A 72,089-nucleotide genomic window follows, 5' to 3' on the forward strand; every position below is an offset into this window, starting at 1 on the left:
CCACCCAAACACATAACCTAGCCACACCTACCCAGCCGGTCATTAGGGCAGACAACTGGTTGTTAAAAAACACCGGGAGCCACAAAACCCTTTGATCCCCTCTCCCTTTCTCTCCCGCTCCCCCTCTCCCCTTTCTCTCTCTATCTCTCTGTATATCTCTGTCTCTCTCCCCACCTCTCCCTCTCTCCCCTCTTTGTTCCTATCTCTGTGGGTATCTTTCTCCTTCCTTCTTTCCCTCTCCATCTCCCCCCTCTATGTGTCTCTCTGTCTCTCCTCCGTCTCCCCTCTCTCTGTGTGTCTATGTCTCTCTCCACATTTTCTCTGTCTCTCTTTCTGTATGTCTCTCTCCCCGCCCCCATTCTGATATGAGGCATCGAGCAGGTCACGAGGCACTCTCGCAGTGCCTTGTGCAGCATAGTGAACTTTAGTGTGCTTCACATTGGGGGAATCCACGAATTAATATTTTGCTTTGTTTGCTATTGTTATCATTTTGAGACTGTGCAGTGCCAAAGATTGGGCAACAATAAAGTACAGTAGTTTACTTACAAATAACGCTATACTGTAATAATAATTTTTGGGTATGCTGTTGATTTTTATTGTTTTTTAAAAAACTGGAGGAAGAGTGCTGATGAACAATCAAAATAAATTATGACTAGCAAGCTTTTGATATTTTTTAACCAAATAAAAAACCAGGAAAAAGAAACTGTTGTTTCATTTTGCTTTGGAGGGACTATCATTATTATAAGGACTATCAAAAAGAAGCCATAAAGGAAAGTATCCATCTATTCTGTTTTATATCACACTGCCCTACTGCCCAAGCCTCAGGAAAGAAATAGATAAAACAATTTGTCCTTAAAAATAAGATTGTTTTATTGTTTTAATACACTCTGAATATATGAAGGGGAGAAAGCTATTGTTGGGGTAGTCCAGATTGCCTTACACTCACAAAACACTTTAAATGTTTTAAAGAAGATATTGTACTACATTCCTTTCTTGGAGAGCAATTATTTATCACCAGATGGAGAATGAAGATGCTGAATGAAGAACTAGGACCCCTCCTTTGTGTAGACCATCTGGCAAACAACCTAAATAAATCCCATGTCTGGGATGAACTAATGCACTGTTTTTTATGGACAGCTTGTTGTCCATATAGAGGGCATTTTTCACAATAAACAACTATTAAGGGACATTGTTCCCCAGATGTTACAAGTTTAAAAGCAGGCAAAAATAGGTCAATTTGTAGAAGGTTTCTTAGTGAATTGCTTTAACTTGAAGCAGAGCTGACAATTGTTGATATTGACTTAAGACACACCATGCAAAGGTTTTCTATCAAGAGATTATTGGGAAGCTTGATTGTTTCAACATTTATCAAGAAGATGTCCGGTGTTGCCTTCAGGTTCCATTGTCATGAACGTCTGTTAAGCGTTCAATTCAAATGCCAATGTTTTGGGAAGTCAAAAAAAATTACAGGTTCAATTGTAAGAGTGTTGGTTGATTAGAGTAGTTTTCAAATACTGTACTGTTCCCTAAAAGCATGATTTTAATTCAAGGTTAATTTGAATACTTTTGCAGCTTTTATTCATTCATTCATCCATCCATCCATTCATTCATCTTCTATGCCACCCAATCCCGAGGGACTCAGGACAGCTTACAATAATAATATAAATAGAAATACAATAGACGCAAGCAATAAAAAGATGTTGAATGTAATCTAAACTATGTAAAACCCCGTATTAAAAAATCCAATTAATATAATCCCATACATATATACCATTCCTACAGTGTGGTCCTGTCAGTTCATGGCCCCCCAGGCCTGCCAGCAAAGCCAGGTCTTTGTGGCCTTATGGAAGGCCAGTAGGGTGGGAGCAGTACGGACATTGGGGGGTAATTGGTTCCATAGAGCCAGGGTGGCCATAGAGAAGGCCCTCCCCCATGGTCCCACCAACATGCACTGCTATGTTGACGGAACTGGTGGAGGCCAACTCTGTGTGTTCTTATTGGTCTCTGGGAGGTATGTGTCAAAAGGCGGTCCTGGGAGGGAAGAGAGAAGGAAGGAAAGAAGGAACAAAAGAGATTCAAACTTGATTTTTGCTAAGGTGACCAGGTTTTAACATTGCTAAAGAGGGACACCATTGATGGGGAGGGGGGAACAGGGGGAGGGGGACATCTTGATAAAAAATTTACCAAAAAAAATGTACCATATTTTTCAGTGTATAAGGTGCTCCTAGATTTTAGAGGAGGAAAACAAGAAAAAAAAGTATCTGAACCAAATGGTGTAGTATTAAATAGAATAGAATGGAATAGAATAGAATTTGTTTTGGTGCATATGCTCTCAGTGTACATAAAATATATATTTGTCAAGAATCATGAGGTACAACACTTAACGATTGTCATAGGGGTCAAATAAGCAATGAAGAAACAATCAATATTAATAAAAATCTTAGGATTAGTGATGGGCGAACCCAACTAAGTTTGGGTTTGGCACATTTGGCCGAACTGTGCTGTTAAGTTTGGGTGAGTTTGCCGAACCCGAACCCAACCCAAACCCTGAACTCTTCTGGAAATGAAGCCACGCTTTATTAAAATTAAATTGACAGAGAGCTCTAGTGGCTTTTTCTTACATAGAAAAAGGAAAGGCAGAGAAAGAAGGTGTCCCTGGGGTTGACCCCAAATTACATTTAGAGAGAGCACTAGAGACTTTAGATTACACAGAGAAAGGAAAGGCAGAGAAAGAAAGTGGTCCTGTGGTTGACCCCAAATTAAATTTGCAAGAGGGTGAAAAGGGGACACGGAGTAGCAGGAGGAGGCAACAGCAGCCATCAGCTTTTCCACAGAAATCCCGTGTGCAGCAGGCATCAGCTTTTTCACAGAAATCTCGTGTGCAGCAGGCACCAGCTTTTCCACAGAAATCCCGTGTGCCACAGGCATCAGCTTTTTCACAGAAATCCCGTGTGTTGCAGGCATTAGCTTTTTCACAGAAATCCTATGTGAAGGATGGGCATGCGCTCTGTGTCACTATCAGTCTCTGGCCACTGTGACTAGTAGTAACAGCTTTAGGCTTTAGATTACACAGAAAAAGGAAAGGCAGAGAAAGAAGATGTCCCTGTGGTTGACCCCAAATTAAATTTAGAGAGAGCACTAGTGGCTTTAGATTACACAGAAAAAGCAAAGGCAGAGAAAGGTCTCCCTGTGGTTGACCCCAAATTATATTTGAACAGGGGGACGCGGAGTAGCAGGAGGATGCACCAGCTTTTCTCAAGCAATCCTGTATGCAGCAGGAAGATGCTGGCCTTCGGTCTCCATGGGATCTAGCACCTTGTCATCACCATCAGAATCTTCTTCCACCCACTCTTCCCTGCTATCCTCCCTCTCAGCCTAAAAATTGCAGTAAGCTGCAGGAGCGGGGATCTGGGTCTCATCATCCTTCCCCGATGATGCCCTGGACACCTCCTTGTTCTCCAGAAGAAGCTCTGGGCTATCTGGAAGCCCAAGGTCTGCAACTGGGGATGGGGCAGGTGGACAGCCCATGACATTCCAGTTACAAGTGTCATCGAACAGCATTAAAGACTCCCCTGCTTCTGGGTGAGATGGCCTTGCTGCTTTGGAGGGGGGTAATGACGAGGGCACTGAACACGCAGATGTGGTGGAATGTGTAGAAGACAATACCAAGGGAAAGGTAGCGCTGCATGCCATATTATTTCCAACTTCTTGCATCAAACCCAGGTGCCTGCTTGTGCCAGAGGAAGGGGCATGAGGCACAGATGTTACACGCCCTCTCCCTGCCCCTGCAGCACCAGCTCCATCACCACCACCAGCAGCAGCAAGGCCACGTCCCTTTTTCACGGCTTTCTTCATGATTAAAGCCCTGCAGTGACACTGGCCCAAGGAACAGAAGAAGGTGCGGCATTCAGGTGGACCTAGAATTAGAAAAATAAATGTCCTGTAAAAATTAAATGCCCAGACAGCAGTAGAGCCTTTGCATTAGGCAGAAAAACATTAAAATCACAGATACAGGAGGTGGCCCCATGTTTGACCCAAAATTACAGAGAGCACTAGAGGCTTTAGATTAGATAGAAGAAGGAGATGTAAAGATAGGAATTGGCCCTTGTTTTACTCAAAAATAAATTGACAGAGAGCTCTGGTGGCTTTTTTTTTACATAGAAAAAGGAAATGCAGAGAAAGAAAGTGGCCCTGATGTGGTGGGCCCAAAAGTACAATTGCCAGAGGTCAGTAGCGAGACAAAATTGATCATCCACCCCTATTATTTGTTTGTTTGTTTGTTTGTTTGTTTGATTGATTGATTTTTATGCCACACTTCTCCTTAGAGTCAGGGCGGCTTACAACATGTTAGCCATAGCACTTTTTAATTACTGGAATGGCTCGATTGATCACTTATAAGTATCCTTCTACAGTAACTTTTCCAAAGCAATCTGAACGGATAAGTCTATCATTGACCCAGAGATCAGACTCAGTAGCAGCAATGCAAGACTGACCTGCCCCTTTTAATTACTTGAAAGGACTTCTACTCCCAGAATAGCTGCCCTGTGGTTGACCCCAAATTAAATTGAGAGAGAGCACTAGAGGCTTTAGATTAGATAGAAAAAGGAAATGCAGAGAAAGAAAGTGTCCCTGTGGTTGACTCCAAATTAAATTTAGAGAGAGCACTAGAGGCTTTAGATTAGATAGAAAAATGAAATGCAGAGAAAGAAATTGGCCCAGGGAGGACCCAAAAGACATATGCCAGAGAGCTCTATGTGGCTTTAATTTAGATTGCTGTGAGCCGCCCTGAGTCCTTGGAGTGGGGTGACATACAAGTCCAAATAAATAAATAGAGAGAGAGAGGAAATGCAGAGAAAGAAAGTGGCCCTGTGGTTGACTCCAAATTAAATTTAGAGAGAGCACTAGAGGCTTTAGATTAGATAGAAAAATGAAATTCAGAGAAAGAAATTGGCCCGGGGTGGACCCAAAAGACATACCCAGAGAACTCTATGTGGCTTTAATTTAGATTGCTGTGAGCTGTCCTGAGTCCTCAGAGTGGGGTGACATACAAGTCAAAATAGATGATAGATAGATAGATAGATAGATAGATAGATAGATAGATAGACAGACAGACAGACAGACAGACAGACAGACAGACAGACAGACAGACAGACAGACAGACAGACACAGACAGACAGAGAGGAAATGCAGAGAAAGAAAATGGCCCTGTGGTTGACCAAAAATGACATACTTCTGCACGTACCCGAACTATACAAGTTAGGTTCCCCTTTCAGTGGAAATGTTGAAGACAGGAACTGCAGTCTTGGTCAGGATCAGGAACTTAAATGTCTTTGTTCCTGGGTGTCAGACGTGGCACCCAGGAGAATGCAGGCACTGGAAAACACTGGTACTGAGGTAGACAGGAACTGCAGTCTTGGTCAGGATCAGGAACCTTAATGACTTTGTTCCTGGGTGTCAGATGTGGCACCCAGGAAAATGCAGGCACTGGAAAACACTGGTACTAAGGTAGACAGGAACTGCAGTCTTGGTAAGGATCAGGAACCTTAAATTTCTTTATTCCTGGGTGTTAGGCTTGGCACCCAGGAGAAGGAACTGGAAAACATTTGAACAGTTGAAGACAGGAACTTCAGTCTTGCTCAGGAAAATTTTTTTTCATGGGTCCTGGCTGGCTTTGCCCACAAAAGCAAATTATTAATTACAGCAGCTCCACCCAACCACAGGTGGCATCACTTATCTCCTGTAATAATCCTTCAGTTGTTCTCTCCTATGCATCACTCTATGCATGCGTGGGTCCGTCATCAATTCTTGTTTAGAATCCAGGGATGATAAGGATGATTGATCTCCTCCTGGGCTGTCTGCCAAACTCCCCTCTTCCCTGTCACTCACGCTTCCTTGGTCAGAGGAGACTTCGTCGGCAGATTCTATCGGGAGCAAAACAGACCTGTTGCATGTGGATGTTTCCCCCACCTCCACCTCCACATTCCTTGGGGCAGGAGCTGGACCAGAGCTAACCACAACACCATCCCCCCCAGAAGGCCCCTCCCCTGGCTCCAGCACAAGGGACGGGGCTTCTGTGGAAATTGTTCATGAAAGGCCTGGACAAGGACAGGAGCATCAACCAGGGCAGCCTCCACCCACAATCGTCAGGCTCAATCTCCACCCATTGCACAAGATATTGAAAACAATCGTCCACCCAACGAGAGTCACGGATGGCATGGATCATGACCCCGGGCAGATGATCCCAAACACAGGGGGCAGGCAACAAAGGGACAATGGGACGAAGTGGGCACTTGGGAGAAACAGGTACCAAAAGGGAACAGTGGAAAATGGGGTGAACATGCATGTTGTCATGCAAAGTAAACCACTGGATTGATGACCTTCTCAATCGGGAAAGGGCCCATGAAGTGTGGATCCAGTTTACGTCGAGGTAATTCTGAAGCGATGTGTTTGGTGGATAACCACACCTGGTCACCAACAGCCGCCGGGACCGGTCTGCCGCCCGTTTGTAATCCTCTTTGGCCTTAATCAAATACCGCTTCACCATCTCATGAACTGCTTGCAGTTCCAATAAGAAGTCCTCTGCTGCGGGGACCGGGGAATCTAATAGGGTTAACAGGAAAAACCAGGGATGGAAGCCATAGTTTGCATAAAATGGCATGAGTCTTATGGAGGTATGGCGGGAGTTATTAAACCGGGAGGAAACGTGACCAATCAGCCTGCCGGTCTGACACAAAGCACCACAGGTATTGTTCCAAAATTCCAATTGGTTTTTCTGTCCCCCCATCAGTCTGTGGGTGCTGGGTCGAAGCAATACAAACGTGGACCTGTAAAGCAGGCATAAGCTTTTATTAATTATAAAAAAATTAAAAGGGAGGGATAAAATGGCAGGAGCGAGCACCCAGTGGACTGTATTAAAAAAGGCCATCTTAGAAGCCACTGGACTGTATGTAAGGCAAATAACTAAAGGTAAAAGGAAGAAGAAACCACTATGGTTTAGCAATGATGTAAGGGCTATAGTCAATGAAAAAAAGGCTGCCTATAGGAGGTATAAAGAGTCTGGAAGTATAACTGATAGAGAGGTGTATAAAATGAGACAGAAGGAGGCGAAACAGATAATATATGCTGCTAAAGCCTCAAAAGAGGAAGAAATTGCCAAATCTGTAAAGAAGGGGGATAAAACCTTCTTCAGATATATTAGTGATAGGAAGAAGAAAAACTGCAGCATCCTGAAGCTTAGTACTGGGAATAATACATGCATTGATGGGAATAAGGAGATCGCTGACCATTTCAATAGCTATTTCTGTTCAGTTTTCTCAAAAGACACATTACAATATAATATTATAGATGGATATAGCATTGCTTCCAGCTGTACAGATTCAGCTCCAGTCATCTTAGAAGCCGATGTCTTAGAAAAACTTGAATGATTAAAGATAAATAAGGCAATGGGTCCAGATGGCATCCACCCCAGAGTTCTTAAAGAACTCAGATTTGTCATTGCTATCCCCCTGACTGATTTGTTTAACCAATCCCTGTTAACAGGAGAAGTTCCTGAGGATTGGAGAATGGCCAGTGTTGTGCCTATCCACAAGAAGGGCAGTGGAGAAGAAGCTGGTTAACTACAGGCCAGTTAGCTTGACATCAGTTATAGTTAAAATGATGGAGACTCTACTCAAAAAGAGGATAAATCAGCACCTAAAAAACAACAACTTATTGGACCCAAATCAGCATAGCTTTACTGAAGGCAAATCATGTCAGACTAATCTCATTGATTTCTTTGACTATGTCACAAAGGTGTTGGATCAAGGTGGTGCGGTGGATATTGCCTATCTGGACTTCAGCAAAGCCTTTGATACGGTTCCACATAAAGAGCTGATAGATGAATTAGTGAAGATTAGACTTAATCCCTGTATAGTTCAGTGAATTTGCAGCTGGCTGAAGCGTAGACATCAGAGAGTTATTGTTAATGGCGAGTATTCTGAGCAGAGATCGATCTTTGCAAACCTTTTCCCTTCCCCCAGGGAGTGCAGGAGTTGTTGTACCACCGGAATGGGGTAAGGGTGATGTTGGAGGGCCTTATTTAGTGTGGATTTATAGTCAGCGCAAACTCTTAAGGAGCCATCTGGTTTTAGAGGCGTGACTATGGGTGTTTCCCATGGTCCCTGCTCCACAGGAACTAAAATGCCTTGGCTTATGAGCTTATCCAGCTGCAGGTCAAGTTTGGGGAGGAGCAGAAGGGGTACCCTGCGAGGTTTGAGCCGGACAAGTGGGACCTTGGGGTCAATAGAAAACGAGATAGGGGGCCCTTTATACGATCCCAAGGTGGGGCTAAACACTTCAGGGAACTCCTGTAAAAAGTTAGGCATGCTATCACAGTTAACAGTACAAATACGAGAAATTTCAATTCCCAAAGGTTCCATCCAAGCCAACCCCAGGAGAGAGTGCTTAGCCCCTGTAACAACAATCATAGGCAGGGTACATTTAACATTCTTAAACACGATAGGTACATTCACTTTGCCCAGAACAGAGATGATTCCCCCTTGAAAATCTCTAATTACCAATGAGGTTTGCAATAGCTCAGATTTAGATAGGCTAGGCATGTACAATTTAAGCTTTTCCCATGGCATAATGGTGTATTTAGACCCCGTGTCAAGCTCCATAGAACATGGCTTGTTGTTTAGTAGTAATGAAATTACAATCTTGCCCCCATTTTTTGTTGCCGTGTTATTCACGGAAAATTTAGTGTTACCTCTTGAGTAGTCGCGGTTAGCGGCTGAGTAGTTCTTTCGGCCCGAAAAATGGAAAGGTCGGTTTTCTCGCGGTTGAGGTGTTTGATTCTGGGGTCGTTGATGGCGCGGAGCGGAGAAGGTTTCCTCCGGTGCAGCTGCTCTGCAGGCTTCGGCGATGTGGCCGCGTCGGTTGCAGAGGCGGCATATGGCGTCCCGGAAGGGGCATCGTTGGCGCTGATGGTTTCCTCGGCAGCCGGCGCAGGGGACGGCGGGGTGAGGAAATCTGTGTTGTCTCGGCTGGTCTTGCAGCAGGAAACAGCTGTCCTCGTTGCGAGCTGGTGGGCTGAGGTCGTCTGGTTCCTCGGCGCAGGAAAACGTGGAGTCTATCTTTCCGATGACTTCTTGTCTTTCGTGTTCCTTCAGCTCTTTCGCAGCGGCGGCGGCGACCTCTGCGGTTTGTGCTAGCTTAATCACTGTTTGTAGGGTTGGTTCGTCTTCGGTGAGGAGTTTGTTCCTGACCGAGGCGTTTCTCATGCCGAAAACTAAGGCATCGGTGAGACGAGCTTCCGGGTTGTCAAACTTGCATTTCGTAAGTACCGTTCGAAGTCGCGTTGCAAATTGGTTGATTGATTCCGCTTCGCGCTGAGCCATTCTGGAGAACTGGTGCCGGAAAACCATGGCTGGTTTTGTTGGCTTGAAATGGCTCGCGAGCTTGGCTTGCAGGACGTCCCAAGCGACGGATCTTGCTGGCAGGGGGTCGGTGAGAGTCTGGGCGAGGGCGCGGATTTCTGGACCGCAGTAGTTTAGGAAGATGGCCCGTCTCCGATCGGCTTCGGCGTCCCGTATTCCTGCTGCCTCGAGGAAGATCTCGAAGTTGGCTAAGTAGTCGTCCCAGGAAGTCTTCTCGGGATCGAAGAACTCAGGAGCCCGGCCGATTTGGAGGTTGTTCATGTTGCACGCGTGGTTTCTTTCGTCCGTCGTCGCCAGTGAAGTGGACCCAGAGACAGGGTTAGGTGAGAACGGTACCTTTATTCAGCTCAGAATAGGTAAGTGACTTTCAGCTAGTACCATCTGCTCTACCTAGGAGAAACCGCTCCTTTTATACATTTGCGGTTCCCGCCAAAGCAAGAGCAGCCGCGTCTGAGCCAATCAGGAGCGACTTCCTGATTCTAGCTCAGACAGCGCTTTAACAAGGAACAAACTACCGTATATACTCGAGTATAAGCCGAGTTTTTCAGCCCCAAAAATGGGCTGAGAAACCCGACCTCGGCTTATACTCGGGTCACCACAAGAGGGCGCCGGGTGACCACAAGAGGGCGCACCGCGGGAGCCCGGCAGCTGCCCTACCCTTCCCACAGCCGCGTCACTTGGAGCCCCCTTTTACTTCCTGCTTGGAGCTCCTGTCGGCGCCTTGCAGCTACCTTCCCTTCTCCGGTCCAGCAAAGTTGCCAGCCAACTGCTCCGACGGCGTGCGAGAGAGGAACAGACGATGGGAAGTCAGGGGGGAGGGGATTCCTGCTTCATGAGTCCCCCCCCCCACCTTCGCATCGTCTGTTCCTCTCTCGCACGCCGTCGGAGCAGTTGGCTGGCAACTTTGCTGGACCGGAGAAGGGAAAGTAGCTGCAAGGCGCCTACAGGAGCTCCAAGCAGGAAGTAAAAGGGGGCTCCGAGTGACGCGGCTGTGGGAAGGGTAGGGCAGCTGCCTTCCCTTCTCCGGTCCAGCAAAGTTGCCAGCCAACTGCTCCGACGGCGTGCGAGAGAGGAACAGACGATGCGAAGGTGGGGGGGGACTCATGAAGCAGGAATCCCCTCCCCTCTGACTTCCCATCGTCTGTTCCTCTCTCGCACGCCGTCGGAGCAGTTGGCTGGCAACTTTGCTGGACCGGAGAAGGGAAGGCAGCTGCCCTACCCTTCCCACAGCCGCGTCACTCGGAGCCCCCTTTTACTTCCTGCTTGGAGCTCCTGTCGGCGCCTTGCAGCTACCTTCCCTTCTCCGGTCCAACAAAGTTGCCAGCCAACTGCTCCGACGGCGTGCGAGAGAGGAACAGACGATGCGAAGTCAGGGGGGAGGGGATTCCTGCTTCATGAGTCCCCCTCCCACCTTCGCATCGTCTGTTCCTCTCTCGCACGCCGTCGGAGCAGTTAGCTGGCAACTTTGCTGGACCTGAGAAGGGAAGGTAGCTGCAAGGCGCCGACAGGAGCTCCAAGAGAGAAGTAAAACGGGGCTCCGAGTGACGCAGCAAAGTTGCCAGCCAATTGCTCCGACGGCGTGTGAGAGAGGAACAGACGATGCGAAGTCAGGGGGGAGGGGATTCCTGCTTCATGAGTCCCCCCCCGACCTTCGCATCGTCTGTTCCTCTCTCGCACGCCGTCGGAGCAGTTGGCTGGCAACTTTGCCCTACCCTTCCCACAGCCGCGCCACTCGGAGTCCCCTTTTACTTCCTTCTTGGAGCTCCTGTCGGCATCTTGCAGCTGCCTTCCCTTCCCCGGGTCCAGCAAAGTTGCCAGCTTGTACAATTACTGCACTAATTCCCTGATTAGATTTTGAGGTAAGTTCTCTCTCTGCTTTTTTTCAAAGTCTCCTTTCTATAGAACTTTGATAAAGTTCCCCCTCCCTCCCCCTCTCTCTCAAGAGACACAGAGAGCGAGACAGAGAGAGAGAGAGAGAGAGAGAGAAGGAAGAAGGGTAGAAGAAAAGGAAAAAGGAATTGAGTACTTTTTAAGGGCTTTGTTGGATTCATTCTGTAGATTTGTTATGGTACAAGCAATATACAATCGTACTAATTTTAGCCTGTCAGTAGATTGTAAAAATAAGATACATTATGCTGCTTTCTTCTACCCCATAGAGATTCATGAATACTTAAGATGTTTAGCATTTCTGTACTCACTTAGCATTAAGTTTTAGTGTTAAAATAATATTAATATTTACCTCTTGGATTTAAATCTATTGTTATTTCTGTGTGGATTTACCTCAGAATAAGTCTCAGTTTTTTGGGAACTTGCTGATAGATATGCTTAAAACTGCAGTCCATCTGTGCAGTTGCCTGTAAGTAAGTCCTATTGAAATCTGTAAGGCTTAACTCAGAATAAAGAGTTGATTTAATATGCAACCCTGTACATAAATTTACTCAGTAATTAACTTGGCTGCATGGCTTGGGGTAGTTTGGTAGAATGTTATGCAATTTTTATGTCTCTGAAAATCTTTTATTCTTAGATGGGAAAAAGAATTTTGTGAAATTATTGTGCAATTTGAATTTGAAAAAATATTGTTTTGTTCTTCTCTCTACTTTATCATTGGATTATAGAGAGAAAAATTAAGTCTCTAAAATACTGTTTTGAGGGATTTTGACTCATAGGTTTTAGATTGGTTGCTGATTGAACTACTTTTTTTACTTTTTAATTTATTTAATTTTATTTAATTTATTGTAAATATCAGATTGCTTTTATTTACCCACTTTGAAATAAATATTGTTTACCCTCTTTAAAATAAATATTCTAAAACATTTAATCTACTGATGTCTCATTTAATGTAATTTTATTGGTTTCCATTTTTATAAGTTACCAGTAACCACTGCATTTTCTAACCTCGGCTTATACTCGGGTCAATAAGTTTTCCCAGTTTTTGTGCCAAAAAATGGTGCCTCGGCTTATACTCGGGTCGGCTTATACTCGAGTATATACGGTATTTACAGAGATACAAGGTAGCCATTACAGGATACAACAGACACTAATTCAGGTTCCGACATAGAGTACAAATGACCAGCCAGCAACTTGGCATCGGGTAACAGTTCTATGGCACAATCATAAGGGCGATGCGGTGGCATGCGTTCTGCCTCTTTTTCATTAAAGACATCCGCAAACTCAGTGAGACCCTCTGGTAACACTGCTGCGGGGATAACGTGAAGATGGTGGTCTACACATTGTAAACTGGAAAACGTGACGATGTTCTGCAATCACACATCCCCTCTGCAGTTAGCCACTTCAGCTGCAGGTAATTATATAAGGTATCTGCAAGTACCCATGTAGAACAAAGAGGCAGCTACCAGCCGCAGCTCTACTGGTATGTCAGAATCGTGTGGGAGTCAACTAGTTGCTGGAATGGAGGTCAGGTCAAAGCACGAAGAATTTGTATGGAGGTTCCACGGTCTGCTCACAAACTGCCAGAAGTGCTTATTGTCATTGTTGGTCCTGCAAATCTCTAAGCCGCAATGACAATGATGAGACAGAAATGAGAAGAACTTTCCTTTTCTCTGAATTATCGAATTATTGTCGCTGCTGCAGGGTGCCTTACCTCACTTGACCTTTAAAATAAATGTTCTTCTTTATATCATCTTTGGCAGCTTTCAGGTCAATGCCATTGCTGGAGAGCAGAGGGCTGAATTGATATCACACCTCCCTTCCGTGGCTCTTCTGTTATCACTAGCTCAGGATTTGTGTTTCAGGCAAGGTTTTTTTTTATTCTGCTTCTGTGGCTTCACTAGAAGCATTTTTGCTCCTTTCCAACAGCAGTGACTTTTCCAAAAATAAATAAATAAATAAATCCATGGATGCCAGATCGGCTCCCGGTTAATAAGATGTGCTCGGTAACACTCCATATTGTGCCTTGTTTATGAATCAAAGTTAGATTTGTTGATCCACAAAGGTAGATGTGTACTTATGAGAATGAGTTGATAGAATCTCCTTTTTGAAAATGTAGAAAACTCTTTTTTTCATTTTCATTTTTTAAAATTTTTATTTATTTTGTCAAGTGATGTACAAAGATATAACAATGTTTATATACATGCTATTGGTACTAATAATAGAGACAGGACAGTAGGCACGCTGATGTACTTATGCACGACCCTTACTGACCTCTTAGGAATCTGGTGAGGTCAACAGTGGATAGTCTAAGCGTAAAGTTTTGGGGGTTAGGTGATGAAACTACAGAGTTAGGTAGTGAGTTCCATGCATTAACTACTCAGTTGCTAAAGTTGTATTTCCTACAGACGACTTTGGAGTGGTTTACTTTAAGTTTGTATCTGTTGTGTGCTCGTGTGTTGTTGTGGTTGAAGCTGAAGTAGTCATTGACAGGAAGGACGTTGTGGCAGATGATTTTATCGGCTATGCTTAGGTTGTGTTTAGGGCGATGTAGTTCTAAGCTTTCTAAACCTAGGATTGTAAGTCTAGCTTTGTACGGTATTCTGTTGCGAGTGGAGGAATGGAGGGCTCTTCTCGTAAAGTAACTCTGGACACTTTCTAATGTATTTATATCAGAAATGCGGTGATTCCATTCAGGCTCTTAAATTCCTAACTTGTCACAACACATGTAACCGTGTACAGAGAAATGTTCCGATTTGAAATCCAGTCCCGGTAGCAGGAATATATATTTATTTTTATTTTTTTAAATTCTCAGCAAGATGTAGAATGAGCCAGGAAAGAAAATGTGATTTATGAAAGGAAACTAAAATAGCGTTTTATATTGCCTTCATCTTTTCTAAAAAAGACAAAAACCTGCAATGGAATTGTTTTATCTGCACTTTGAAGAGAGCAGAAGGAATTCATTTCGTATTGCTGGGATCAATACTTAGTGCTAGCAAAGTGAATGATTAATTCCATTTGTGTAAAACAAAAACTGTTTGGCTGTTTTTGCAATCCTATGGGGTAAATAACACATATTTGATAGCTATTTACTCTAGTCGACTTTTATTACAGAAGCTGAAGGAGACCAGGAATATGAAGAGGGGAAGAAAGACCAGTCCATAAATTCTGCTGGAAGGTCAGTTGCAAGCTCGTCCTTTGACTTAGAGGTTCCAATGGTAGCAAATATATTGGCTTCTTGGTGTTCTCTGAGCTCACTTGTTTTTTCTGCAGAGATTTCATTGCTAGGTTAGGTAACATTGTCAGAGCCCAGGAGACTAGAATTGCCTGGTTATGGTGGGTAATCAAATATCTGCAGAGAACTAACCAAACTCAGGGAGTAGCAAGAACCCAAGTATTATGAAGTACTTCATGTTTGTTATGTAAGATCTAAGGACTGACCTAAAGATTCCTCTTCCTTGCTTCTTTGCTTCCTTGAAAGAAGGGGGAAAGAGAACATTAGATCAGTTATCAACAGAATGATTACAGTCCTTGCAGCCATATCCCCAACAAGTCAAAAAGACATCAAAGCGATCACTCTGATCATCCATGGCATCATCCCACAAATGGCAAGATTGTATAATGAGGCAATAACGTCTGCTGCAGACACGTAAGACATCACACCCCCTGCATGGACCGGCACATGCCTCTCCCTGCATTTGTCTCACCTTGGAAACATACAGCACATGATTCTTTGGTCCACAACTGTGTAAGACAGCATCTAAGGCAGGGGTGTCAAACTCAAGGCCTGTAGGTTGGATCCACCCCGTGGGATGCTTAGATCTTGTTAGAATATTGATGACTGGGAGAGCCTTCCTTCCTTCCTTCCTTCCTTCCTTCCTTCCTTCCTTCCTTCCCTTTCCTTTCCTTTCCTTTCTTTTCCTTTCCCTTCTCAATCCCATCCCAGCCCATCCTTGCCCTGCTTGTCTCCCTCCCTCCTGTTCCTTTCCTTTCCCTTCCTTTCCCTTCTCTTCTCTATCCCATCCCATCCTTGTCCTGCTCTTCTCCCTCCCTCCTTTCTTTTTTTCATCACCCTCCCATTTCAAAGGCAGCTGCCTTTGAGACATGGTAGACTATAATTCCCATCACTGTGAATGATCATAGACGTCAAAGATGTTAATCCAATACGCAAAGGGGCCACTGAGTTAAGGAACGATGCATTCTGCTATCCCTTGTCCCCTTCCTTGTTTTTTTCTTGGATTCCTTTCTACTGTGCCTAAATCAGCTTTGATGATTTTTATTACATACCCAGATTTTCTTGTTGTGCTGGCCTCCTGCTATTTATAGCCCCTCTCTGCGGACTCAAAGAATCGCATTAAACAGCCCATATGGAGCAATGAGATTATTTCAAAGCAAAGGGGATTCTGGGCTTTATCCTACAGCTTTGCAGCGGCATTTTTTTTTGTACCATAAACTTCAGCCTATGATGGGGAAAGAAGTTTAGATTTTCCCTGAAAGATGGAGCTGCATTAAAATGCAATTCCTTCATGCTGAGCTGGAAACTGAAATCCAGCCAACTTGACTGAGCAGCCTAGTTTTTAATTTTCTGTGTTTGCTGACAACAAAGTCGCCACAATGCTTATTTTTTCTCTCGCTCTCCCATTGCTGCACTGAAATGAACCAGTTATTAGAATGCAAATGCTACCTTTGGAGGCAGGGGTGATGTTCTGTGAGGGTAGCAGAGGTGATTACAAGCAGGATATCAGATTCTGCAACATGATTTGTCAGGATATGTAGATTTAATAGCTGTAAGCTGATGAGAGGATGTAAGCGAAGGCAACCGGAAGCTGATGCAATGGGAAGGAGGCAGCAGGGTTACTGCCATTTTTAAAAGCTGGGTAAGAAGCTGTCTATATAAGGGAAGTCATTAGAGCAGTGATGGCGAACCTTTCTTTACTCAGGTGCCAAAAGAGTGTGGGTGCACACTATCACACATGCACAAGTGCCCACACCCATAATTCAATGCCTGGGGGGAGTGAAAAAAGCTTCCCCCACTCCGTGGAGGTGCTCTGTAGGTCAGAAACATCCTGTTTCCCAACTCCTGGTGGGCCCAGTAGGTTCGTGTTTCGCCCTCCCCAGGCTCCAAAGGCTTTTCTGGAGTTGGGGAGGGTAAAAATGCCCTTTCCATCCCCCCGGAGGCTCTCTGGAAGCCAAAAATGCCCTCCCAAACTCTCTGTGTGAGCCAAAAATCAGCTGGCCAGCACACACATGCACATTGAAGCTGAGCTAGGGCAACAGCTTGCATGCCAGGAGATATGGCTCCGCGTGCCACCTTTGGCACCCATGCCATAGGTTCAGCATCACTGCATTAGAGGGTTTGTCCCTTCTCCTCATGTTCTCTCTCCTCATGGATTCTCATTACTCTTCTCCGTGCATCAATAGCTGTATGATAAGGTATTAAACCACATATACGTTCATAAATATCCAGGTCATAGTTGTCCGAAAGATGCTTTTTCAAGAGGCAATTGGAGTTTTTGGGGTTTCTTTTTAAATACGTTTGGCTTCTTATCCAATAAGTTTCTCAGGCTTTGACTGGATGGTGGAGAATGGAAGGATTTACACTCCTTGCAGACAGCTGGTCATTTGCATCCATTTAGCAGGTCTTTAAGGCCACCTGGAGGTTTACCTGTGTCATAAGCAGGGGTGGGCTACTGCCCAGACAGGAGGAACACAGTGGGGTAGCAAAAATGGAGCTCCACCCCAGAGCACCCAATTTGCACTGAAAGATATTGAAAGAAAATGTAGAGCAGCCTGCATAAGCTACACCCACAGTGTGGTAATAAAAGTTTTGGTAGCCCATCATTGGTCATAAAGGTCACCAGAGTGGTGCAAATGGGTGTGGAGCCTTCTTGCAACTGTTGAAAGGACTGTATTGTAGTCTGGAGATAGATAATATTCTATCTCCCTACCCCATTTTCCTACCCCTACGTTGAGAGTGGGCTGTTCAGTCTTTGACATATATGATCCCTCTTTCAATCAGCAATCATCTCTGTTCCTCTTTCTTGAGTATCAAGGGAAAGAAAGTCCAGAAATAATTCTTCTTGAGAGCATCCCACATGGTAGCAGTCCAGTAAACTCCCTCCAATTTAAAAGAATCTCCTATTCCAAACAAAATAGGAAACAAAAATACATACGTGCAGCGGTGGGCTACGAGCCAGAATGCTAAATTGTGCTCACTGCCGCAGCTTGTAACTCCTTGTGGGACCAGCCCGATTTTGCTGCTGCAACTGTGGAGGTAGCAAAATCACGCACGGAGCCGCAGATAAAACCTCGCTGAAACACGGGCACAATTTTGCTATCTCCACAAGTGTAGCAGCAAAATCGAGCTGGTCCCGCAAGAACATACGAGCTGCCGCAGTGAGCGTAATTTAACGTTCCGGTCCGTATCCCACCGCTGCATACGTGGTTGGAAAAGATGATACAGGAAGATATTGACTTGAAACCAGAAATATTCCTGTTAGGTATTTTACCAGAAACTTATAGCAAAGAAAATGTATATTTGTCCATGTAATAACTGCAGCTAGAATTGTATTTGCACAACATTGGAAAAGTGAAGAGATCCCTACAGAGGAGAATGTGATTAGGAAAATATTAGAATGTGCAGAAATGAAGTTAACACTGACAGTTAAAGACAAGAAGGGGCATGTGCACCTGAGTGCCTTCTGTCCCCTGTCTCAATGTTTCTCTTTTACTAGCATCATGTATATAAATATTATATCTTTGACAAATGTTTTAGCTGAAATTTTAAAATTAAGGGAGACTAGGATGGTACCATTTCGGCCTTGTTCTGGCCTTTTTATTATATCTTTGTATCCCTCCAATATGTACTTGACAAAACAAATAAATAAAAAATAAATAAATAAACAAACAAACAAACTGAATATTATATTATATGGGAGTTATTTTATCTATATCAAAGGTAGAAATAAAAATAGATGAGTAAAATATAGAAAATGTATTAATATTTACCTAATAGAGCTATAAATTAAGAAGAAGATTGTCTTAGTATTAGATATTTAATGTGTTGGTATTAAGCTAAGAATAGATTAAATAATGAATATGGCTGTAAACATTAACTGTTATTGTTTATTGTTAGAGTTGAAAGGGACCATGCAGGTCATCAAATCCAACCCCCTGCCTGAGCAGGAATCCTATAGCACCCCAGCCAAGTAGCAGTCCAATCTCCTCTTGAAAGTGTCCAGTGTTGGGGAGTTCACAACCTCCGCAGGCAGGTTGTTTCACTGGCTGATCGCCCTAACTGTCAGGAAGTTCTTCCTTATTTCTAGATTGAATCTCTCCTTGGTCAGCTTTCAGCCATTGTTCCTCAACCGGCCCCCTTCTCTCTGTGACAACCCCTCATATACCTGTATACTGCTATCATGTCCCATCTGGCCCTCCTTTTCTCTAGGCTATCCATGCCCAGTTTCCCCAATCTCTCTTCGTAATTCTTGGTTTCAAGTCCCCTAATCATTTTGGTTGCTCTTTTCTGCACCTTCTCCAGAGTTTCAATGTCTTTTTTGAAGTGTGGTGACCAGAACTGGATGTAGTACTCCAGATGTGGTCTGACCAGGGTGTAGTAGAGTGGTATTAATACTTCCCTGGTCTTGGAGTATATTCCCCTGTTGATGCAGCTTAGGATGGTGTTGGCTTTTTTGGCCACTGCTGCACATTGCTGGCTCATGTTTAGTTCATTATCCACCAAGACTCCAATATCTCTTTTGCAGTCACTACTGCTAAGTGGGGTTTCTCCCAGGCGGTATGTGTGTCTAGTTTTTTTTTTACCTAGGTGAAGGACTTTGCTCTTGTCGACGTTGAACATCATTTTGTTAGTGTGGGCCCATAGTGTTAATCTGTCTAGATCTTTCTGTATTTTGAGCCTCTCCTGTAGGGTGTTGCTATCCCCGCCAGCTTGGTGTCGTCTGCAAATTTGATTAGTTTCCCTTCTACTCCCTTGTCGAGGTCATTGATGAAAATATTGAAGAGTACAGGGCCCAGGACAGAACCCTGTGGTACCCCACTGCCTACCTTCTTCCATGTGGATTTGGAGCCGTTGAGGACAACTCGTTCCGTGCAGTTGGTCAGCCAACTGTTTATCCATCTGCGTGTGTTGTAATCTACCCCATTTTTTTCTAATTTGTGGATTAGGAGGTTGTGGTCAATTTTATCAAAAGCTTTGCTGAAGTCTAAGTATATGAGGTCTACTGCGTTGTGTTGGTCCACTGATTTGGTTCTGGTGTTGAAAATTGATATGAGGTTGGTTGGCATGATTTGTTTCTAACAAACCCATGCTGGCTGTTGGAGATAATGTTGTTTGTTTCAAGGTAGTGGCAAAGTTGTTTTTTAATTATTTTCTCCAGTATTTTTCCAGGCATAGAAGTAAGACTGATTGGCCTATAGTTGCCTGGGTCGGTCTTTTTACCTTTTTTTGTGGATGGGGACTACGTCAGCTCGTTTCCAGTCTTCCGGAAGGTCTCCAGTGGTCCAGGATTTTTGATAGATGAGGAGAAGTGGTTCCACAATGGTGTCTGCCAGTTCTTTTAGGACTCTGGGGTGAAGTCCATCTGGCCCTGGTGATTTGTACTCATTGAGCTCCCACAAGTAGTCCCTTATTGTGTTTTTGTCTATGTTGAGTTCGGTTCCGGGGCTATTTGTTGCCGTTGACTTGCAGGTTGTTTGGTAGGTGGTTCCATTTTGTGTGAAGACTAATGCAAAGTAGGCATTGAGCAGCTGTGCTTTGTCTCTGTTGTCTGTGATTTCATTACCGTCTTCATTTTTTAGTGTAATGACTGTTTCCTTCATTCTCTTCTTGTTGTTTATGTGCTGGAAGAAACTTTTTTTGTTGACTTTGACTTTCATTGCAAGGTATTGTTCGTGTTGGGCCTTTGCTGTTTTTCTTTTTTGTTTGCAAGTTTTGACTATTTGCTGATATTCCTCTTTGGTTATGAGTCCTTCTTTCCATTTTTTGTATTTGGCTTTTTTTTCTTTTATGTTGTCTGCAAATTCTTTGTTTAGCCATGCTGGTTTCATTTTAGTTTTCCTGTTTTTCTTTTTCATGGGGATTGTATTGTTTTGGGCATCTATGATAGTGTTTCTTAGGGTCTCCCAGGCTACCTGTGTGGTTTTACCCTTTAGAAGTTCCTTCCAGGTTTTTTTTTCCAGGTTCGCTCTGAGCTTGTTAAAGTCCGCTTTTCTGAAGTCTGGGACTCTAGTGGTGTTGAGTATAGCAGTTAGTGATTGCACGATTTTGAATTTTAGGATGACATGGTCACTCTCACCCAGCGTCCCTTCTTCTTCTATTCCCTCTATCATTTCTTCCCTGTTTGTTAGCATTAGGTCTAGTATTGCAGTCCCTCTGGTTCCTGTTTCAACTTTTTGGGTTAGAAAATTGTCAGCGAGACTGGAGAGAAATCTAGCAGACTTTCCACTTGTTTGTTTTCCAGTTGCATATTTCTGTTAGTTGGCTTGTTAAGAGGTTGTCCATTGTGTCTGTTTGGTTGGGTATACTCCAATTGTGGTGTTGCACTTCTTTTCTTTTATGTTGACCCATATGATTTCTAGGGGGTTGTCTTCTTTGGTTGGGTATAGCTCTGTGGCAGTGTAGTGGTCTTTTACATATAGTGCAACTCCACCTCCTTTCTTATTTCACTTGTTTTTCTTGAAGAGGTTGTAACCCTTTATCTGCATGTTCCAGTTGTGTGTTTCATCCCACCAGGTTTCTGTAATTCCAATTAGATCGTATTGTGCATTAGTAATTCCAGTTTGTCCTGTTTGTTCCCTAGGCTTTGTGCATTAGTGTACAGGCACTTTAAGTGTTTGTGTCTAAATCTGGGTAGACATTTTTCATCCTCTGCTTTGTTTGTAGGCTTGACTTGTTCCCTTTCCTTATTTTGTTCGTTGTTCAGTCTCTTAGTTTGGTCACCTGCCGCTCTCAGAACTAGTTTAAAGCCCTCCTGATAAGTTGGGCTAGTCGATTACCTAGGAGGTTCTTCCCAGCTCTAGTGAGGTGTAGCCCATCTCTTGCTAGAAGCCCTTCTTGGAGATATTGTAGGTCGTGATCAAGGAAGCCAAAGTTTCTTTGGCGATACCATCCCCTTAGCCAGTGGTTTATTTGCGGGATTTTGTGTTTTCTGGTAGGGCGTCGTCCTCTTGTGGGTAGAATGGAAGAAAAAACAACCTGTGCACCTATTTTTTTGACTGTGTTGCCCAAATGGTCGTAATCTTTCATTATTTGATTCATGTCTTTCCCTGTGTCGTTGGTTCCCACATGGATCACCAGTAGGGGGTAGTAGTCAATGGGCTTTAATATTTTGGTAAGGTTTTGCGTTATGTCAGAGATTTTAGCTCCAGGGAGGCAGCACGCTTCTCTGGATTGATTGTTAGGTCTGCAGATGGCAGGTTCAGTTCCTCTGAGGATTGAGTCTCCAATTACCAGTATCATCTGCGGTTGGGAGGCTCCTTGGGGAAGGTGGCCGCAGAGGAGGCAGGGAGAACTTTGCGCCACTTCAGAGCCCAGCGTAGCACTTCGTTGGGAAAACCTTCAAGGAGATAGTGGCAGCAGGAAAGAAACGGGCTCCGAAGCGGCGCAAAGTTATCCTGCCTCTCCACCTCCTCCCCCTGCGGCCGCCTTCCCAAAGGAGCCTTCTGGCTGCCCAGGGGGCGGGGTTAGCTTTGTGCTGGGGGAGCGGGGGCTGCTGCAGCTTATCCTCCTCTTCCTCCTCCTGCGGCCGCCTTCCCCAAAGATCTTCCCGTCTGCAGAGGCTGGCTGAGCCGGAAGATCGCAGCGTGCGTTGCCTGCGCCGGCGAGGGAAGCCAAGCCGGGAGCGATCTTCCGGCTCAGCCAGCCTCAGCAGATCAAGCCCGGCCCGGCAGCTGCCTTCCGTCACTGAGCCTCGCCGGCCGGGAAGATCACAGTGCGCGTTGCCTGCGGCAGCGAGGGAAGCCAAGCCAGGAGCGGCGGCGACGCTGCTCCGGTTGCCTGGTCCTCTCCTGCCTCCCATGCTGATGTTCCCCGCTGCGTCGGGCGCCGCCAGCCCCGAATCGGACGCACCCTCCCCGCAGCGCCCAGCCGCTGCCCGCCCCGTCCTAGCCAGAGCCTGAGCCGGGTCCGCTCGGTCGCGCCTCCTCGCCCGCCGCCCGCCCAGGATGCAGACCTGCTGCCTCTCCCTGCGCCCGCCGCCGGCCCGATCCTGCACCTCCTGTTTCCCCCCCCAGCCAAAAATACAAAGGCGGTCTGCCGCCACCCGCGGAGCAATGGGAAGCTGAACTCCCGCTGCTCCACGCTGCTCCGCCCTGCCTGTCATGCGGCGGCAGACCCTCTTTGTGTTTTTCGCTGAGGGGGGGAGCAGGAGGACCTTCCTGACTCCCTCCCCCAGCACCGGACCTCCTGCCCTCCCTCCCAGCCAAAAACCCAAAGCGGCCTTCCGAACGTTTTCCGTCTTACCAACCTGCCGCCGCCGCCGCCCGGCTGTCACCTTTTAAAACAGCCGGGTGGCTTCCCAGCAGCCTCCCGAAGCCGAACGCCAAACCCGAACTTCCGGGTTCGGCTTCGGGAGGCTGCTGGGAAGCCCCCCAGCTGTTTTAAAAGGTGACAGCCGGGCTGCGGGGCTTCCCAGTAGCCTCCGGAATGCCGAACCCGGAAGTTCGGGTTTGGCGTTCGTAAGACGAAAAAAGTTCGTAAGAAGAAGCAAAATTTTTCTCAACCCCGGGTTCGTATCTCGGGTTGTTCGTAAGACGAGGGGTTCGTATCTTGAGGTACCACTGTACTCTCCTTTTCTTTTTGGTTGGGTTAGGATGATGGGGTTTAGCTTTCGTTGTGGAGGCATCTGGTGGTGTTGTGTTGTGCTTGGTTCTTGGTGGTTCCTTATCGGAAGTTTGCTTGTTTTCTTGTGCCAAGAGTACTGAATATTTGTTGCTTGTAGGCAGTGGGGTTGGGAGGGGGTGGGTTGGAGTTGGTGGAGGTTTGGGGTTTGGTTTGTTTTTTCTTCTTTGGGTGATGTGTGTCCAGTCATTTGCTACCTTGGGGGTGTTGCATCAGCTTTGCTGTTGAGTGAAATATGGATTGTTTGTATTAAAATATTTTTTTAAAAAAATTAAAAAGAATAGTCTTGTTGAAAAAAGTTAAGTTTTTACTTGTCCAGCAAGTCTTCAGAATGAAATGTATAGTTCAACTGGAAACAACTGAATCAGTATTTTACAGTTTGCTTGAATTTAGAGTTCACATTACATGCTTTGTTTCGCTGAATATATTTTGTTTTGTAGGTTTTAATCACTATTATGAGCTGCCTCGGATCCATCTGGGCAGCTTAGAATAATAATTGTTCTGATGTGCAATGCTCTAAAGTGTTGTTTTGAGGGTAGGAGTTGAAACAGTTTGTGCCCATGATGTGAGGGGTCTGTACATATTTTCACAGCCCTCTTTTGGATTTGTGCAGTATAAATAGGGGTGGGCTACTGCCCGGACGGGGAGGGGGGGACGACACAATGGGGTAGCGAAAATGGAGCTCCACCCCAGAGCACCCAATTTGCACTGAAAGATGTTGAAAGAAAATGCAGGGCATCCTGTGTAAGCCACGCCCAGTGTGGTAGTAAAAGGTTTTGGAAGCCCTTCACTGAGTATATAGGTCCTCAGTGGAAGGCAGGTTGGCAACAACTGTTTTTTCTGCAGTTTTGATTATTCTTTGAGGTCTGTGTCTGAACTGAACCAGACAGTTATAAAGGTGCAGATGACAGACTCAATAATTCCTCTGTAGAACTTTATCAGCAGCTCCTTGGGCAGTTTGAGCTTTCTGATTTGGTGCAGAAAGAGCATTCTTTCTCTGGAATGATTCCTATCTTTTGAAGACTTCTAGCATAGCTAGAAGGGTCCAGTTTTCAAAAGATAAGAGGATAATTAAAGAAAATAGTAAAGAAGAGATACATGATCCAAAGTGAGTACCAACCTAGAACTAAGGAGAAATTTCCTGACAGTTAGAACAATTAACCAGCGGAATGGCTTGCCTTTCAGAAGAGGTTTTATAAAAGAAGAAATTGGACAACCATTTGTCTGAAGTGGTGTAGGGTTCCTCCTTGAGGTAGAAGACCTCCAAAGTCCCTCCCAACTCTATTATTCTGTTATCTATATCAGTGGTGGGATTCAATTTTTTAAACTACCGGTTCTGTGGGCATGGTGTGTTGGGCATGGCGTGGCTTTGTAGACCTGGCTTTGTGGGCATGGCAGGGGAAGGATATTGTAAAATCTCCATTCTCTCCCCACTGCAGAGGAAGGTTACCCCAAAATCTCCATTTCCTCCTGATTAACTGGACTCTGGAGGCAGAGAATAGATGGGGGGGGGACCAGTCTGAGGTAGTATTTACCGTTTCTCTGAACTACTCAAAACCTCTGCTACAGGTTTTCCAGAACTGATCAGAACGTGCTGAATCCCACCTCAGAGCTATATCAACATCTAATTGGTTGTTACCTTGGTTGTCCATTGGTTCCTTTTCTTAGGCAGGAAGGAACATTAGAAGCCTAATTTCTATAGACTTTGTTGTTTCGGTTGAACTACAGTAGTGCCCTTTAATTTCTTCTCTTGTTCTGCCCTGTAACCTTTGACTTGTCAATATACAGTTAGTAGCTGGACAAGTGCAGCCTCCTTTGAAAGTTTCCTCTGAATGGGATAGCAGAAGCATCCTTCATCAAATAATTCCTTGCAGGCTAGAGATAAGAGGAAATCCAAGGCATTGTTGTAAAGAGGAAGGCATTGTGGGAAAGCATGAAATATATGACAGATATAAATTCTTAATTACCATTCTGACTTGCTCAGAAGCTGTTGACCATCTACTACAAGCTACCATTTCCTGGAATACAATAAATACAGTACACAGTTTCAAGCCGTGTTCTTCCTTGACCCTGGGAAGTCTCTGGGGAACCATGATTTCTGGTTTCTGGTTTCCAGCTCACTCTGGATAATTGTCCTCATGGTCTGAATCTTGACAGATGTAGCCTATCGTAGACTGTTAGTTTTGTCCTTTCTGTACCTAAAGCTATATTAGGAATCTTATGTCCTTGAAATATCTTGGGAGTACAATTCCCTAAATCCCTAACAGTTAGCTAGCCTGGCTTGGGTTTAGTCCAAAACATCTGGAATGTGCCTTTTTGCTCATCTATACAACACTTAAGCCACATTCTGTCTTCTGACGATACAAGATTTATTGTCTTGGGATAGGCTTCTGTTGTGGATGAAATATTAAAGGACAAAAAATGATAACTTGCAAAGTATAAACATTTCACTATCTTTCAAGCCACGATGAGTATCTAAAACAGAGGTATATCCAGAGAGGTATGAAACATCCTTTCCTCTTGCATGATGTCTTTTCCATCAAGGACAATAAATTATTTCCTAGATGATATACCATGGCCAATAATAGCTGCACATTTAATAGTTCCAGTGATATGGAAATGCTTTGTCAGCAAAGGCCTTTTCCAAAATTCTGGATAAAAATTGAGAGGTCATATTTGAAAAGGGTTTTTTTTTTAAAAGTCCAAAAAAAGAGCTAGTTTGGGGTAGTGATTATGGCACCAGACTGGTAACATAACATAACATAACATAACATAACATAACATAAAAAATAAATAAATAAAAATAAAATAAATAAAATAAAATAAAATAAATAAAATAAATAAAATAAATAAAATAAATAAAATAAATAAAATAAATAAAATAAATAAAATAAATAAAATAAATAAAATAAATAAAATAAATAAAATAAATAAAATAAATAAAATAAAATAATAAAATAAAATAAAATAAAATAAAATTGGGTCCAAGTTTAGGACACATGCTTTGCTTCCAGCAATCCAGTCAAGAGCCATAACATAACATAATAATAAAAAATAAATAAATAAATAAATAAAATGAAATGAAATGAAATAAAAATAATAAATAAAAAAAATAAAAAAATAAAATAAAATAAAAATAAAATAAATAAATAAATAAATAAATAAAATATAAAATAAAATAAAATAATAAAATAAATAAAATAAAATAAATAAAATAAATAAAATAAATAAAATAAATAAAATAAATAAAATAAATAAAATAAATAAAATAAATAAAATAAATAAAATAAATAAAATAAATTAAATAAAATAATAAAATAAAATAAAATAAAATAAAATTGGGTCCAAGTTTAGGACACATGCTTTGCTTCCAGCAATCCAGTCAAGAGCCATTTATCTCTTCTTCATCCATCTATTCATCATCCATCACCTAATTGTAAGTGTCCTTCCCACTGTGAGCTCTCCAGCACTGAATAATGGTTGGGTTGAGGCAGTATCGGGAGTCAGACCAGCTGCATTCTAACCCCTGCACCACCACATCTGTAAAGGTTGCTAAAGTTGAAAAATACTGCTATATTGTCTATGTTGGCACTAGTTTAGTGAAGGTTTAAAGCAGAGGTCAACAACAACTTCCAATCTTTTTTTTCAGAATAGAATATAATTCTTTATTGGCCAAGTGTGATTGGACACACAAGGAATTTGTCTTTGGTGCATATGCTCTCAGTCTACATAAGATAAATTCGTCAAGAATCATGAGGTGCAACATTTAATGACTGTCATAGGGTACAAATAAGCAACCAAGAAACAATTAATATAAATTATAAGGATACAAGCAACAAGTTACAAATTCTTCACCAGACACTACAGCAGCATGTCAAACAATGATCTTAACCAGACACTATAGCAGCATGTCAAGCAACGAACTCTGGAGGATAATCATTTTGGGAGTCAAGGATCCCAGCTGACTCCAAAAAAAATTCTTGCAAGCCGTGGAAAAATTCAGAGTATGAGACTGTCATTTGCAAACTTCACCATCAAAAATAGAAATGACTGTTTCCATTTCACAGGTAAACAAGGCCAGCTGCTATGGCCTAGACGTGGAGCTCGTGCCCCACAATTAGGAGATTGTCAGTTCAATCCTATGTAGAGGCAGATGTAGGGTTTCCTGCTTGGGCAGGGGGTTGGTCTAGATCAGTGTTTCCCAACCTTTTTTGAGCCACGGCACATTATTCACATTTACAAAATCCAGGGGAACATTGAGCGGGGTGGGGGGTGGGGCTAAAAAAAGTTTGGTCAAAAATCTCTCTCTTCCTCCCTTTCGCTCTATTTCTCTCTCCCTCCCTCTTTCTCTCTCTTCCTTCCTTCCTTCCTCTTTCTTTCCCTTTCTTTCTCCATCCCTCTTTCTTTCTCTCTTCCTTCCTTCCTCTCTTTTTTACTCTGTTTCTCTCTCCCTCCTTCCCTCTCTCTATTTATTTCCCTCTCCCTCCTTCCGCCCCTCTCTTCCTCTCTCTCTCTCTCTGTCTCTTGCTTTCTTTCTCTCTCTCTCTTTCTCCGTCTCTCTTGCTATCTCTCTTTCTCTCTCTCTCTCTCTCCCTTGCTATTTCTCTCTTTCTCTCTTTCTTTCTCTCTCTCCCTCTCTTTCTCTGTTTCTCTTGCTCTCTCTCTCTTTCTCTCTTGTACACCATGCCAGCAACAGCGGCATTGGGCAGTAGCCAGGGGTGGCGGCAGAGCAGTCAACTGTGAGCGGGAGCCCTGACGGCAGTGGATGGACATGTTGGCTGGACACCGTACATGCTGGCACTGCGCTGGGCATGGGCTTGGGGCTGGCACCTCCAGCCCAGCCCAGCCAGCGGGCAAGTGCCAGCCCCGCAGTGCCAGCATGTACGACGTCCAGCAACTCATCCAGCCGCCACCGTCAGTGCCTACGCCCTGGAGCTCCCACTTGCAGCTGTCGTCCCTCGGCTACTGCCTGGTGCTGTGCTGCCGGTGCCCTCCCGCTCCCACTGCCGGTGCCCTCCCGCCAGGCCCCAAAGGTTACTTGTCACCACCCCTGCCAGGGAAGCTCCAGCTGGGTGGGGCATTGCTGGTGGCTCCATCCTGGAGCTCCCACTTGCAGCCGCTGCCCCCAGCTACTGCCCAGTGCCATTGCTGCCGGCGCCCTCCCGCTGCCAGTGCCCTCCAGCTGGGCCCCAAAGGTCACTTGCCGCCACCCTCGCCAGTGCCTCTTCCGTGGAGCTCCCGCTCGCAGCCACCACTCCTGGCTACTGCCAGGTGCCACTGCTGCCAGCGCCCTCCCGCTGGGCCCCAAAGCTCACCTGCCGTGAAGACGGAAGGCGCGAAAAAGGAGGCATGAAGAATGAAACTCAGCTTCCGGTCTCGGAAGCTGAGCTTCACGGCACACCTGACCAACACTGGTTGAAAGACACTGGTCTAGATGACCTGCAAGATCCCTTCTAAGTTCCATCTCTGTTAATTTGCTAATCAGGTGAGATTGTTACCAGATGCCCCAATGAACACACCCGGATTTGCTAGAGCTTTTTCAATTATAAATTAGCTGGGGAAAGTTTTTGAGGGGAGGAAAAAAATTGAAGGGAGAAAAACACATTTGCAAACAAACAAAATGGAAGTGCAAACATCTGAATAACTAACAACCTTGCACTAAGAGGAAAGTTTCCTCCCAAAAGAACAAATGTGAAGCTTTCTGACTATGAGCTACGTCTTATGCAATAGGCGGCCTTTTGCCACCCACTGAGCTGTGCACAATGAGGCAGCAATTTTACATCCCATTATGAGATTTTTTTTACTCCTGCATGTTTCCAAGCAAGCCAACAAAATTAAAGAATCAGCTATGTCACACCTGAAGGCCAAGAACATTCTTGGGGAATTCAGTGACCTGATTTTACTCCACCCCCACCTTTCAATTTCTTGAGAAATCCTAGAACTTTGTGTCTTACACTGTTCTATAGGTGTGAAAAAAAAATCATTTGTGTGGGGGGAAAAACCCGTTCCAGGAATAAATGTCTTTCGCCCTACATTATCTACGGTGGCCAGAAATACAAATAATTAATTTTGTTTCCCAGCCATTGGCCTCTTTTCTGTTAGTACTTTCTTCACCCCGCTCTCATTTGAAAGACATGCTTCCTGGCTGTTTTCCTGTTTCAGATCAGGGGTGAAATGCTCCTGGTTCACTCGTGCCTGTCAGTTGAGGGAGAGCCAGTCACCCACCCACCTGGACTATTTGGGGTTTTATTTATTTATTTATTTATTTATTTATTTATTTATTTATTTATTTATTTATTTATTTATTTATTTATTTATTTATTGGATTTGTATGCCGCCCCTCTCCAGAGACTCGGGGCGGCTAACAGCGACAATAAAACAGTGTACAATAGTAATTTGGTATTGATGATTAAAAATCAATTAATATAAAAACCAAACATACATACATACATACCATGCATAGAATTGTAAAGGCCTAGGGGGAAAGAGGATCTCAATTCCCCCATGCCTGGCGGCAGAGGTGGGTTTTAAGTTGTTTACGAAAGGCAAGGAGGGTGGGGGCAGTTCTAATCTCTGGGGGGAGTTGGTTCCAGAGGGCTGGGGCCACCACAGAGAAGGCTCTTCCCCTGGGTCCCGCCAGGCGACATTGCTTAGTTGACGGGACCCGGAGAAGATCCACTCTGTGGGACCTAACTGGTCGCTGGGATTCGTGCAGCAGAAGGCGGTCCCTGAGGTAATCTGGTCCGGTGCATGCACAAAGAGAAAAAGAACTAGTGAATAAAGAATTAGGGTACCTGGCTGTATTTCCTGCCTGGTCCAGCTGGTAAGGCTAGCAGGTAGCTAGACATAGGGCCTTCTCAGTGACAACCCGTTGATAATGAAACTCATTTTATTTATTTATTTATTTATTTATTGGATTTGTATGCCGCCCCTCTCTGGAGACTCGGGGCAGATGTTTCCTAGGAAACATAATCTGTTCTGCTAATGTCATTGTTCATTTGTTGGCAAACCACAGGATTTTAAACGAACTGTTTAAATGAACTTTAGTAAGACCACACCTAGAATACAGCATCCAATTTTGTCACCACACTATAAAAACAGATGTTGAGACTCTTAGAAAAATTGCAGAGAAAAGCAAACAAGATGATTTATTTATTTATTTATTATTTATTATTTGGATTTGTATGCCGCCCCTCTCCGAAGACTCGGGGCGGCTCACAACAAGTGAAACAAATCATAAGTAATCCAATTAATTAAAATATTTAAAGATTTTAAAAACCCCATATACTAACAGACACACACACAAGCATACCATGTATAAATTAAACGTGCCCAGGGGGAGATGTTTCAATTCCCCCATGCCTGACGACAAAGGTGGGTTTTAAGGAGTTTACGGAAGGCAGGAAGAGTAGGGGCAGTTCTAATCTCCGGGGGGAGTTGGTTCCAGAGAGCCGGTGCCGCCACAGAGAAGGCTCTTCCCCTGGGGCCCGCCAACCGACATTGTTTAGTTGACGGGACCCGGAGAAGGCCCACTCTGTGGGACCTAATCGGTCGCTGGGATTCATGCGGCAGGAGGCGGTCTCGGAGATATTCTGGTCCGATGCCATGAAGGGCTTTAAAGGTCATAACCAACACTTTGAATTGTGACCAGAAATTGATCGGCAGCCAATGCAGACTGCGGAGTGATGGTGAAACATGGGCATACCTAGGAAAGCCCATGACTGCTCTCGCAGCTGCATTCTGCACGATCTGAAGTTTCCGAACACTTTTCAAAGGTAGCCCCATGTAGAGAGCATTACAGTAGTCGAACCTCGAGGTGATGAGGGCATGAGTGACTGTGAGCAATGAGTCCCGGTCCAGATAGGGCCGCAACTGGTGCACCAGGCGAACCTGGGCAAACGTCCCCCTCGCCACAACTGAGAGATGGTTTTCTAATGTGAGCTGTGGATCGAGGAGGACGCCCAAGTTGCGGACCCTCTCTGAGGGGGTCAGTAATTTCCCCCCCCCCAGGGTAATGGACGGACAGATGGGATTGTCCTTGGGAGGCAAAACCCACAGCCAGTCCATCTTATCCGGGTTGAGCTTGAGTCTGTTGACACCCATCTAGGCCCCAACAGCCTCCAGGCACCGGCACATCACTTCCACCGCTTCGTTGACTGGGCATGGGGTGGAGATGTAAAGCTGGGTATCATCGGCATATTGATGATACCTCCATGTCCTTGGATGATCTCTCCCAGCGGTTTCATGTAGATGTTAAATAGCAAGGGGGAGAGGACCGACCCCTGAGGCACCCCACAAGGGAGAGACCTCGGAGCTGACCTCTGACCCCCCACTAACACCGACTGCGACCGGCCAGAGAGGTAGGAGGAGAACCACTGGAGAACAGTGCCTCCCACCCCCAACCCCTCCAACCGGTGCAGAAGGATACCATGGTCGATGGTATCGAAAGCCGCTGAGAGATCGAGGAGCACCAGGACAGAGGATAAACCCCTGTCCCGGGCCCACCAGAGATCATCCATCAACCTGACCAAAGCGGTTTCCGTGCTGTAACCGGGCCTGAAACCCGACTGCTGGGAACCTAGATAATCGGCTTCTTCCAAGGACCGCTGGAGCTGGAGTGCCACCACCTTCTCAACAACCTTCCCCATAAAGGGAAGGTTGGAAACTGGACGATAGTTATTAAGTACGGCTGGGTCCAGGGAAGGCTTCTTGAGGAGGGGGCGCACGAGCGCTTCTTTATAGAGTGTTAGAAAAACTCCCCTCCCCAAGGAAGCGTTGGTAATCTCCTGGGCCCAGCTCCGTGTCACCTCCCTGCTGGCCGAGACCAACCAGGAGGGACACGGATCCAGTAGACAGGTGGCGGAACTCACAGCTCCAATGGCCTTGTCCACTTCATCAGGTGTCACCAGATCAAACTCTTCCCAGACAGGTGGACAAGTACGTGCCCCAGTCACCTCGACTGACTCATTGTCAGTCGACTCTGTTTTACAATTGGAGTCGAGGTCGGCCCGGATCCGAGCGACTTTATCAGCGAAAAACGTGTTAAAATCCTCGGCACTACTCTGCAAGGGCTCCCCAACTCCCCCCTGGTTAAGAAGGGAGAGGGTCACCCTAAACAGAGCAGCCGGGCGGGATTCCGCTGATGCAATCAAGGCGGCATGGTACGCGCATCTTGCCGCCTTGAGCGCCACTTTGTAAGTCTTAATAAAAGCTCTTACAAGTGTTCGATCAAATTCAGACCTACTCTTCCTCCATCGCTTCTCTAGACGTCTCTTTTGGCGTTTCAACTCCCGGAGCTCCTCGTTGAACCATGGGGCTCTACGGGGTCTAGCACCACGGAGAGGTCGCAAAGGCGCAATCCGGTCAAGAGCCTCCGCAGCAGCCGTGTTCCAGGCCTCCGCAAGAGACTCCGCCGAACTGTGGATGAGTGCCTCTGGAATAACCCCAAGCGCCGTCTGAAAGCCCTCTGGGTCCATCAGGCGTCTGGGGCGAAACATCTTCATTGGTTCCGCCTCCCTGCGGGGAAGGATTGGAGACAGGAAGTCAAGCCGTAGTAGAAAATGGTCTGACCATGACAAAGGCAATGCTTCTAAGCCCCTTAGTCTCAGACCATTTCTCAATTGCTCGGAAAGGAATACCATGTCAGGTGCGTGCCCTCCCTCGTGAGTCGGACCCTGTACTACTTGAGTGAGGTCCATGGCTGTCATGGTGGCCATGAACTCCTGTGCCAGCCCAGAGGTTTCGCCGAGTGACGGCAGGTTGAAGTCCCCCAGGACAATGAGTCCGGGGAACTCCACCGCCAACCCGGCTACCTCCTCGAGTAGCACAGGCAGGGCTTTTGACACGCAGCTGGGAGGCAGGTACGTGAGAAATAAGCCCACCTGAACCCCTAAGTCCAACTTCAGCAAGAGAGACTCGCAACCTGCAATTTCCGGAGCAATGAGTCTACGCAGGCAAAGGCTCTCCCTGGCTATAATAGCCACTCCTCCCCCCCTTCGCTGGGGTCGGGGTTGATGCCATATCTGAAACCCAGCTGGGCAAATTTCGGAGAGAGGAACACCTCCCTCCGGGCCCAGCCAGGTTTCAGTAATACATGCCAGGTCGGCCTCCTCATCCAGGATCAGATCCCGGATGAGGAGAGCTTTATTTACCACCGACCTGGCATTAAGCAGCAGCAACCTGAGTCCAGGGCCAAGTTACACTCATCACCAGTACCCAAGGTTGGGCTCACAGTGCCAGAACAAGGGACCGTTATTAGGCAACGGTCCCTCGTTCCCCTGGAACGGCTAGCTCTGTGGCCCCCGCCATATCTTGATCGGAGACTAAAACAAAGGGATGTATGGCTTCAGGACCTGGGCATGGCTAGTCTAGCGAAGAGAAGGACCAAGGGAGACATGATAGCAATCTTCCAATATTTGAGGGGTAGCCACAGAGAGAAGGGGGATCAAGTTACTTTCCAAGACACCCGTAGGCCGGAGGAAGAATAATGGATGGAAACTGATCAAGGAGAGATTCAATTTGGAAATAAGGGGGGGGGGATCTTGACAATAAGAACGATCAACCAATGGAACAACTCGCCTTTGGAGGTTGTGGGAGCTTCATCACAGGAAGCTTTCAAGAAGTGACTGGACTGCTATCTGTCAGAAATACTGTAGGTCTCCTTGGGTGGGGAAGTAGGACTAGATGACCTTCAAGGTCCCTTCCAACTCTATTAATCTGTATCTAATTTGTCAATCTTCCCTTGTTTCATCATACCTTTCTATAGGGGGGGGGGTCACTTTTTCTTTTTGATTGTTTTTATCAAATTGTTTTTGTGGAAAAGGCTTGGGTGTGAGTTCTTTTTTGCATACCATTTTGGAGTCCTCCAGAAGAGATAGCAGTGTAACCATAACATAACCCTGCCTGGCTCTTGATTTGTAACTCCCAAGAACTGAAAATGTTCTCCTCATTATCAGGGACACGATCTGCTGTGCACAGAGGATTTCGAGCTTAAGATGGCAAGTCAATTATTATTAGCACAAAATGTATCCATGTGTACAGATTTTTAACGCGAACTGTGCGTGGGCAGGACATTCGTCTCCCCAGTTTATCTGCATCCTTGTTTCTTGTCTTCATTAACATGTGCAAGCTTTGATTCCACCCCACTCAAAGGATGTCACAACCACATTTAATCCTGATATGGTTATACAATGATTACATCAAGATAGTCTCCTTTTTTTTTTTTTGCACTGGAGAGCCCTTAGCAACCTCAGCTGATCACAAGAGTCTAATAGTGATGAACTTTTGGTTGGTATTGGGGTTGGCTCTATAAGGCAGTGAGATATATACAAATATGTACATTGGAGAAACAAAACAGCCACTTTGCAAATGTAAGGCACAAGATAGGTGAACAAACCCATCAGGATAGGATTCAATCAGTGAAGGGTTGCAAAAAACTTTATTACCACACTGTGAGATGGCTTGATGCTCATGTGACCGGGTAGGATTGGCTTGTCAGCCATGTGGCCAGGTGGGAGTGGCTTGACAATCATGTGACTGGGGGTGGCTTAAAGGTCATGTGACTGGGTGGGAATGGCTTACTGACCAAGATAAATTTTCAAAGCTTGGATTCTTTTTCAGTGGACTAAGTCACATTACTTGAATAGCCACAAAAAGGACAAATGATAGACAGCATTATTGGTTGAGGAGCACAGTAACATTCTAAGGTTTTGTACTGAACACACAAGGTTCAGTAGGATAACAGATTGGGCAAGTAGCTCAATTTTCTTTAATTGCTATAAAATTTCAGTTTAGATAATGATTAAAATGATGAAAGTGTTTATGGATTAAAACACACTAATTATTTCCTATTTTAAAAGTAATTAAGGATCATACTAAGATACTAGAGAAGGAACAACAATAAAATAACCTATTAAGTATTCAATAAATAGTGCATAAACTTACTACCCCCACTGCGTCCTCTCCCATGGGGGCAGTAGCCCGTCACTAGTCATTCAGAAATCCAGCTGCATTTGAAAGGAAAAGGTCACTCTTTTGAAGACACCAAATCATTCTAGACAGTGGTTTGATAGAGGATCAAAAAAGCCACCTACGTTAAAATTGAAAAAACGTCTCTCAACAGAGAGGGGGGAATACAACACCAACTATGTTCTGTTCACAACACAATCCTTTCAGTGGTTCCAAGAAGGTTCCGTGCCCATTTGCACTATTAAGGTGACCCTGAGGGCACAGATAAACTTCCAAACGGCCTCAACGACCTTCAGAAAGAGTGCTAATCAGTAGCAGGTTCCTACCAGTATGGATGAGGACAACTCACCGGTAGTAAAACCAGAGCTGCGTGCACAGCTTTGGGTCTCAGGTGTGCGCGCATGCGCATCCAGCGAGATTTTGCTTCTGGGCATGTCAGTCTCGAACTACGAATATTCTCCTTTATTAGTACTTCCCACACATTCTTTCTATGGGTTGAGATATATCTTGTTATTTTTATTTGCTTGTTTGTTTGTTTATTATTTGTTTTGTCAAATACATATTGGTGGTATACAAAGATATAGCAATGTTTATATACATGATACTAGTAAAATAGAAACATTAGGACAGGGGACGGAGGGCATGCTGATGCACTTATGCACACCCTTTGCTGATCTCTTAGGAATTGAGAGAGGTCAACAGTGGATAGATTAAGGGTAAATTTTGGAGGGTTAGGTGATGATACTACAGAGTCCGATAGTAAGTTCCATGCATCAAATACTCAGTTACTAATGTCGTATTTCCTGTAGTCGAGTTTAGAGTGGTTTACTTTACGTTTGTATGGATTGTGTGCTCGTGTGTTGTTCTGGTTGAAGTTGAAGTAGTTGTTGACAGGAAGGACGTTGTAGCAGATTTTATTTATTGATTGATTGATTGATTGATTGATTGATTTGTATGCCGCCCCTCTCCTTAGACTTGGGGCAGCTAATAACAATAATAAAACAGCATATGACAAATCTAATACAGTGGAACCCCGACATAAGAGCTGCTCTACTTAAGAGCAACTCGAGATAAGAGCTGGGAGGGGAGAGATATTTTTGTTCTACTTACAAGCCCAAATTCGAGATACAAGCGCCAAGGAGCTGTCTCCTGAAGCCAAACGCTAACTTCCGCGTTCGGCTTCAGGAGACAGCTGCGAAGCGGCGCGCGTGTTTTAAAAGGTTGCAGCCGGCCTGGGGGGCTCGGGGGGGTGCTTGCAGCTTTCTTGCTTGCTCTTTTTCTTTCTCTCTTTTACCTTCCCTTCCTCTATTTCTTCTTTTCTTTCTCCTTCCCACCTTCTTCCCTCCCTCCCACCTTTCACTCATTCCTCTCTTACTCTCCCCTTTCATAAGTTTCCTTGCTTCCTTCCTCTGTTCCTGTCCCTTCCCCCTTTCTTTCTTTCTTTCTTTCTTTCTTTCTTTCTTTCTTTCTTTCTTTCTTTCTTTCTTGCTTTCTTGCTTTCTTTCTTGCTCTTTTTCTTTCTCTCTTTTACCTTCCATTCCTCTATTTCTTCTTTTCTTTCTCCTTCCCACCTTCTTCCCTCCCTCCCTCCCTTCACTCATTCCTCTCTTACTCTCCCCTTTCATAAGTTTCCTTGCTTCCTTCCTCTGTTCCTGTCCCTTCCCTCTTTCCTTCCTTCCTTCCCACCCTCCGTCCATTCATTCACCCATTCCTCTCTTGATCGCTTAAAGCCGGTCCCTGGTGCAAAAAGGGTTGGGGACCTCTGTCCTACAGGATTGGGTGGCAGAGAAGTTGAACATATGTAAATTTAAAAGTTTAAGAAAGTTTACAAGTTAAGTGAAAGAAACTTCATTATTCATTTATATGTACATGTACATTTCTTCATTAAAAACATGTCTTTCTGCATAATTTAGACTAACTTTGTGAGTTTTTTGAGGGCTGGAACCAATTAAAATTATTTACATTAATTCCTATGGGGAAAAGTTGTTCGAGATAAGAGCTGCTCGACTTAAGAGCCCAGGTCCGGAACGAATTAAACTCGTATCTCGAGGTACCACTGTATTTAAAATAATTTAAAAACCCTTATTAAAAGCCAGACATACACACAAACATACCATGCATAAATTGTATAGGCCTAGGGGAAAGGAATATCTCAATTCCCCCATGCCTGATGACAGAGGTGGGTTTTAAGGAGCTTAGGAAAGGCGAGGAGGGTGGGGGCAATTCTGATCTCTAGGGGAGCTGGTTCTAGAGGGTCGGGGCCACCACAGAGAAGGCTCTTCCCCCGGGTCCTGCCAAATGACATTGTTTAGTTGACGGGATCCAAAGAAGGCCAACTCTGTTGGACCTAACTGGTCACTGGGATTCGTGCGGCAGAAGACTGTGAGCAGTGACTCCCGGTCCAAATAGGGCCGCAACTGGTGCACCAGGCAAGCCTGGGCAAATGCCCCCCCCTCGCCACAGCTGAAAGATGGTTCTTTAATGTGAGCTGTGGATTGAGGAGGACGCCCAAGTTGCGGACCCTCTCTGAGGGGGGTCAGTGACTCCCCCCCCCAGGGTGATGGAGGGACAGTTAGAATTGTCCCTGGGAGGCAAAACCCACAGCCACTCCGTCTTATCAGGGTTGAGTTTGAGTCTGTTGACACCCTTCCAGACCCCAACAGCCTCCAGGTACCGGCACATCACATCCACTGCTTTGTTGACTGGACATGGGGTGGCTGCAAGGAGGAGGGGAGGAATGGCTGCTCCCTGAGACAACGGGTGAAACATCTCGAATATAGGCAATAAATCATGTGAGTGAGCTTACTCCTTAGCAAATTTGGCTGGGTGAGTTGTTTCTGTTTCTGAAGCTCCCTGCCCAACGTCTTCCCTTGCGATTAGAGAACTGCCTGGACTGCAAAAAGATTGGGAGGCAGTCAGCTGTGCTGTGGAAAATGGCAGCCGCTGTTTAGGACTTGCTGACTCATGGACGCATGCTGCTTTAAAATTGATTGCTGCTGCTTTAAGATTGATTGAGTGATGGCAGACCTAGTGAATAAGAAGCCCCAGGTTTGGTGAATTGGATGGAAGGGACATTGCTGATGGTATTCAAGGCCCCCTGGGTGCACCTAGATGCTAGAGTGCTGGCTGGTGGGGGTGCTCAGAGTTAGAAGGTCTGCTGGATGATGGGCCTGCGAGAGAGACTGGGCCTGGCCGCGGTGGTGGAAGAGATGGCCACGAGAGAGGAGAGAAAGCCAAGGGCGATGTCAAGGTTGCACTGAGGCTGCGCAAGAGTGCCCAGAAGCCTTCGGAGGTGTTTTGAGGGCGATTGGAGGGCGATTGGAGGTGTTGGGAGCGTTTGGGAGCATTTGGAGGCTGGGCGAGTGGGAGTTGGAGGTGTCGCCCGAAAGCAGAGGTGTTACTGGGATCTAACTGGAGGCCAACCAGCGAAGAACGGAGGTGTTACGAGAACCAGGACAGAAAGAAAGACCTGGGAGTGCCAACCGGTGGCAGCGTCCGGCACCAAAGAGCCTGGAGGGCAACTGGCATACCCAGGACTCAGACATCTCCCCCCCCCCTCCGGACATCTCCCTCCTCCACTTTTATGGGGCATTGAACTAATTTTAAATCCTTTCCCCCCCCCCCCAAATATTTTTATTATTTTTTCTTAAAATAGACGGACACACATACAAACATTAAACATAGAGTGGGGGTACATTTCCCCCGCTTATCTTGAAAGTATAAATTCAAATACAGAAAAAGAATACATAGTTAAATATATATTGAATATTAAAAAGTCTAATGTATTTGGGTTAAAATTTTCCAAATTTTTACTAATATATGTATATAAACCAAAATTCTAGTATGTTACTTATACATAAACTAATTGTACCATAATCATCAAACGGTATATTTAGACTAATGTTAACCTTGTTATTACCCAGGTAAAAACAAATACAAGAAATTAACTAAAAGTAAATTTATATATCTTATTTTTTCTTATCTATCCATTTATAAACATTGTTCCATGTTTCATAGAACTTAGTATCTTCTTGATCATTTAAACGTCTTGTCATCATATCCATTTCAGCGCAATCTAATATTTTTGCTATGACTTCTTCTTCCTTGGGGATTTCTTCCCCCTTCCAATTTTGCGCATATATAATTCTAGCCGCAGTTAGTATGTGTATAATTAAATATAAAATTTCTTTCTTATAGGTCTGATTAGTAATTCCTAATAGATAAAATTCCGGAGTGTTTTCTATATCCTGCTTTACTATTTCTTTTATTATTTTCTCTATCATCTTCCAGTATGTTTTAGCTTTACCACAAGTCCACCATTGATGGTAGTAGGTTCCTATTTCTTTCTTACATTTCCAACACAATGAAGATGTTTTGGGAAACATTTCTGCTATCCTGTTTGGTGGGAGATGCCACCTATAAAACATTTTAATTTGATTTTCTTTTAATGATACTGATTTAGTCATTTTCCAGTTATTGGTCCAAACTTTCTCCCATGTATCGATATCTATTTCCTTGTCAATATTTCTGCACCATCTTATCATATTATCTTTTAAGGTCAATTCTATATTTTTGTGTGCAATGAGGAATTTATATATTTTACCTATTGTTTTTGTTTGGTTAATAGTAATTAGATTGCTTAGCAAGTTTTTACTTTTATTAAAAATATAGAGGGTTTTATCCTTCTGATATCTAGATCTGATCTGGGCATAGTGCCACCAATCTATTATTATCCCTTCTTCTTGTAATTTAATCCTGGATTTTAGCTTCATCTGGTCATTTAATAATTCTTTATATCTGAAAATTTTTTCCTTGTCTTTTATAGACTTCGGATGTGTTATTGCTTCTAAGGGGGCAAGCCATTCTGGAATGTTTAAAAAGTGATTTTTCCTTATATCTTTCCAGACCTCTAATAGATACTTCCTTAATGTATGTCTTTTAAAATATGAGTGATTTTTCTCCTTGTCATACCATATAAATGCATGCCATCCGAGCATAAGATCATGTCCTTCTAGGTTTAATATTCTTTTATTCTCTAGAGTTATCCAATCTCTAATCCATGTTAAGGCGGCCGCTTGATAATATAATTTCCAATTTGGAAGACCAAATCCTCCTCTTTCTTTAATATCTTCTAGACAGTTTATTTTTATCCTTGCTTTTTTCCCTTGCCATAAATTTTTTTAAACTATATTTGTTAAAGTTTTGAAAAAGATTCCCCCTGGATTTATTGGGATTACCTGGAAGAGAAATAAAACCTTAGGTAAAATATTCATCTTAATTGTTGCAACTCTTCCTAAGAAAGATATTTTCAAGTTATTCCACAATGCTAAATCTTTTTTAATTTCTGTTAATAATTTTATGTAATTATCATTTTTTAATGTTATTGTTTTAGCTGTTAGGCATATTCCTAAGTATTTTACTTTTTAAACAATCTTTATTCCAGAAATACTTTCTAGTTTGGTTTCTTGTGTTTTGCTCATATTTTTAGTTAAAAAGTGTGTTTTACTTTTATTTATCTTTAAACCTGCTACCTTTCCGTATTGTTCTATAGCTTGCATTAGTATAGGGACTGTTGTTATCGGTTCTTCAATTATAAACGTTAAGTCGTCTGCAAAGGCTTGAACTTTATAAGTTTCATCTCCTACAGTTAGACCTTTTATTTTAGAGTCTGTTCTTATTTTAATTAATAGAGTCTCCAGAACCATAATAAATAACAATGGTGATATAGGGCAGCCTTGACGAACTCCCCTATTTATCTCAAGTATTGGTAGTTGATTATTATTCAATATTATGTTTGTTGTTTGTTTTGAATAAATAGTATCTATTAAATTAACAAATTTTGGGCTAAATCTCATTTTGTTTAGTTGCATTTTTATAAATATCCAGTTGACGTTGTCAAAGGCCTTTTGGGCATCTAGGAACATTAGGGATGCTGTCTTACCTGGATGTTGTTCATAGTATTCTAATGTGTTTATGACTGTTCTGAGGTTATTTTTAATTTGTCTACCTGGTAAAAACCCGTTTTGGTCTTGATGTATTATTCCATTTATAACTCTTTTAAGTCTGTCTGCATAGATAGCAATAAATATCTTGTAGTCTACATTTAATAATGATATAGGCCTGTAATTTTTGATTTTTTCTGGCTCTGTACCCGGTTTGTGTATTAAAGTTGTTAATGATTCTGACCAAGCTTTAGGAATTTTACCCTTGGATCTATATTGATTGAAAATTTCTAACATATTATTTCTTATTGTTTCATTTTCTATTTTATACCATTCTGCCGGTATGGCGTCAGGGCCCGTGGCCTTGTTATTTTTCTGTTTTTTAATTGTTATTAGGAGTTCTTCCATTGTTATTGGTCCATCCATAGTGGCCTGTTGATCTTCTGTTATTTGTGGTAATTTTGAAGATTGTAGATAGTTGAAAACTTCATCCTCACCAATATTATCTTTTGCATATAAATCTTTATAAAAGTTATACACAATGGCTGCCTTTCCTTCTGTATCATATTTTATTGTGCCATCTTTATCTTCTAGTTTTTTAATTAGTTTTGATTGCCTCTGTTTTCTAAGTTTATATGCTAACCATCTGCCTGGTTTGTTTGCATGTTCAAAATAATGTTACTTTGCTCTTTTAATTTTTTCAGTTATCTGGTTTTGTTCTATAATTCTGATTTTATGTTTGATTACATTTATTTCTGTTTTTAGGTCTCTATTCTTTGTATGCTGCTGTGATAAAGATTCTAATTGTTTTAGTTCATTTATTAGTTGTACATACTTTAATTTGTTTTCCTTGTTATATTTTGCTGTATAGGATATTGTTAATCCTCTTATATAAGCTTTTGCTGTGTCCCATAAATTTTGTGGAGTAGTGTCTGAGTTTTTATTAATTTCAAAAAATGTTTTTAATTCTTTTTCAATCCAATCCTTGTATTTCTTATCATTTAAAATGTTTCTATTCATCCGCCAGTTATTCTGTTTATTATTAATTCTCATATAAACTACTACTGGATTGTGATCGGCCCATGTATTGACATCTATCTCGACCTCTTTTATTTGTTCTGCAATAATTTTTGGTGCCCATACCATGTCTATTCTTGTCCAAATTTTGTGGGGGTTGGAGTAGAAGGTATATTGTCTCTTGTGATTGATTCATCATATCTTCTGTATCATGCATCAGCTCTGCCTTCGAGGTAGTCCATTCTTTTTTCGGTTTTATCAGATTTCTCTTCAACTTTTTTAACACGATCTTCACTTTCTTGTAGTGTTTGTTGTATCTCCTTTATCTGATCTTTCATTTCTCCCATGTCAGCTTTCAGTTCAGCCATCTCCGTTTTAAATTCTGCCAATTCAGATTTTATAGCTTCTCTTTGTTGTGTTGCGTCCTCTTTTATAGTCTCTCGTTGTTGAGTTGCATCTTCTTGAGATTTAAACATAAAGTCTTTCAATGTATTCAAAGTTTCTTGTATTGTTGCAAAATTGGACTGCATTGTTTTATCTTTGTCTTTGTCTTTCTCCTTGGTGGACATAGTTACTGATAACACCTGGTGCATCGGGGAAGGATGCGGTGACCCTTGTGGGGAAGAAATTGCTGCTGTAGTTTGTTTTTTAACTGTTTTAACGTAGGTTGAGGTGCTTGACATTCTCAAATTTAAATCCACTATTTGAAATTTAAAATTACTTTCAATTTATATGTGGTGAAAGGAAAAGAATTCCTATAAATTCCAAACCTGTTCAATTTACCTTGTTTGCAATTTCCCTTAAAATATAACAATATGTCAATCCAATTATTAACAAAATTCAAAATGTATTGTTATTTTTAAAACTTTAGATAGACAAAACCAAAAAAGCCAGGTGTAACACTTTTAAAAATAAGAAAGAAGAAAGAAAGAAAGAGAAATAATCTGGAAAGAGGACAAAATGAATAAAGAAAAATAACTATTCATAAGAGGAAAGAAAGAACATAGAAAGGGAAAAATATAGGAAGGAAAGAAAAGGGAGGGAGAAGAGAGAAGAGAAAAATAAAAAAATGAGTAAAAAAAATTATTCTGGAAGAGAGGGAAAAAAAAGGAGGGGGTATTTTAATTCCACTGGAAAAGAGCAGGAAACCAAGGTCTATTAACAACGCATATGTTTCAGATCAATTTTCTTTTAAAAATAACACTACACAGAAAAAGAAAAAAGAAGCCAAAGGAGACCAGGAAAGAAAATGGTTATTCTAAAACACAAAATATCAGTATTGTATACTTATATTCTTCTTATGAGTCGAATAATTATGCTGTTGAAGAAAGGTTGTAAATCCAAATATCAAAGAGTAAAGTTCTATTTAGTTCCAATTTCAGGTTCAGAAGCAAAGTCAAATTAAAAGTTTTCGTTTATTTAAAATGGAGTCAGTTTATTTTCCAAATCCAAGACAGATGTAGGCAGGCAAATCTTAAAATGGAGTCAGGTTAAGTTTCATGCACCAAGGCAGATGTTAGGAAGATCTCAGCAAATAATCCAGAAACGATCAGCAAGTAATCCAATTACGATAATCCAGAAGCAAATAATCCACAGGAAAGGCTGAATAAACTCTTTTTAGTTTATTTATTTTATTTATTTATTATTTATTAGTTGGACTTGTATGCCGCCCCTCTCCGAAGACTTTAATATTTCAGTTTCTTTTATTTTCCATTTATTTTCGAGTTATTGTGTTATTTCGTTGTTATATAGAAAAAAACCCCGGCAAGATGAGAAAAAAGGCGGCAAGAATGTGTTCCTCCGCTGTCAAAGTTAGAGCCCGGAACACAGTATTTTAACGATCTAAAAAGTACAAATTCCAATCATCATTGCAGGTTACCTTTAGCAATTCAAATCTTTTCTATAATCATACCAAATTTAAATTGTTTTGTTAATCCATCGAAAGAAAAAATGTTTTTTAAGTTCCAAAGTTCAAGTTCAAGATGGAAAAAACAAAAGTGAAAAAATTAGATTCGGCTGTTATTTGCGGATGAATACAAATTGTCCAAAAACTTTCACCTTCGCCTTGTTAAGAAAAAAAACCTTTCACTTGAAACTTTTACTGTGATCAAATCTTCTGTTTTACACATGAAACGGAGAAAAAAAATTTTTACCTTAGGTTTTCTTGTCTGCTGTATTCCTTTTCAGTCAAATAGATTGCAATAGTTTCACTTTCTATAACTTTCTCTTGCTTCCCGCTAGGTTTGGAGAGAATGCACTGGCCGAATCCTCCTAAGAAAGGAGGATCGGTTCTCCCTTCTCCGAAGCTGCGGGGCGAACCGCTGTCTCCGGAGCTTCAGCGACGGCTCCTCGGACAGAGGGGAGCCCCCTGTTCTAGGATCGGGCCATCCGGACCCGATCCGATCGCAATTAGCGACTTCCGGAGGGGTAGAAGGAGTCTCGGGGCAGAGCCCTGCCGGGGGAGACTCCGCTGCGGTCTCTTCCAGACCGGAAGTGTGTCCGAACTAATTTTAAATCCTAAGCAACTCTTGACTTTACCACTGAGAACTTGGTACCATTTTTGCTACTTTGCTGCTGACCTTATTTAATATAATGAACTGATTTATTGTATTTTCCCAATATTCTCTATATATTTATTTTTATTAGTGGGTTTTTAACTACTATTAATTTAATGTTTAATTAAATTATTGGGGGGGTTAGTTGATGGATAATTGGGGTGGGTGGAGTAATGTGTATGGAATGAATGACTGGGATGGGTGGGGTGGGTGGGGTGGGTGGGATTATGGTGTGGATGAGGTGAATGGGAATGGTATAAATGATATACTTGGTCCACCTGGCGTTGGAGAGGCAGGAGGGGAGGGAGCACCTATCTCTGGGGTGGCAGAGGGTCAGAATATTCCAGTCCTGCTGGGGAGAGGCAGATATGATGGGAGCCATGGAGCTAGCCATTCCAGGGGAAGGAGAGATTGCTGCTTAATACCAATCCCTTGTTCCGGCTCCGTGAGCTCAACCCAGGGTACTGGTGACGAGTGTAATCCTGGCTATTTTCTACTGCGGCTTGACTTCCTGGCTCCAATTCTTCTCCGCAGGGAGGCAGAACCAACTAGGTGATTCCGCCCCAGACACCTGATGGACCCAGAGGGCTTTCAGAGGGCGCTTGGAGTTATTCCAGATGCACTCATCCACAAATCGGCAGAGTCTCTTGCTGTAGCCTGGAATAAGGCTACAACGGAGGCTCTTGACCAGATTGTGCCATTGCGACCTCTCTGTGGCACTAGATCTCAGAGAGCTTCTTGGTTTACCGAGGAGCTCTGGGAGTTGAAATGCCAGAAGAGATGTCTAGAGAAGCGATGGAGGAAGAGTAAGTCCGAATCCGACCGAACACTTGTAAGACCTCATATTAAGACTTACAAAGTGGCACTCAAGGCAGCAAGATGCACATTTCATGCCGCCTTGATTTCATCAGCGGAATCCTGCCTGGCCGCTCTGTTTAGGGTGACCCGCTCCCTTCTTAACCAGGGGGGAGTTGGGGAGCCCTTGCAGAGCAGCACCGAGGATTTTAACACATTTTTCACTGATAAAGTCGCTTGGATCCGGGCGGACCTCGACTCCAATTTGATAACAGAGTTGATTGACGATGAGTCAGTCGAGGTGACAGGGGCCCGTACTTGGCCATCTGTCTGGGAAGAGTTTGATCTGGTGACACCTGATGAAGTGGACAAGGCCATTGGAGCTGTGAGTTCCGCCACCTGCTTACTGGATCCGTGTCCCTCCTGGCTGGTCTCCGCCAGCAGGGAGGTGACACGGAGCTGGGTCCAGGAGATTGTCAACGCTTCTTTGGGGAGGGGATCCTTTCTGGCGCTCCAGCAGTCCTTGGAAGAAGCCAATTATCTAGGCCCTCAGCAATCAGGATTCAGGCCCGGCTACAGCACGGAAACTGCTTTGGTCGTGTTGATGGATGATCTCTGGCGGGCCTGGGACAGGGGTTTATCCTCTGTCCTGGTGTTTCTTGACCTCTCAGCGGCTTTCGATACCATCGACCATGGTATCCTTCTGCGCCGGCTGGAGGGGTTGGGAGTGGGGGGCACTGTTCTTCAGTGGTTCTCCTCCTACCTCTCCGATCGGTCGCAGTCAGTGTTAGTGGGGGGTCAGAGGTCGACTTCAAGGTTACTCCCTTGTGGGGTGCCTCAGGGGTCAGTCCTCTTCCCCCCTGCTATTCAACATCTACATGAAACCACTGGGTGAGATCATCCAGAGGCATGGGGTGAGGTATCAGTATGCAGATGATATCAAGTTGTACATCTCCACCCTGAAATGATCCGAGTAAACGGCTGTGAGTTAAAACGCTTTATTCTTTCACAGAGAAACAACAGCCGCGGCTTACTTTCACTGCCGAATGCAATCTGACAGGAGACGCGTAAGCCCGGTAGCACAGGAAAACTTTCGCCCGGCAACAAGCGACGCCTGACAGCTCTTTAGTTTGGCGCCCAAAGCCCAGCGGCCAATCCGAAGTAAGTAAACAGTCCTGTCTGACTCTAATGATTTTAGCTTAACAATAACTCTTTAACTAATTTCCCTGGTAACAGAAACTTCTGGATTTAACATCCCTCCCCCTTCTGGTTGATTTATTACAGATGTTCACTCAGATAAATATGTAATAAATTCGTCCAAACGGGCTGGTCTCCTGGGTGCCCGCTCAGACCTTCGTGGTTCTTGGAGGACCTGGGTATCCACCGATGAAGATGGCTCTTCCGGATGAGACTGTCCAGCACCCCCATGGCTGGAGCCTTGCGGAGCTGCAGCTGCGCTGGCTTGACTAGGAAATCCAGGTAAGTCCCAGTCTATTTGTTCCTGGTTCCTAGTAGGTCTTGAGTAATTTCCTGTGGGGTGTGAAGGAGGAGAGGCCCCATTACTTATGGCAGCCATATTGTCCCTTATACTGGCAGATGCCAATCTCCCTCTAATGTGATCTATGTGCCTCTTCCAGAGGCGGCCATCACTTAGGGCAATTGTATATGTTTTTGGACCTGTTTGCTCTGTGACTATTCCACTCTCCCACAATGTGCCCTTATCAAAATTTTTAACATACACATTTTGACCGATACATACCGAGCGTTCCGGAGTGGTGACATTTACCGTTTTTAACTGGACATAGGCTGGGTGCAGCCTATCCAAAGGTGACCTTAACTTCCTCCCCATCAGTAATTCAGCCGGGCTTCTATTTGTAGTCATACTTGGTGTGATATGTTGCATTAGAAGGAAAGTGTCCAGTCTGCCTTGAATTTCCCCTGGGGATGATCTTTTGATGGCCTCTTTGGCCACTCGGACATACCTTTCAGCCATCCCATTAGCCCACGCTGCGTGGACTGAGACCAAAGCATGTTTCACCCCCAACCCGGCGAGGAACATTTCAAACTCCTTGGAAGTAAATTGGGGCCCATTATCCGATACCAGAACATCTGGACACCCATGTGTCGCAAACAATTTCCGTAACACTTTTGACACTGATGTTGTTGTAGTGGACCCTAGTAACAGTATCTCCAACCACTTGGAGTATGCATCCACCACTATTAAGAACATGTTATTGTTCACTGGCCCCGCTAGGTCGATATGTATTCTTGACCAGGGGCCCCTAGGGGTGTCCCACTGTGCAGGGGTGGTTTTGGGAGGATTTGGTCTGGTCTCCTGACAGGACTTACATGTAGCAACCCAGTCCTCTATAGCCCTGTCCAGCCCTGGCCACCATAAATACCCCCTAGCCAAGGCCTTCATCCTGACCACCCCGGGGTGTCCTTGATGCAGCAGCTGCATCACTTGAGGCCTTAGGGAATGGGGGATGACTACCCTATCATCCCACAACACACATTCATGCATAACCGACAGTTCTAGCCGTTTAGTCTTAAACTCACCTACTATTGGGTCATCCCCATTGGCTGGCCATCCTTTTAGAATATAGTGAAGGACTCTTCCTAAGACAGGGTCAAGTTTTGTTTCCTTGGCTACCTCTTCTGCTGTCACGAGGGATGGAGTGCCTATGTCTATTAAGAGGACATCTCCAGCAGGGGCTGGGTCTACCACCGGCTGACCCAATGGGCAGCGGCTCAAGGCATCGGCATGATTAATTTGAGAGCCACCTTTATGCACTAGAATATAATCATAGCCAGCTAAAAATATAGCCCACCTGGACATGCGGGGGGACATGAATGGAGGAGTAGGTTTCCCAGTGGCTAATAATCCCAGCAATGGTTTGTGGTCAGTAATCAATTAGAAAGGGCGGCCCAACAAATAATTATGGAATTTTTTTACGCCGGCAACCAAAGCTAAAGCTTCTCTATCAATTTGGGCATAATTGCGTTCAGCCTGGGATAAGGTTCTTGAAAAGTAAGCTATAGGTGCCTCCTGACCATTTGGTAATAAATGGGCTAGGACAGATCCCACCCCGTATGGCGAAGCGTCGCATGTGAGTCTGAGGGGTAATGTGGGACTATATTGCACGACTACACTTTGGGAAGTCAGGAGTTGTTTGACAGCAGTGAAAGATGCCTGTTCAGTATCTCCCCATTGCCATTGCGCCCCCTTGTGGAGAAGTCTATGAAGCGGCTCAGCTGCAGAGGCTTTATGCTTCAGAAAAACTGAGTAGAAATTCAATAACCCTAAAAAGGCTTGCAGCTCTGCTTTACAAGTGGGGGCAGGTGCGTCTCTAATGGCCCTAATTTTGTCATCCGTGGGATGAATTCCTGCTGCATCGATTTTGAATCCTAGGAAATCTACAGATGGAGTTCCCCATACACACTTGTCAGGGTTCAGCCTCAGCCCTTTTGATTGTAACCTGGTCAACACCTGTCGGATTCTAGAGTGTAATTGGTCCCTTGTGTCCCCACAAATTAGAATATCATCGAAGTAAGGGACGACCCCTTTAAGCCCCCATAACAAGCGTTCCATTAGTCTCTGGAAAATACCTGGGGCTACACTAATGCCAAATTGCAGGCGTGTGCACCTGAAGGCACCTCTGTGGGTAACTATTGTCTGGGCTAAAGAAGTGGCTTCATCTACAGGAAGCTGTAGGTATGCCTGGGCAAGGTCCAGCCTTGCAAAGACCTTCCCAGACCCTAAAGTGTGCAGCAAGTGCTGCACAACTGGAATTGGATAAGAGTTGTGCTGTAATGCCTTATTCAAAGTGGATTTGTAATCAGCACACACACGCAGAGATCCATCAGGTTTAAGGGGGGTTACAATAGGTGTCTCCCAGGGAGCGTGCTCAATAGGAACCAAAATGCCTTGGGATTGGAGTTTGTCCAATTGGGCATCTAATTTGTCAAGCAAGGGCAGAGGTACCCTCCGAGGCTTCAATCTCAAGGGGGGAATGGCTGGGTCTAAGGAGAAGGAGATTGGGGGTCCCTTATATGTTCCCAACCCTGGTTTAAAGACATCTGGAAATTCTTTAACAAAATCAGGTGTGTTGGGTGCAAAAATTTTGTGGACACCGGTGATGGCTAATCCTAGGGGAGCCATCCAATTCAAACCCAACAAAGAATGATTGGCCCCGTCCACAACTAATAGGGGCAATCTATGGTGCACATTTTTAAAAGTGATAGGGACGCTAGTAGTACCCAACACACTAATTGGGTGTCCCTGAAAGTCTTTGATAACAATATCTGATGGCAGCAAAGAGTCTCGAGACACATCAGGTAAATAAAGTCTTAGTTTGTGCCACGGCATCAAAGTATATTTGGAGCCCGTATCCAGCTCCATGTGGCAGGGATGTTGATTTAATAGGAGAGGGACAACAATTTTATTAAGGGGAGAAGGAGTAGCTGCAGAAGCAGGGCTTGCAAGGTTACCTCGGTTGGACCACGGTCTCCTATTTCCCCGTCCTTGTTGTCGGAATGGCCGGTAGGAACGCTGGGCAGGGAACGTAGGCAGCAGGTCTTGGTTCCCTGAGTTGTCATCAGGCAGGGCGGCACGGCATACAGCAGCGATGTGGCCTCGTTTGTCACAGCGGCGGCAGAAGGCGTCCTTGAAGGGACATCTAGAGCGTGCATGTTGACCTCGGCAGCCAGCACAAGCAGGGAAGTTTTGGCGGAGTTGCTGGTTAGGGGGTCCACGAATCAGGCAGCAGTCGTCGTCCTGGGCATCAAAAGCAGCGGTGTAGTAGTCCAAAGAAGAGTTGACTTGTGCGCGAGGATGTGCAGTGAGTTTGCATACCGTTGACAGCTTGTCATTCGATTTCAATTCAGCGGCAGCAGACTCTGCCACTTCAGCCGTCTGGGCAGCTTTGATCACATCTTGCAGGGTAGAATCTTCCGTTGCTAACAGCTTATTTCGGATGGAGACATTCTTCATGCCGAAGATAATGGCATCTGTCAACCTCGCCTCAGGGTTATCAAATTGACATTTTGCCAATATTGTCCTGAGGCGAGTTGCGAACTGATTAATTGTTTCCCCTTCGGCTTGGGCCGTGCGGGAAAACTGGTGTCGGTAAACCCTAGCGGGCTTAGTTGGTTTGAAATGAGAGGCTAATTTCTCTTTCAGAATTTGCCAAGAGACGGAATTGGCAGGCTCTGGGTCTGTCAGGGTGCCCGCCAGCTCAAAAATTTGAGTGCCGCAATAGTTTAGGAATAAAGCTCTTTTGCGGCTGTCCGTGGCATCTTGCATGCCGGCTGCTTCCAGAAAAATTTCAAATTTTGCCATGTAGGCAGTCCAGGTTGACCGTTCAGGGTCAAAAAGCTCTGGCGGCTGAATGATTGACGGGGTAGACATAATGATTTAAGGAGAAAAAGCAGTCCTCAAGACCCTCGTCGCCAATGAAATGATCCGAGTAAACGGCTGTGAGTTAAAACGCTTTATTCTTTCACAGAGAAACAACAGCCGCGGCTTACTTTCACTGCCGAATGCAATCTGACAGGAGACGCGTAAGCCCGGTAGCACAGGAAAACTTTCGCCCGGCAACAAGCGACGCCTGACAGCTCTTTAGTTTGGCGCCCAAAGCCCAGCGGCCAATCCGAAGTAAGTAAACAGTCCTGTCTGACTCTAATGATTTTAGCTTAACAATAACTCTTTAACTAATTTCCCTGGTAACAGAAACTTCTGGATTTAACACACCCCATGCCCAGTCAACGAAGCAGTGGAAGTGATGTGCCGGTGTCTGGAGGCTGTTGGGGTCTGGATGGATGTCAACAGACTCAAACTCAACCCGGATAAGACGGAGTGGCTGTGGGTTCTGCCTCCCAAGGACAATTCTATCTGTCCATCCATAACCCTGGGGGGGGATTAATGACCCCCTCAGAGAGGGTGTGCAACTTGGGCATCCTCCTCGATCCACAGCTAAAATTAGAGAACCATCTTTCAGCTGTGGCAAGGGGGGCTTTTGCCCAAGTTCACCTGGTGCACCAGTTGCGGCCCTACTTGGCCCGGGAGTCACTGCTCACTGTCACTCATGCCCTCATCACCTCGAGGCTCGACTACTGTAATGCTCTCTACATTGGGCTACCTTTGAAGAGTGTTTGGAAACTTCAGATCGTGTAGAATGCAGCTGCAGAGCAATCATGGGCTTCCCCAGGTATGCCCATGTTACACCAACACTCCACAGTCTGCATTGGTTGCCGATCAGTTTCCGGTCACAATTCAAAGTGTTGATTATGACCTATTATGCCCTTCATGGCATCAGACCAGAATATCTCCAGGACCGCCTTCTGCCGCACGAATCCCAGTGACCGGTTAGGTCCCACAGAGTTGGCCTTCTCTGGGTCACGTCGACAAAACAATGTCGTCTGGCGGGACCCAGGGGAAGAGCCTTCTCTGTGGCAACCCCAACCCTCTGGAATCAACTCCCCCTGGAGATTAGGATTGCCCCCACCCTCCTTGCCTTTTGCAAACTTGGGCAAAAGCCCCCCTCGCCACAGCTGAAAGATGGTTCTCTAATTTTAGCTGTGGATCGAGGAGGATGCCCAAGTTGTGGACCCTCTCTGAGGGGTCAGTAATTCTGCCCCACCAGGGTAATGGACAGAGTGGGCCTTCTCCGGGTCCCGTCAACAAAACAATGTCGTTTGGCGGGGCCCAGGGGAATAGCCTTCTCTGCAGTGGCCCCGGCCCTCTGGAACCAACTCCCCCCGGAGATTAGAATTGCCCCCATCCTCCTCGCCTTTCGTAAGCTCCTTAAAACCCACCTCTGCCATCAGGCATGGGGGAACTGGGATATTTTTTTCCCCTAGGCCTTAACAATTTATGCATGGTATGTTTGTTTGTATGTATGTTTGGTTTTACAATAAGGGTTTTTTAGTTGTTTTAGTATTGGATTTACATGCTGTTTTTTATTACTGTTGTTAGCCGCCCCGAGTCTACGGAGAGGGGCGGCATACAAATCCAAAAAATAAAATAAATAAATAAATAAACTCCTTAAAACCCACCTCTGTCGCCAGGCATGGGGAAATTGATTCCCCTGGGCCATTTCCACTTTACATATGGTTTGTATGAGATGTATGATTGTTTTTTATATTAAGGGTTTTAAGTTGTTTTAACCATTGGATTTGTACTGTTTTGTTGTGAGCCACTCCAAGTCTCTGGAGAGGGGCGGCATACAAATCTAATTAATAATAATAATAATAATAATAATAATAATAATAATAATAATAATAATAATAATAAATCTCTAAGCCACAGGTTTTCCTCACTTTGTTGGCTATACCAGGAAAGAGATTGTTTTTTTTCTCTGGTGTGACTGGTCTATTAGAACAACCTGGCCTACCCAATTATGGGACGGAGCAGTCCTTAGATCTTACATAACAAACATATTGGTCCCGCAGAGAAAAAACACCTACTGATCATACTTTAAAAATGTTTTTTAAAAACACACATCCTGGACATAAACTGTTTCAACTCCTACCCTCAAAACATTGCTACAGAGCACTGCACACCAAGACAACTAGACACAAGAACAGTTTTTCCCCCCAACACCATCACTCTGCTAAACAAATAATTCCCTCAACAATGTCAAACTTTTTACTAAGTCTGCACTTCTATTTCTACTAGTTTCCCCCCCTCATCATTCCTATCACCCATTTCCTCCCATTTAAGACTGTATGACTGTAACTTGTTGCTTGTACCCCAAGATTTTTATTAATATTTTTTGGTTCTTCATTGCTTATTTGATCCCTATGACAATCAAGTGTTGTACCACACAATTCTTGATAAATCTATATTTTCTTTTATGTACACTGAGAGCATATGCACCAAGACCGAGTCTACGGAGAGAGGTGGCATACAAATCTAATAAATAATAATAATAATAATAATAATAATAATAATAATAATAATAATAATAATAATAATAAATAATAATAAAAGACCAAGTCCTTGTGTGTTTAATCACACTTGGCCAATAAAGAATTCTATGTATTTATCTATCTGTTTTCTGAACAGCCATATCAATAACTATTATTTTTGGCAGCACAGTACTAAACATGCTTCCTCGCGGGGGCAACTGAATTTTTTGGGACCTGGGAATGAGATTGAATTCTATACTACCTCAACTACTGATAAAATACACAGAGGCAACTGACAATTGGCCAAATTTTGCAGAATTGCAGCCTTTAGTGGCATTGGGGGCTGATTTGACACAGATGGTTACATAGGACTGTTACAGAAAATGCATTATATAAAGCACACATCAACTTTGTGGGGAAAAGGGATTATCTTGACACACACACAGGGGTGGGCTACTGCCTGAATGGGGGGGAACGCAGTGGGGTAGTGAAAATGGAGCTCCACCACAGAACACCCAATTTGCACTGAAAGATGTTGAAAGAAAATGCAGGGTGTCATGCATAAGCCACACCCACAGTGTGGTAGTAAAAATTTTGGTAGCCCCTCAGTGGTCTAGATGTATTTTACAAGAAGATTATTCAACACATACATACACACCAGAGGTGGGTTCCTCCCAGTTTGGACCAGTTCGCCCAAACCAGTAGCAACCCACTAGTGATGTCATAAAGACGTCAAGGAAGCAGTTCAGTTAGTGCTGGTCTCTGTGCGCCACCATCTTTTAAAAAAATAATAATAATTTTTTGGGGGAATTTTTGTATTTTTTTCTTCAGAACATGTAAAGAAGCTGAGTTTCCAGCACTGTACATGTAGCAGCCATCTTGTTTTTGGCTTTTTGGGGAGGAGATTTTTTTGGCACAAGTGTGAGCGCATGCGCATGCCTACATGGCACACCAAAATGGCATGTGAGGAAGCACACACAGAGACACACACAAACCCTGTATTAACTTTGGAACTTTTTGCAAAAAAAGCAGCTGTGTTTTCTCTGATGCGGCAAACACATACACAAAATTTATATAGCTGTTTGAAAGGTAACATATTTATTATGACACACACTTTTTCTCCATTGGAAACAACTATGAGATAGAAGAAATAGGCCTCCGGGTAGCAGCTATGTATCTTTATGACAGGAAGAGATATAAATGCTGAAAGTTCAGTAAAAAGTGCCTTTTTAATTGTGGCACTCATAACCCAGGATTGGAATCTCTCCAAACATCAGTGATAAGGAGGAGATCGTTCTCTTGGTTCATATTCTCGTCTTTATATTAATATTAGAATAGAATGACAGAGTTGGAAGGGACCCTGGAGGTCTTCTAGTCTAACCCCCTGCCTAGGCAGGACACTACTTCAGACAGATGGTTATCCAGCATCTTCTTAAAAACTCCCAGTGTTGGAGCACTCATAACTTCTGGAGGCAAGCTGTTCCACTGATTAATCATTCTAACTGTCAGGACATTTCTCCTTAGTTCTATGTTGCTTCTCTCCTTGATTAGTTCCCACCCATTGCTTTTTGTCCTCTCCTCAGGTGCTTTGGAGAATAGCTTGACTCACTCTTCTTTGTGGCAACCCTGGAGATATTGGAACACTGCTATCATGTCTCCCCTGGTCCTTCTTTTCATTAAACTAGCCATGCCTAGTTCCTGCAACCGTTCTTCATATGTTTTAGCCTCCAGTCCCCTAATCATCTTTGTTGCTCTTCTCTGCATTCTTTCTAGCGTCTCAACTTCTTTTTTTTACATCATGGCAACCAAAACTGAATGCAGTATTCCACGTGTGGCCTTAACAACACATCATAAAGTGGTATATTTTTGTGGAATATTTTAACCCAACCTGGAAGCAATTAAGAAAGCCAATTTTTTGTCTTATCTGACTACTTTGTTTTTATGCCATGATTTAGAGTGGGAAAAAAGTGCTAATTTTGTGCTACATAACATTTGCAACTCGCACAGCCCCAGGTTCAGGTCTTTGCTCCTGCGAACTGGGGGAGCGGGGAGCGAATTCCCTGGTGAATCTGTGGAGAGCATCTTCCAATCAAAATGAAATTGAGGTAGGGAATAAGAGGTCCCAAAGCGTGGACTTTGGAAGCTTTTGGAAAATGTTTATCAAATTGTTATATCTAATGTGAGAAGAAGAGGAAACACAGGAAATTATGAAGGAATGGAGAATATTTGGCTTTGGGAAGAGACGTTCAAGCCTAATAAGGTAGTCCCTATTCAGGTACTTCACAAAATATCATGAAGAAGGAAGGAGAAATTCAAACTTGCTTGTTTGTTTATTATTTGTTGGTCTGTCTATCTATCTGTCTGTTTGTTTGTTTATTATTTTTATAAGCTGCCCCTCAGACTCAGGGCAGCATACAACATTAAAACCAAATGCAAAATTTAAAACCCCAATATAAGAAAATATTCATCCATCTATTATTCATACTACAGGCCACCGCAGTGTGTTTTCATTCAACAGCCCCAGGCCTGCCGTCAAAGCCAAGTTTTTAAAGCCTTTTGGAAGTCCAGAAGGGTGAGGTCAGTGTGAATCTCTGGGGGGAGTTGATTCCAGAGGACCAGAGCTGCAACAGAGAAGGCCCTTCCCTTCAGTCTTGCCAGTCTCGGACCCGGAGAAGGCCAACTCTGTGTGATCTAATCAGTTACTGGGATGGGTGAGGCTACTGGTTTTACTACCGGTAGCCTCACATGTCCCAGCTTTTACTACTGGTTCTATATGCGTGGCTTGGTGGGAGTGTCGTGGTGTGGCTTGATGGGAGTGAAAGGGGAAGGATACTATAAATTCCCCATTCCATCCCCATTCAAGGGGAAGGTTACTGCAAAATTCCCATTTCCTCCTAATCAGCTGAGAGGCAGAGAAAAGATGGGGAGGGGAGCCAGTCAGAGGTTGTATTTAGCAGTTATTTGAACTGCTCAAAATTTTTGCTACCGATTCTCCAGAACTACTCAAATTTCCCACTACTGGTTCTCTAGAATTACTCAAAATTTCCACTGCCGGTTCTCCAGAACTATTCACATTTTTCGGTACCAGTTCGCCGAACTACTCAAAATTTCTGCTACTGGTTCTCCTGACTACTCAAAATTTTCACTACTGGTTCTCCAGAACTACTCAAAATTTCCACTACAGTTTCTCCAAACTACTCAAAATTTTTGCTACTGGTTCTCCAGAACTTGTCATAACCTGCTGAAACCCACCTCTTGTTGGATTTAGATGACTGGAAGACAGTTTCCCACAGAATATTTCTGAAAATCTTCCTCTTAGTAAGAATAGTTTGAACCATGTATTCGGAGAGGTGATAGGCTTTCCTTCATGCGATTTATATAAAAGGCAATCCTTGAATTATGACTACAATTGAGTGCCATAGTCTGTTGCTAAGTGAGATATGTAGTTTTGCCCCATTTTATGAATTTTCTTGCCCTCATTATTAAATGAATCACTGCAGTTCTTAAGTTGATAACATGGTTGTTAAGTGAATCTGGCTTCCCCATTGACTTTGCTGGCCAGAAAGTTGCAAAAGGGATATTACAATTGTCATAAATAGGAATTTTGATCACATGAACATGGGGTATTGATATCGCAAAAACTCCATTTATTCCCCACTCCAGGGAAAAGATATTGCAAAATTCCCATTTCCTCCCAATCAGCTGGGACTCGGGAGGCAGAGAATAGATGGGTGTGATGCCAGTCAGAGGTGGCATGTACCAGTTCTGCAAACTACTCAAAATTTCCATTACTGGTTCTCCAAACTACTCAAAATTTCCACTACCGGACCTCCAGAACCTGTCAGAACCTGCTAGATTTCACCCCTGGATTATTCCCACAAATTCAGAGTCCCTTGTGAGAGAGTGAAGCATCAGTTGGATAACTACTACAAAATTTGGAGAGGTGGAAAAGTGGAAGATGAGGAAATTATGAGGAGACAAGCAGATAAATAGTCAGAGGTTTCTTTTATTGAGGAATCAACACACAGGAGAACAATCATGCCTTGTTCTTTGTTTAAATGAAAGCAGAGGATAGTTTTGTGCCTGACTTTGCGGTATAATTAACAGCTTCACATAAATTGGTTTTAGAGTTTCGACTTTTATTTTATTTTAGTTTGCCTTTAACTGTCTCTGACAATCGTTTTGGTAGCTTAAACAGGTTTGTTTCTGTAACAGAGGAACACTCCAAGGAGAAGCTGTGAGAGGGAGGGAAGGAAAGCATTTTCTCTCCTTTTCGTTCACTGCTTTTATCTTATTTAATATTGCAATGGTGGTCTCTGGGCTAATAAGTAAAGGTCTTTTGTGCTCTTCGGTTAGAAGATATGTTCAGTTATATAACTTGGCCAGAACAATTAAGAAAAACTCTGAGTAAACAAGATCTAAGAGTTCCCTTTGTCCAGAATTGTCTCCTGTTCCAAATACAATGGACATCCCCAGATTTTATGATTGGAGAGACCCGATATCAGTGTTCCAAATAACATCCGAAAAATAAATCAGAGTCCAAACCATGGCCTTTTTCCAAGTTCCAATTTATTGACAGAGCCATATTGATTATGAACTGTAGTCATCCCGATACTAACTTTTCCTACAGTTTTCCACCCAGGTTAAGATTCATCCCTTGTCCCACACCCACAAGTTTATCACATGGACCACTCCAGTTCTCTCAACACCCACAATCCTCCCCTGTACTTCCATATGGTGCTGAACAAAGAATGCCCTTGAATCTTCTGGAAATAATTTGTTGTGGCTAATATCTTTCCCTCTCATGCAACCACCTCTTCCCATTTCCCACAGTACTTTCTACTTGTGGGAGGCCAAAGTCTCTAACTCAAAATGATGGCTTTGACCTGACATCTAATTTCAAATCGACAAGCGAAGGAATGAGATGTTCTTGGAGTTATTACTGACAATGGGTCTGAACCACCTGAATGGATTTTGGGTGTGTGTTGTGTGTTTGTGTAACACAGAGAGACAGACACACACAGACACACACACTCAAATAGAAATTTATTTATTTATTTATTATTTGGGTTTGTATGCCGCCCCTCTCTGAAAACTCGGGGCGGCTCACAACAAGTGAAAAGACAATCCAATACATAATCCAATTAATTAAAATATTATAAATTTAAGAAAAACCCCTATACTAACATACACACACACCCACAAGCATACCATATATAAATTCAACGTGCCCAGGGGAAGATGTTTAGTTTCCCCATGCCTGACGGCAAAGGTGGGTTTTGAGGAGTTTACGGAAGGCAGGAAGAGTAGGGGCAGTTCTGATCTCCGGGGGGAGTTGGTTCCAGAGAGTCGGTGCCGCCACAGAGAAGGCTCTCCCCCTGGGGCCTGCCAACCGACATTGTTTAGTTGACGGGACCCGGAGGAGGCCCACTCTGTGGGACCTAATCGGTCGCTGGGATTCGTGCGACAGAAGGCGGTCTCGGAGCATTTCTGGAGAGCAGAAGATGATATGAGGAAGATGCAGGAATTTACTTGAATATAAATACAAGCTGATTCGTTTAGACAGGCATGTAAGGCAGAGCTAGGAAACCTCTAGTACTCAAGATAATGCCTGAACATTGACGAAAGAAGTTGACAGTTGCATTTAGCATCCTCTGGGGTGGGGCAGTTTTACTCAACTTTGGGTATACTTTTTAAAAATTTTCTCCACCATAAAATAAAACAATATATACAGTGATCCCCCGCTCGTTGCGAGGGTTCCGTTCCAGGAGCCCCCGCAACGAGCGGGTTTTCGCGAAGTAGCGATGCGGAAGTAAAAACACCATCTGCGCATGTGCAGATGGTGTTTTTACTCCCACAGCGCTAGCGAGGAGCCGAAGATTGGGGGCGGCGCGGCTGTTTGCCGCCGGCATGGGGGGCTTCCTAGCAGCCCCCCAAACCCGGGTTGGGGGTCCGGGGGGCGCTGTCTCTCGGCGCTTTCGAGCTGAGTCCGGGAGTGAACTCGCTCCCGGACTCAGCTCGAAAGCGCCGAGAGACAGCGTGGACAGGCCCGTTCCTTGGCGCTGTCTCTCGGCGCTTTCGTGCTGAGTCCGGGAGCGAACTCGCTCCCGGACTCAGCTCGAAAGCGCCGAGAGACAGCGTGGACAGGCCCGTTCCTTGGCGCTGTCTCTCGGCGCTTTCGTGCTGAGTCCGGGAGCGAACTCGCTCCCGGACTCAGCTCGAAAGCGCCGAGAGACAGCGTGGACAGGCCCGTTCCTTGGCGCTGTCTCTCGGCGCTTTCGTGCTGAGTCCGGGAGCGAACTCGCTCCCGGACTCAGCTCGAAAGCGCTGAGAGACAGCGTGGACAGTCCCGTTCCTTGGCGCTGTCTCTCGGCGCTTTCGTGCTGAGTCCGGGAGCGAACTCGCTCCCGGACTCAGCTCGAAAGCGCCGAGAGACAGCGTGGACAGTCCCGTTCCTTGGCGCTGTCTCTCGGCGCTTTCGTGCTGAGTCCGGGAGCGAACTCGCTCCCGGACTCAGCTCGAAAGCGCCGAGAGACAGCGTGGACAGTCCCGTTCCTTGGCGCTGTCTCTCGGCGCTTTCGTGCTGAGTCCGGGAGCGAACTCGCTCCCGGACTCAGCTCGAAAGCGCCGAGAGACAGCGTGGACAGTCCCGTTCCTTGGCGCTGTCTCTCGGCGCTTTCGTGCTGAGTCCGGGAGCGAACTCGCTCCCGGACTCAGCTCGAAAGCGCCGAGAGACAGCGTGGACAGGCCCGTTCCTTGGCGCTGTCTCTCGGCGCTTTCGAGCTGAGTCCGGGAGCGAACTCGCTCCCGGACTCAGCTCGAAAGCGCCGAGAGACAGCGTGGACAGGCCGTTCCTTGGCGCTGTCTCTCGGCGCTTTCGAGCTGAGTCCGGGAGCGAATTCGCTTCAGGACTCAGCTCGAAAGCGGCGAGAATGAACGGCGTGGGCGGGCGAAGGGCGGGCGGCAGCGAGGAGTTTGCGTGGGCGGTGGGGAAACTCCTCGCTGAAGCCAGCAAGAGGGGGAAGACCCAGGAAAGCCACCCAGCAGCTGATCTCCCGGTTGCCATCTACGCATGCGTGCCCATAGAAAAAACGCACGCATGCGTAGATGGTATTTTGACTTCCGGGTTGAAAAATCGCGAAGTACCCTGTTCGCAATGGTTGGGGACGCAATAAACGGGGGATCACTGTAGTTATAAACACAACAATGCTTAAAATCAATCATATATAAACTTTTCTTTTCTTATTACTTACTCAATGGAGGATTTTATCTCTCCTCATCTAAGAATTTTTATTAATTTTATACAACATTGTCAATTCTTAAAAGTCTAAGTAAAAATTCTTCTCCATCTTACTATACTATTCAAAAAAAATAAAGGGAACACTCAAAGAACACATCCTAGATCTGAATGAATGAAATATTCTTATTGAATACTTTGTTCTGTACAAAGTTGAATGTGCACAAGAGCATGGGAAATTGATTGTCAATTTGCCAATCAGTGTTGCTTCCTAAGTGGACAGTTTGATTTCACAGACGTTTGATTTACTTGGAGTTATATTGTGTTGTTTAAGTGTTCCCTTTATTTTTTTAAGCAGTGTACATTACATCAATGCAAACATTAATAAAATCTCTTTTATCTAAATTTTAATATTGTATCATATAGCTAATAAAAAATTCTCTCTATATATATCTTTAATAAAAGAAATTATTCATAATATATTGCATACTTCATAAAATAAAGTTTTATGTGTTTAAAGTCTAAACAACGAGTAAACTTTTTTATATATCATACTCAACCTTAAGTACTCTAAGATGTGTAGCCTTCAATCCCAGAATTCCCCAGTCAGTCATCTTAACATTGTCAAGGTTGAGAAAGGCTGCTCTGGAGTGTCACTGGATGCCCGCTCAGTGTAAACCTTTCTTTCAATTTCCCCATTTTTCTAGTCTCCTGACAAAGCTTTATTCATTCGGTACAATGTTCTAGAATATTACAAGCCTCTAGTTTGTGATACCCTCTGAGATTTTTTTTTTTTTTTTGCTCGCAGATGTTTCCTCACCTATGTTGGCAACATCAGTGGGAGTAAATGTGAGGTTTGCTGCCTGTTTATATGCAGTAGCTCACCCTGCCAGTTTTGGTGGAGGTGTTAATTTCCACCTTGTGCTTCCTTGATTAGAGCATTATTTCCTGCCTGATTGTTTGTCTGATGTTCACCTCTGATCATCAGTAGGTGGGTTGCTAGAGGGGTGGATGTTGTAATCTTTTTATTTCCTCTTAGGTTTTGTGTTGGCTCTTTTGAATGATGTGTAAATATAGTCTACCTCTATCTATATAGTCTAGAGGACCGAAGAGAAAGGGGGGACATGGTCAAAACATTTAAATATGTTAAAGGGTTAAATAAGGTTCAGGAGAGAAGTGTTTTTAATAGGAAAGTGAACACAAGAACAAGGGGGCACAATCTGAGGTTAGTTGGGGGAAAGATCAGAAACAATGTGAGAAAATATTATTTTACTGAAAGAGTAGCAGATGCTTGGAACAAACTTCCAGCAGATGTGGTTGGTAAATCCACAGTAACTGAATGTAAACATGCCTGGGATAAACATGTATCCATCCTAAGATAAAGTACAAGAAATAGTATAAGGGCAGATTAAATGGACCATGAGGTCTTTTTCTGCCATCAGTGTTCTACGTTTCTACTGTATATCTATTGATGACTGTTTTATGTATGCCTACTGGAGAATAGTCTCATTCTAGGGATCAGAGTTGATTAGTCCCAGCTATATTTAGGAAGAGAGGGGAGCTCCTGAAAATTAAATCATATCACATTGGCATTGGCAACCTTCAGTCTCGAAAGACCATGGTATCATGCTCTGGATTCCCCAGAGCATGAAGCCTGGGTAGGTTAGTATGGAGGATAGACTGTTACCCAATTAGCATATCCCCCATCTCCATGTCTCTGAAATACTGTATTCCAATGGAATGGCAAAGGCCAGTACGATTGGTTCCAGCTATGTCACAGGAGCTATCAGAACATGGCTGTACACAGTCATAAACTGCTTCCGGGACACCAGCTCCGGATTTTGCCTCAAGGTTTACTCCTGAAGCCTTTTTTAATGATGGATATACCCACAAGGCAGTGGAGATTTGCAATCAGAGTTTCCCTTTTCCTAGTGGTTGACCAGGGCGTCTTTTGTGTCTTGCCATGCTCTTAGAGTACCACATCACTTGCAGAGACGGTCTTCATGACTGTTGACCTATTCTAGTAGGTTTCATCCACTCAGTCCAGTGGAATCTGTCTTCATATGCTCGGGATAGACAAGTCCCTATCTCACCGAAGGTCAATGACCCACCGGTTACTCTCAGCCTGGTTTGGCCAGCCTGTCAAAGCTGTTGCCCGGGGTGTGGCTGCTGCGCATGCTATAGCTACTAGGAGCCACAGGTGAGAGCTGAGTGACAGGTGGGGACCGAAGGTGAATGGGCTGACCTAAAAGTGGACCTAAATGAGCTGCTGGAAAAGGACACGACATGCCTCTATACCAGAGGTGCTACCCCTCCCTGAGCACCCCACATACCCCGCATCACATAGAAGTCAAATAAATTAAATCTTGCTCCAGCCCTGTATCCTTGTGGGCTTTGTACATTCATGCCAAAGGTTATTGGATATTGTTCATGAAATAGATCATGCTTTTTGTTTGGCCTTGAATCATGGATATCAATAAGGGCTTATGCTCCAAAGACTGTAGTTAGAACTATAGCTTAGTCTGATGTATTTAACTGATTCACGATCTAATAATGCCAGAAGGGGTCAGAAAGTAATTATGTAAGACAAAGTCTTTTCAAATTTTAATCATTTATTGCTCTTTAGTTTTGCAGCCCTATTAGCATGTCCTAAATTATTGCATCTCTTGTCCGCTTCAGCCCACAGTCCAGTCTTGCTCCTCTGAAAACACTCCACTGCCAGGAAACAAAATAATTTAGTTTCAATAGAATATAAGAACATGAGAACATAAGAAGAGCCATGCTGAATCAGGCCAAAGCCCATCAAGTCCAGCATTCTGTGTCACCAATTGAATGTGGGGATCTTGAGCAGAAAGAGAAGGCAAAACCCTCCCTTTCCTCTGACCCCCAACAAATGGTACCCAAGGGAATCCTGCCTGCCTCAACCAACATAGAGGCGGCACTTGGACATCCATTTCAAATTGGAGTTTTGGGAACATGATATGGATGCCATCACAAACTTGGATGATGCCTTCTCACAAAATGATGGCTTTGATGGGGTGTTGTCAGGCACAAATAACCTGTTTATCAGAAACTGAGCTGGTGAGGGGTACACTTTCTATTACCCTAACTTTGCCTTGTGTTTTAAACTTCACTGGAAGAGGAACTTGAAAATGGCTTCGAGGCCTTGAAAATGACTTCAAGGGCTGCTTCACTTCAATAAAGGTTCAAAGGAGAACCAGCTCAAACCACTTGGTCCTTGTTCCCCTGGCTTTGCTGGGAGAGATGATGAGTTGAGGCAAGCCACATTATGTCTCCACTTCAATAAGGCACATTACATCACCTTCACAACATGAAGCTACTCATAGAAGCCTCATTGTTTCCAAAAATAATTTCTTTCACAAAGAAAGTCCTAATAAATTCAAGACATTAGAAACAAAGTGGGAACTTGTCTCTTAATGAAAATTAAAGTAATGGCCATTACTGCAAATGAAGTAACTACTCTTTGTTTAACAATTTATCATTTAGAAAATCCTGGTACTCCATATAACATTAAGAGTAAGCCCACCTAGGGAGTAACATCATATCTCCAAGACTTCAGTAAAGGCAGGATCATTCCCTAGCTTTCCTGGTGTTGCAAGAACGATGCTGAGCTATGGCCTTTTCATACCACTTTTTTGAGACGCGGCCATGCTACTTCTGTTAGACATCAGCTAAAGCTTTGTCATGTCTTCAGAATCAAAGAATTGGGAGAGAAATGAATGGTGCCTTTTGAGTTGTTTGTGATCTTGATACCTGTGAGGTGATGCTAGCAAGATCTCCACTTTTGTAGGAATAGGTTACCTTGATTCACAATTAGCCTGGAAGGAAGAAAGGAAGGAAAAAAAGAAAGAAAAGAAAAGAAAAAAAAGAAAAGAAATATATTGGATGATGCCATGATCAATTATTGGAATGTTTCTCTTTCCTCTGTCTTCCCATCTCTTGCCTCCATTTAACCACAATTAACCACCTCTAATAGCTGTCTCCATCGGCAACAATATTGTGTGCATGTGTGTGTAGAGGCACACTTCCATAATAGCATCAATAACTCCCTAAAAACACATTAGCCAAGGAGACAGAATTTAAATGATGGAACCGAGCAGTGGGAAGAATAGCAACCCTTAAAGACTGTGATTGACTGCTCCCTTCCTTTAATCTGCCTCTTGTACATTGTTTCCCATGTCCAAGAGAGATGTCAGATTTCCCCCCCACACCCACCCAATCTTTTTTAAAATAAGAAATCAGCCTCATTAAGAGAGCTTGCGAATTCAGTTTCCTGTGCTCAGCTGCTTGGTGGGAGGGAGGAGGGAGGGAGTGTGTTGCTGGGCATATACAGAAGAACTGCTAGAATAGATGTCAGATTCCACCGGCTAGTGCAACTGCTTTCGAGAGCTCCTCCTTCTGTCTTAGCTGCTCAATACCCCCTTTCTCTCTAATTTGAAGTTTTGGGTTTATTTGAATGTGCTTTGCAAGGGAAAGAGTGAGCCTATCCAAGAGGATTAGAACTGGTTCTTTTCAGCACCAGCAAAACAGGACAGCTCCCACGAAGTCTGGACTGCAAGCCTTCATTCTGCCACCAACTGGACTCTGGAGCAACCTGGTATCATGGAGCTGTCCACCATCTCCGGTGCTGAAATATTTTACAACAGCACCTTACAAGACTTGAGCTCAAGTTCTCTCGCAACTTCTAATGCCACAAATCAATTGTCAATGAAAAATACTTCTTCAATCATCATAGCTATTGCTATCACTGCCCTGTATTCTGTCGTATGCGTGGTGGGACTTTTGGGAAATATCCTGGTAATGTACGGCATTGTCAGGTAAGAAAAAGGTTCCAAAATATCAAGCCCAGCTTATTATTTGACTATATGAGAGGAAGTTTTAAGCCTATGTGGCTTGGCTTGATGCCACAAGGGTCATCGGAAAGAAAAAAGGCATGAAGTAGATGTGTAGGGAGATTGGGAGAACTATGTGAAGCCTGAACTTGTGACATAAACTTGTAATGTAATGTAATCTGTGTGAAAGAGTGAAGGAAAGGTCACTTGCATGCCAACTGAATTAATCACCACGATTAAAAAGAATGCTGGTTCTGCATTGACTAGAGTGACCATTTGAAGTTGGTGAAGGAAATTTAGAGCTGTATCTGTGTGTTCAGCAATGCACTACCATGTGGAAGTTAGGATAGAAATGGGAAATTTAAAATGCGGATTTTGTGACTCAAGAAATGATGTGCTTTACTGCATGCATTTTAACTGCAAAATGAAGGTGCACCCTATGGTTTTAGAAAATTGCCATGGCTGATATATCTCTGGCACAATGTAGATTTTATAGTGCTAAAAATTCTGCCCACTATGAATTTTAGATATGGCTATATATGAATGAAGAGGGAGACACAAACAGCAGCTACAAAAATGCAATGACTTTTTAAATAGGAGTATCTTGATCTGGCAGAATAAACTCTAAGATACATTCATTCTCAGTTTGTGAAAATGAAAAACATTGTTTTCTTTCAAATCATCTATCAAGAGTGACACGTATGTTCCTGTATGGGAGGTACCAATTTTTCTAGAAATGCAAGACAAATTCAACATGTCAAACAAACAGAGCTCGCGAACATAAACATCAATGTGTTTCAAACAATATGTGATTTGTTGCATAACTTCCTTCAAATATGTTGGACTACAAGTTCAAGAATTTTAGGCTGCCTCAAAATTATGGAAACTATAGTCCCTCATACCTGAAAGTTATATGGCTGGGAGGTAGAGGGAAGAATATTTTATAACTTGACTTATGAGAGTTCATTTTTTATTGTACGGAGAAATTTCCAAGATACTTTATATATCTCTGGTGGAGGTAATAGTGCTATTAACTGTGACATGGAATCTTATCCAATAAATTCAGATCCCTGATGGGATTGTTAAATATTTCTGCAATCACTTTAGTTTAGGTCTAATGAACTTGCATTCCAGCCATTGGTCCCAATAGAGAAATATTTTTAATCTTGACAATTACAAACTATGAGACTACCATAGAGTCTCTTTTCTGTCTAGAAATGTTGTGTTTAAGTCTGGAAATTCTTTGCATAGTTACAGCCCCTTTATTTTTGTTCCTAGAATTGTGACAGGAAAGTTGCTTCAGAATTACATTTCCACTTCCCTCCTTCTGCATCCTTTTAATTTTTTTTTTACTCAAATGCTGTAACTTCTGGTTCGGTCTAGCCAAGCAAAGTACTGGCCTCTCATAGCATCATTTTGTTTCAAATGGCATATTATGCAAACAAACAGGCCCCATTTTGTGAACCCGGCTGCTCACTTTGGAGGCTGTGTGAGTCAGCATTCACACATTAATTTGAGGAAAGGGTGCCAACATGGTTTCCCCCCCCCTTCCTTTGTTGTTTCTGAGTCATGCAAAACAGAGAAATGGTTTGCTTTCATGCAAGCAATTAAAAAACCTATCAACTGATTCTTGCCTTTTCTCTGTACTTGGCAAAGACAAAGCAATGGCAAAGTCGTCACTAATATGCAGTGGCCCTGAACTCAGAAGACTTGGAACTTGGCATGCCAAGTAAATTTTACTTTGAGCTTAGGATACCAAAAATCTGCTTCTGGAGAAAAATACTGCAAGATTGTAATTTGTGTCTACTAATATTCTCCCAACCTGTGCCTGGAATTTTCTCATTTCGCTTCCCAATGGCTGACTGAAGTGATACAATAGAATAGGAAAGTAGTTTACTTAAGTGTAATAACTTGGAGCAATCACAAAGAACATTTAGATTGACTGAACAAAAATATCCCATCTGTTAGCATTTGCAAGCCCTTGCCAGAAAATTCCTTTGCTGTTTTTGAGCTTTTATACAATTTCCAGTTTTGTCCTAGACTTATGCAAATGGGAGGTACAATATCAAATATTCTGAAGAAACGCTTTGTGTGAATTGGTCATGAAGGGCAAAAGCAGAACTCAGCTATTGATAAGTAATTTCTAGCAGGTTTGGTATAATTGACTTTGAGATTTGCAACCTGCATCCCCTAAGACCAAATACTAGCATCTCCTGATAGGGTTTTGCTATTTCAGAAGATGGAAGATTTCTGCAGAAATCTAGATGACAATTAGATAACTTTAAAGAGATGCAGGAAAAAAAGATTGTAGCTCGGGGTTGAATTATGTAGTCCTTTGTGTTCTCCACTGCATCTGGAAGGAGAGTCCAACATGGGTAATAAACCAATCCTATTGGTAGAGACTGAGTTATAATTAGCATAAAATTAGCTACCGCCCCCTTACTGCTCCCATGAGCCCCAGTTTTAAAAACTCAGTCTAAGAGTAGAGACATACTGAGTTTTACTCCTGAGGAGTTTTATTGTTTTATTAATTTTTTACATATATGTAACATTGAAATTGTAATAAATTGATAGAAATTGACCTGTTTAATCTTGTGCTTTGTCTTTCAGGAAGAAGGAACACAGAAGACAGATGAACAGGAGAAGGGGTCTCTGCCCTCCGTGGGCAGCACCCCCAACGATCCTCCTTAGGGGTTTTGTATTCCCTCCGTGGGAACACCCCGTAGAGGAGCACCCAGCCTGGGGTCCCTGACCTCCGTGGTCAGACCAGGGCTGTCGGCTGAAGGTGGAGGGGTCCGCCCCCTCCACTGGGTAGCCCGAAGGCGCTGTAGCGAGGCTCCCAGCAGAGAGCGGAGCTGCGCCTCTCAGCTGTTCGGCGGCCGCCGAACAAGCCGCCGCCGCCGCCGGCTAGGAAGCCGCAGGGCGAGCAGAGCGCGCTCGGATGGCCGGGATCGGTGCCGAGATCACCGGAGAAGCAGCGGACGGCTGCTATGGCCACATTGGGGGCTGGAAGCCGCAGCGCTCCCCCCCACGCCCCCCCCGGAAGGGAGAAAAAGCCGCAAAAGGCATGGGGGCCGCCATCTTGGTTGCTACTTGCGCAACCCAAAGAGCGGTAACCGGAAGTCCTCCGACAGCTGGTGGGCGCGAAGAGGCTATATGCCCAGTGCGCATGAGCAATTGGCCAGAAAGACGGTGGCCATTTTTCTTCTTGACTCTGAGCCAGCAAAATTATTGTGCCACGAGCTTGCAGGCCCAAAGGATTCTTCAGTTACTACTACTGTGAGTACATGGAAGAACAAGTGGGAACCGAGAGGGCTACCTCCCCTACTATGGCTAAAGAAAAGCCCAAGGGGAAGGCTAAAGAGAAGTCTAAAACTTCACAGGCCTCTGCTTCGGCCTCATCCATAAGGGAGGCCGAAAAACGCATTAAGGCCCTGGAAAAGAAGCTGGAGGCAGCCTTACAGGCCTCCCCATCTACAGTACCACTGGGCCAGAGGCAGGCAACACCAGAGCAAGCCACCACGCTCAGCTTTGGCCTACCTGAAGGGGACTGGTCACCAGATAGGCACTCAGCTATATTGCCTCACACCATGTCTTCCCCAGGCCCCTCATGGAACAGACCAGGGTCAGCTAGCCAGACTGGAAGGAGTTCCATGGGCCCAACAGCCACATTCACCCCCACAGCGGCGGGACTGAGGGCACAGGCAAGCACCTGGCAGGACATGCCACCAGACTTGCAGGACCTTATTGCAAACGTCTATTCCCAGGGCATAACAGCCGGGGCCAACAGATATGCTCAGCAACCATCTCAACCAGGACAGGTCTGGTCAGCACCGCCCCCCTCAGGCTTGGGGTCCTTATCTGAGGAACCACTTATGGGAGAGGACAGTGATAGGGAGTATGAGCTCTCTGAGGATGAAACAACTCCCGAGCAACCCCAACCGGTAGGCCTGTTTAAGCCAGCCTTGTTCAGGACTCTGTTGTTTAAGGCTAAACAGGTAATGAACCTACCAGGTACAACCAAGACACCGGAGGATCCAGAAAAGACCCCGGATGCCTTGCTACAGGAATCCCAGCCTGAGTCTGAGCATTTCCCGGCATCAAATATTTTTCTGCAAGGAGCCAAGCGCCCTTGGCAATACCCAGCGGCGGCTCAAGGCCCATCCAATCTGGAACGTCGATTTTACACGTTCGACGAGGAAGTGGAGAAACTCCTGGAGTTCCCGCCCATCGACCAACCGGTAGTGACTTTGGTCTCCAGCGCCCTGGTGCCCTCCGAAACAGGAGAGAGCCTAAAACCGGAGGACCGGAAGGCAGAGATACTCCTGAAAAAGGGACACCAGATGGCGGGATGGGGATTCAGGGCAGCAGCGGCCGCTTCGTTTATCAACAGAGCTTCCCTCCGGTGGATACAAGAGATGCAATCTCGCATGGGACCAGAGGACGGCAGACTACGCCAGGATCTAGCTAAACTGCGAGCGGCGGCGGAATTCTCCGCAGATGCCACGTTGCACGCTGCAAAGTTTTCCAGCAGGGGCATGGCCACCTCACTTGCGGCCCGTCGTCTCCTGTGGCTCCGTCATTGGCCTGCCGATCTGAAGTCCAAATGGAGACTGGCATCAGCCCCATTTCAGGGATCTATGCTCTTTGGAGATATTCTGGACAAGGTCCTCATTGAGGACAAGGACAAGAGGAAGGTCCTACCCAGAGCAGGCAGGCGGCAAGACCGGAGGTCAGCGCCATATTCAAGGCGCCAAACGCCCCGCTGGGACAACACTGCAGGAGCAGGCCAGAGTCAGAGACCGTACACACAGGGTCAGTACTCCAACCAAACCTTCAGAAGCGACCGGGGGTCATTCCAAGATCGATCCAGAGGCTACCAGGGTTCGAGACGGCCCTTTCGAGGGAATAACCAGAGGGGCTTCCGCCGCTCAAAGTGACTCTGCCACCCAGTTTCCTCTCGGCGGGAAGCTCCAGCACTTCCACGCCTCTTGGTACGCCACCACCACAGACCAATGGGTCAGGGCCACGGTGGCAGGGGGACTATGCCTGGAATTTGTGGGCTTACCCCCCAGCCGGTTTATACACTGCCCACAAATCAGGAAACCGCAAGACAAGCAGCGGCTACAAAACGAGATCGCTCATTTGCTGGAGATTCAAGCAATAGAACCGGTTCCACAACACGAGCAGGGGAAAGGATTTTACTCAAGAATCTTCATTGTCCCCAAAGCCTCGGGAGGCTGCAGGTTGATTCTCAACCTAAAACAACTCAACCTCTTCATAAAGTACCGGCGATTTCGCATGCATTCGCTGCAAACTATTTTGACCTCCATCAGATCACACGACCTGCTAACGTCTATCGACTTAAAGGAAGCGTACCTTCACGTCCCCATACACACAGCACACCGGAAGTACCTACGGTTTTGTTCAGAAGGGATGCACTTCCAATACAAAGCCATGCCATTTGGCCTTTCGTCAGCCCCACGGACTTTTACCAAGCTCCTGGACGCCCTGACGGCACACCTGCGATCTCAATCCATCAGACTGATGGCGTACCTGGACGATATCATCATACTGTCCAGGTCGCCAGCGCAGGCAACCAAGGACCTGAACCTGACCATACGAACCTTGGAGGATCATGGCTTTACCATCAATCTGGAAAAGAGCCAATTGGTCCCCAATACCAACCTTTTACATCTGGGAGCGGTCATAGACACCTTGGCGAGCTCAGTCTCACTCTCCCCAGAAAGAATCGCAAATATACGACGGTTGATGGCCGAACTCAACCAAAGCAGACGGGTTCCCATGTCACTGTTGTCAAAGGTGTTGGGAACCCTAGTCTCGACTATAGGGATTGTACCTTGGGCCAGACACCATATCCGAGACCTACAGTGGTTTCTACTACCGGCGCAAAGGGCCAAGGTGAGTCACTCACACCGGCAGACACGTATCCCACAACAAGTCAGGGTTTCCCTGAGATGGTGGACATCAACCGCATTACTCAGAGGTTCCTCCTTTCAAACACAAGACAAGATGATCCTCACTACAGATGCCAGCCTTTACGGTTGGGGAGCTCACATCGGCCCCCACATGGCGCAAGGCAAGTGGTCGGTAGAGGAATTGACACCTATAAACATCAACTTCCTCGAACTCAGAGCGGTCTTCCTGGCGCTCCAAGCCTTCCAAACTATTGTCCAGGACAAACACATACTAGTGCTTACGGACAATGTGGCGACCAGAGCCCACTTGAACCATCAAGGGGGTACCAGGTCGCGCCGCCTCATGGACGAGACGGCGAAACTTTTCAATTGGGCCGAACTTCACCTAGCGTCCTTGTCCGCAGAGCACATAGCCGGGACCATCAACACCCAGGCGGACTGGCTCAGCAGGGCTACACTAGACCCATCAGAGTGGAGGCTGGATCCGGCCCTTTTTCAACAGATATCGCAAAGGTTTGGGACTCCATCTGTGGACCTGTTCGCCACTCACCGAAATGCGCAGACCCCAAGGTTCTATTCACGTTTCCCGGAACCGAGATCAGAAGGGGTCAATGCCCTACGGTCAGCTTGGCCGACAGGACTACTATACGCATTTCCCCCAGTGAACCTGATACCAAGGGTCATAGAAAAGATTCTCCAGGAAAGGGCAGAGG

General features: G+C 44.5%; 1 protein-coding gene and 1 long non-coding RNA gene across 2 annotated transcripts in view; both read left to right on the top strand.

Annotated features, from left to right (window-relative positions):
* Nucleotides 1-14,424: 14,424 nt before the first annotated feature.
* Nucleotides 14,425-55,145, top strand: LOC139174296 (uncharacterized). Its single transcript, XR_011560343.1, has 5 exons — nucleotides 14,425-14,481; nucleotides 46,449-46,597; nucleotides 46,721-46,915; nucleotides 50,944-51,092; nucleotides 54,931-55,145. It is a non-coding gene; the product is annotated as an uncharacterized lncRNA (long non-coding RNA).
* Nucleotides 55,146-65,207: 10,062 nt separating this feature from the next.
* The window catches only part of OPRD1 (opioid receptor delta 1), a 71,332-nt gene continuing 64,450 nt past the window's right edge, over nucleotides 65,208-72,089 (top strand). The window contains exon 1 of the mRNA XM_070764795.1: nucleotides 65,208-65,422. Within this exon, the coding sequence (XP_070620896.1) occupies nucleotides 65,208-65,422 (215 nt within the window). The remainder of the gene's footprint in view (nucleotides 65,423-72,089) is intronic.

This window comes from Erythrolamprus reginae, chromosome 11 (assembly GCF_031021105.1).
Source record: "Erythrolamprus reginae isolate rEryReg1 chromosome 11, rEryReg1.hap1, whole genome shotgun sequence".
NCBI lineage: Eukaryota > Metazoa > Chordata > Lepidosauria > Squamata > Dipsadidae > Erythrolamprus > Erythrolamprus reginae.